The sequence below is a fragment of the Elgaria multicarinata genome, chromosome 3, assembly GCF_023053635.1.
Source record: "Elgaria multicarinata webbii isolate HBS135686 ecotype San Diego chromosome 3, rElgMul1.1.pri, whole genome shotgun sequence".
Lineage (NCBI taxonomy): Eukaryota > Metazoa > Chordata > Lepidosauria > Squamata > Anguidae > Elgaria > Elgaria multicarinata.
The window spans coordinates 36871529-36943617 of NC_086173.1; the positions used below are offsets into that span (position 1 = coordinate 36871529).

Sequence of the window (72089 nt, forward strand, 5' to 3'; positions counted from 1 at the left end):
ATTCTCTCTTCCTCACAACCGTTAAACCTGCAGGAGCCCTGCCCTTGACGAGATACAAAGGAGACCTGCATACAAATGACACCTGCTGAAATTCCCTTTTCAATGCAACTGTTCAAGATACAGGAGCCCTGTCCTCCTTTTCCTGTGTTCAGCCTAAGCAATGCACAATAGATTCAGGTCACTCTATTATAGCTAAGGCAGGGCTCCTGCAGCTTTAATGGTTGTGACGAAGGGTGAATTTCACCAGGTTCTCCATATATACAAATGACACCTGCTGAAATTCCCTTTTCTATTCAACTGTTAAAGATACAGGAGCCCTGTCCTCCTTTCCATATGGTCACTCTAGATGCCCCCTTTCTCTAGTTCAGCTCACAAGATAAGCATTACATAATTCTATGGTCCAGTTAAGATGGGCACTCTTCCTATGTGTAACTACTTGGTATCTTATGTTCTCCCAGCAGCAAGCTGTGTTTAAGTTAAGCACTCTAGAGAGACAGAAATGTAGGCTCTATCAGGGAAAACTTACCTTTTAGCAACAGTAATTTTAGATGGAAAAGGAGGAGGCAGCAGGAATAGAATCCACACCTCCCACTCTACCAAGCAACGTGCAAGCCACAGAGGGAGAAAGAAGAGAAACCCACAAAGGGCATTTGTGGTCTACCAGGAGCCTCTCCCAAAACAGCCCTGGCCCCACCCCCTGCAATCCTTGTCATATAGCTGGTACAAAAGGGAATTTATGGGAAAATGTAGTTCAGAGGAACAGCACAAGTACAGCAGAGAAGCGGTCCTACGTTCAGTCCCTGACTGTGGACTCCCATACAAAATGGCTCTCAAAAGAAACGGGCAGCTTTCCCTCCCAGCACATAAGGCTTTGTCCTATATATATTGGACACTGCCCATGGCTTCACTCAAAACAGTTATCAGCCTCAATGGGCCCTCACGTTATTAATTTTGCCCAGTCCTCCTCATTCTATCCTGCCATACAGTAGTGCTGGCTCCAAGTTTTTAAGTGCGCCTGCTTGTTCTCTGTGCAAAGCGCCCTTTCACCAAAGTCCCCATTTATGTGTCCATAGTACTACAGACATGGTGAAAGAGTAATGGAACACTAGGGCACATATCTCAATACAGGACAGATACTCTGGTTAGGACTCGTAGCCTCCTAGTGCTGTGCAAAATTAGTCATGTGCTCCACTGTGGAATAGAAAGGGAGCGAGTGAGAGGCAGTTATCTTGATTACTAGTATAAATCCTATGTCGCCGTGGGTTCTAGTGGTATGAGAACGATTGGATGGAAATATGTTCGGTCATTTCCCTTGTGACCATTTCTTCCCCCTGTACACTATCCTAATTATGCTGGTGTAGCAGCTACACTGACATAAGGCTACAGTAGAATAACAATATCACAACATTATTTTAAACTATTATGCCAGCATAGGGGATTAAGCTCCAATTCTATCTGCATCCAGAAGACAGCACTATAGGATACAATTACACTGTCAGGGATCATTATTTAAATAATACATTCCCACTGTTCAAAGCACTTTGCTTACATTAGTTCAACAATCCTTACAACACATCTGTAATGCAGGCTAGTTATTACCTCCATATTTGAGCTGTGTAGGAGGGTCAAAGCTAAGAGAATAGTAGTTAGGGCCTTAGGCTACTTAACAAGAACACTGCTTAGGTGAGCATAGAAACTAGGACTGCCTGGCTTATACCCTTAACCACTATCCTGCACCATGGTGAATTCATACTATCTATCCCGCCCTGTCATAGCCACGTGATAGCTTTTTCCACCTGAACTTTAAATAGGGAGGCCTCTAACACTTGATGAATAGGGAGGCCTCTAACACTTGATGAGAGGGTGAAGTGGTTAACATTTTTAAAGTTCTCCTATTGTGTGTTGTGTGTCTCAATTGATCTATTCAGGGTTAGGCAGGGGAATGTAGGTTTAGAGGTACTTGGTATATATTATTTAAGGAAAATTCTACCTACCTAATCTAAATTTACACGCTAAATGCTGCAATCGTTCTAAAACTTTGTTGTGCTGGGCTACGTCTCCTTTTCAAACCACGTTTCATCATTTTATGGCTGACCATTTTAAGGGAGGGTGCTTGAAAAACTTCCAAATTAAATTTCAGCTGCTGAATTTGGAGGGGGTACAGGTTTCCTTCCCCAGTTCTGTTGACACAATTCAATAAAACCGTGTGTGCACATGGGAAGGATACACACGTGGCACATACCATTTTAAAAATACTAGTTTTCCACTGCAGCTATTTGCACTGATAAGAGACAAGTTGCTTCTATGTTTTAAACTGGGGGGAGGGGGGTAGCATGTGGTGCTAACTTCAAAGGAAGCTCTGGTTGCTTGGTATTTTCTTCATGGTTTTAGGAATCACTTGGATCACAATTTACAAAGCACTTCGTTAATGGTATCATTTCTTGCTCCGGATTTTCAGGATCCTGAACTAAAAATGTAACTTTGAATGAAGTTGGAATGATACCAATCAGACACACATAGACACTTCCTGCTCACTTTGCAGCTGTTATTGCAATACCATCCCAAGAATAATGGCTGCAAGGGGAACATATTTGGTTGCTTATCAACATACTACTGCCACAGGCCATTCACTCACCCCTACTGTTTATTGACCCCTGGCACCTAATCTGGGGTTTCAATCTCTGCACAGCAGCAGGCAAGAAGGACTCCTTTGGCAAAGTGCCTCCTAGATCTTTAACTCATCAGAACACTAGTAAATTTATCAAGGCCTTTGTACGTCAGGATAATCCACATTCACTTCGCAAAACTACAGGCTTTGTTTATAGAGAAGACTTTCCAAATAGCTCATTTTCATTTCAGTTTAAGGGCACAATCCTATGCATGTTTAGAGAGGGAATTGCCATACAACTCAGCATTCCCCAGCCGGTCATGCTCATAAGCTGAGGTATGCTGGGATTTGTAGGACTTTTTCTGTCTAACCATGTATAAGTATGAGCCTTAAATATATTATACCAAGCTAAACTGATTCTGGATTGCTTGCATTGGCTGCCTATATGTTTCCGGGCCCAATTCAAAGTGCTGGTTTAACCTATAAAGCCTTACACGGCTTGGGACCACAATACCTGACGGAACACCTCTCCTGACATCTAAGGTCCTCCTCCGAGTGCCTACTCTGAGGGACACTTGGAGGATGGCAACCAGGGAGAGGGCCTTTTCAGTGGTGCCCCCCCAGTTATGGAATGATCTCCCTGATGAGGCTTGCCTGCCGCCAACATTGTTACTTTTCGGCTCCAGATCAAGACTTTTCTCCTAGGCAGTTAACAACATATGTGGAGTTTTTAACTGACCTCAGAATAGTTGTTTTAAATGGATAATGTTGGTTTTGTGTTTTTGTTGGTTTTTAATTTTTGTATATTTATTTTTAATGCTCAGTTTTTAACCTTGTAAACCGCCCAGAGAGCTTTGGCTATGAGTGGTATATAAATGTAATAAATAAATCAAAAGAAGGTACTCCAGCGGGTTATATTTACCAAAGAAAATACATCTTCTCTCTCAGCACCTTCCTTGTAAAGTAGTCAGTTCATACTTTTCTTCCAATGTGGTGGTTCATGTACCACATTGGGGAACTGACGTTGGTTAGGAAAACTGGTTTGAAGTCACTTGTTTTACTTCAGCACTATAAAACATGAACTCCCACCTGTTGTATTTCATTGATGTTTGCTCTAAGCTTTTTCCCAGCTCCGGAAAAGCCCACCACTGCAAGGACAGGAAGGGCCAAAAGCTAGAAAACGAATGTTGAGATGGCCTGAAGCTGTGGGCAGGATTTGGATCCAGGACTTAAGCTCTTTGACAGCACTGCTTGCTGTTATAGGCATTGGGGAACACTTGTGATAGGAAACTAACACACTCAACAGACAATAACAAACATTCATTTGATTCTTGTTGATTTGATTATCCATTGTTTCAAACATTTCTCTGGGTGACCAGGTAGATGCTATTGCCCTCCACAATCTTATTGGCAGGCTTGAGAAGTTGTAATATTTCATTACACACATCTTTCAAACAGCTGTGATATTTCATAAACTTGTTTGTTTGCTTCTTGCTGATTCTTTTAAATGAATCACTTCACCATTTGTTGCCTAAGTTACATGTAAGGCATCACAATCCTACCTTTTGCTTTGTATGCTGTGATTTTAGCACACACCACTACTAATCATAGGAAAATTAGTATTATTTATTTCTACTCCACTTTTCATTATATGAGTAGTGGCTAAGAAATGAATGCTGAGCATGGTTCAAATTTCTCCGCTGTCATGAACTCACTCAGCCACCCATCTGCAATACAGGGGCTAATACATTACATGATTATATGGATTACTGAGATTGTTAAATATTTAGAACAGTCTGAAGTGCTAATGGTATCTGGGGCCTCTGGCCTTTCTTCCTCACTTACCCTTTGACCTACAAGCAGAAGCCTGAAGCCAAGCTGGAGAGATGCCATCTAATTTTTCTTTATTATTCATTGGGAGTCCCAAATATTATTCTTTTTTGATTTATCACCAAGGTCAAGAACTTTGGATGAGTGAGACAGAATCGTACCAATTCTACTTGCTCAACAATCCAGGAATTTGATTTTTGGTAACTAGAACTGATGTAGATGACATAAACCAACCCTGACCTCATCTAATCAGTCCACATCTTCATGGATCCATTCCCCACAAAACCTCTCTAACGAGAAGGAATAATGGCAATGAGTGGAGGACACAGTCTTTTAAACATGTACGCCGTTTTTATTTATACAAGGATAGAGAAAGACTGTAGCAATTTTTGTTTTTGCTTGCGATCACCTAGGATTAGCACTGCTAATTAAATTGCTAGAAATTTAGTTTAGGATCAGAGGCTGGGATTGTGGCTAGGAGGTGAACAAATGAAACCTTCCAGCCATTACCAAACATTAAAAGTAGGGGGAAATCAGGGAACATCTAAATTTATACATGACGTACAGACAGAATGTTGCTTCTCTCAGGAGGACTGGACTTCTCTCATCCTCTGGTGGAAGAGACATACAAGTCCAGCTTTCCCAATGTAGTATTTAGGTAATATGTAAAAAGAAAATAACCATCCCACCTGTCTCTTATGGCTCCTCCCATATTTGAGTCTCTCATCTTGGTCTCACAATTCACAGCAATTTGTTTCATTGCCAGCATGAATAGTTTTGCTGTTAGAAGTAAGGCCTGGCTAGCAACATTCAGGGAGGGGAAGGAGAAGAGGCTTTAGGGCTGGGGTTCCTGGAAGACATCCCCCCCTCATCTTTTTGTGTGTGTGTGTGTGTGTGTGTGTGTGTTTTTGTTTTGCTTTTTAAGCTGCCTGCCAATGTTTAAGGACGGCACCAGAATAAGAGGAGCCATAGAGTGCAAAGGAGATGGCAGCAGGAGGTGGTTTGCCAAGGCCACACTTGGATAGTGTGTGAGTGCATTTTTCCACTAAAGCCTGACCCAGGTCACATGGCAGGAGGCAAGGGTAGGAGAAGCACTAGGGAGCTGCTTTCCTGGAACAGAATGATTGGGGAAAGAGAAGTGGCACAGGGACAGCAAGTGTAAACTTTCTTTTGTTAATATCTCTAGCTAGGTGTGTCCTACAATCCTGTTATCCAGTTTTGGAAAGTGGCAAGAGTTCATGGTCCTCAGGAACTGGCCGCCTCATGTTGGCTTGATCTAGGTTTCCGCTGTGGAAGAGCCTTGGCTTCTTTGCTGAGTGGGCCCAAATGGGCCTGCGCAGATGGGGCTGGTGGACCCGGCTCAAGAAGAGTTCCAGATTCATTGGGTCCTGAAGAGTAAGTCTGGCTGAGATTGTTTGTGTTTCCAGGAGGTGGCCGGGACCTTGAGTTGGACTGATACCAAGGCCCATTTCTGTACCGGTTTGAATTGGGATGAGAGGGCCCATTTTGCCGGTGTCCTTGGGGCCTGTAACCTTGACCAGGTCTTCTATTACCCTGGAATCCCTGAAATGGAAAGAAGAGGAGAATCACTATGAGCAATATCTTATGTTAGCTAACAAGCTTTGCCACATTCAGCAAAGAGCTAAGACCAACAAGTTCTAAGAATACTCTATTACTAAATCAGTAGGACAAAAATATATTGCCAGACCCCAGGGAAGTCGTGGGCTCTCCCACACTAGAGGCATTCAAGAGACAGCTGTCAGGGATGCTTTAAGGTGGATTCCTGCACTGAGCAGGGGGTTGGACTTGATGGCCTCATAGGCCCCTTCCAACTCTTACTATTTTATGATTCTATGACTCCAGATGCAAGATCCTCAACCAGGTACAAAAACACTTAGCACTGACATACACAAGGTGCAGCTTCTAATCTTATAATTAGTGCTATTTTTAACAAGTAATGCCAGGAACATATTCTAGCCTGGAAAGTATCACTTGAATACTTTCTGTAAAATATAAAAGTTATGGAGAGCCATTTTAAACTGCATGCACCTTCTAGTTAGGATTGGATTTTCATTCTGTTCTCAGGCCTGAGAACAGCAAATATGGATTTAAGCCTTGCTTCAGAAACTGGGCTTAGACCCTGAGATACTGTGGAAACACATGCATTAAAGCCAAGCTTCTTCTGATCAGTCCAATCTATTGGCCAGGGTGGGGAACCTCTGGCCTGCGGGCTGAATTTGGCCAACTGAAGTTCCCCATTTGGCCTATGAGAAACCTCCATGGGGTCCACCTCTTTCCCAGACCCATCCCTTAGTCCAGGGCATGGCTGGCGCTTGGAGGAGCCAACCAAGTCCCTTTCTCTGTGCACAGACAGGCACAGAACTCCCTGGCAGATGGGGGTGGATGAAATCAATGGATTTTATCCACATCATCTGGGCCACTGGATTGGTCCGGAGGGGGAAATCTAGCCCTCAGATCAAAAAAGCTTTCCCGCCCCTGATAAGGGCAAACAGGAGACAACAACAACAACAGCATCATCCTGCTTTTCTCGAAGGTATCAAAAGGGTGAATATAAAATACAACAATTGCATGCATGCAAATGAAAGAATAGCAGGAATGTGGGATATAAAACCATAGCCCTTTTGAGGCCAAGATGAACCCAGACTCTGATGGCCTCACGTTTTGTGATAGCCTATAAGAGGTGGGGGCTGCATGCACTCACACTTGCACTACAAATACCCTTAAACAGAACGCACACATGCTCAATCCCCATGCCACTACCAATGGCAGCAGGCAATATCAAGTCATTACCTCACGGTAGGGCTGGTATGGGCGGCTTGTTTCATTTGCAGGGGTTTCAGCTGGGGTTGATGGTTTCTTATTGGCCGTCATAAGGCTTGGTGAAGAAACAGAGGCACACACTGTGGTGGAGGACTCATCTGGGATGTTTACAGACACAGAGGTGATGGAGCTACACCGTGACCTGGTTGAGTAACTGTTCTTTGGATGTGAAACTGAAATGAGGACACAAGCAAGCGTTTATTAGTAGTTGGGGTAATCCAAGGCTATTTCAGCCAACATCTGTAACTTAATCAAAGGAGAATTTACCTCCCCTTGAAAATAAGGAGTTGCATAATTAAAGATGGGACATTACATTTAAAAATAAAACATGTCTTTTGTCTATTCTTGGAGTGTCCTTGAGGCAGTATTACAATTATTCCTTCCAGTAGCAAATTCTGAGCAGGGCCTTTCTAGATGAGGCCTATAGAGAAAACCTACACATTTTTAGACTACTCTGTCCATGGCAATCACTTACTCCAATCTAGCTTTACAATCCCATAAATGTGGTACATGGTATCTCCTGTGAGGTTTTCCCATGTTACCCAGTGTCTAGCTTGGCTCACCTTGTCCAAAGGAGTCAATGCTCCTCTTTAGTGCATCTAGGTCACAAGTGAAGCGAGCCACCCTTCCGAGATCCTCATCGTATTTGCGCTCACTAACAAAGTGCTGAATAGGAGAAAAACGCTGGGATGTTAAACTTTCATTAGCTGTTTCACACTAAGCAAGTTCAGGCTTGAGAAAAGCTGAAGCATGTATTTCTTGGTATAAGCCGAAGCAAAGTGCACAGTGCTTTTCCTGACTCATACACACAACTGCAGAAAAATAAGCCATTTGATTCCCTTACAAATTAATAAATACATAAACCTGCATAAGTGACTTGAAAGTAGTAATCTAGATGCCACCTGGCAAGTTACAGGAGATGAAAACGAAGTATGGGGATTGCTGGTGGACGGCAGTTACAACAGGTAGTTTCTTAGTCCAGTGGGAAACTTTTATATAACTTTGTTCTGCCCTCTGGTGGTAGAAAGAGGGAGGATTTATCAGAGTTACACTTTCAAATGGTGTAAAATAAGCATGCTTGCCTCTTTATGATCAGGTAATCAGATTGTCCTTAATTTTTTTTAATGGAAGTGAGAATAAATGTGAAGAAAGTTTTCTACCTGGTTGTTTGGAGGTTCCTGTCTACACTGAATTTATGGGTAAAACATTCCCCTCTAAATAAGATGTGAAACACTGAAGTACACGATTTTTCTGTAAAAAAATTAATTTACTAAAGCAATTTTACACTATGCAGAAACTTAATTCACTTTCCCAACTTTTTCTGCTACATACACTCCAGAAATATTTTTTTTAATAATGAAACAAAGACCGACGCTTCTGATTCTCACGATTCTATCAGAAATAACAGGTTATTTACACAAATTTTCACTACCAAGAAGAACATGCAAAGCAGATTTTCTGCAAAGCATATAAAAAGGACACCCTGTGAATCTAGCCCATCACAAGCAACCCTGAGCTGGCAGGTCAACTCCTTTATTTTGGGCTCTGGCAGAGGCTCTTCCTAGATCTGGTACCAAAGAACCATTCTTAAATTTAAAAATTCTTATGGGTTAAGCCTGGAACCTCCCACATACGAAGCATGTAATCTGCTATTCTGCTGTAGATCTCTTCTGTAATGGAACAATACAAGGATATTGAACTAAGCCCATATGGGGCTAAGAGGACTGCATCTTCTGAATACTAGACCTAATTCCACTCTGACCTGACCTTTTCCTCATCTGCATACTTATAAGTTATGTCTAATATAGAATAGCCCACATCAGCCTGAGGTTCACCTTTATGTCAGCTCGAAGCTCTACCAACTGCTCCTCTGACATTCGGACTGCCACATCGGTCAGCTTCTTCAGTGCCTCGGCCTTCTTTTGTCGGCTGCTTAGGATTTCCACTGAAATGTAAAGAAGCCAAGACCAAAAAGGTTATGCCCAGTGTGATTACATTTCTAGCTCACCCATCCTAAAGGCTCACTGCATGAAACAAACTAGTGAACAAAATGAGCCAACTGACGCGAATACAGGTACCATATGTACAGGTATCATGTTAGGACCTAGTGAGGAGGCAGTCTCTTTGGTATATTGTGCCTGCTAGCCATTTAGGACTTTAAAGCTAGTGGCACCACCATTGTGCTAATCTACTATGATAGGAGGGTCTCATCCACCTTGGCAGAAGGCAAGATGCCCCCCATCTTTTACACCATCTGAAGTTTTGTACAGGCCAACTTCAAACAAAGCATATTATATTAGCCTTGCCTGAAGATTCAAATCACAAATCCTGTTTGTCACCAAGTCTGAAACCAACAGAAAGAGTTACACCTTTCTATGTTGATGGAGTTGGTGGGAATTGTTCTTGTAGACTTTTATAGATGAGTCACAGTCAATAAGTTTCATAATAAAGTCTCATACAAAAATGAAACTCCAATGGGTTGTCTTTACCCTAGCCCCACGTTTTCCCTGTTCCTACGGAATCCACCATCTTTCAAAGATAGAGGTTTGTAGAGATGCAAGTGCTTCATGGTTTCCAGCAGTGACAATCATGCTAGGAACACAAGAGACAATCTGGGTGGGTTCACGCAACATGCTAACTCATAGAATCATAATATAGTAGAGTTGGAAGGGGCATACAAGGCCATCAAGTCCAACCCCACGCTCAATGCAGGAATCCACCTTAAAGCATACCTGACAGTTGGTTGTCCAACTCACCATGTTGTCTGAACGCAGTGCATTTTCTGTAAGGTGACTTGTAAGCCATGCAGTGTGGTTATTTTTCCTCAAAAAACCCACCTTGAGAACCCATGGCTTGTTGTTGGGTTATTCAAGGTGGTTAACAAACAACCCTGAGGAAAACGTGCTACGTTTAGACAACATGATAAGCTACCCTACAGAAAAAGTGCTGCGTTCAGGCAACACGATAACTGATGGTTCAACAACAAATCATACTGGGTGGGTTAGTGTGTTGTGTGAACCAGTCTACCTTCAGGAACATCTTATAATGTTCAGATAAATTTTAGCTCTCATGTAGAAGATTTCATACCTGTATCCACAGAACTAGTTGGAATGGTGTTGCCCTACTGGTCCAGGCAATGAGAAGACAAGAGCACCCTTTTACTGAAGATGAGTGAATGCATATTCATATTCACACACACACACACAGAGTACTCATTCCTTACTCTCACATACAAGAGCATTGCTTTTGTTCCTCCCCATACAGTGTTGCTGAAATGGGTGCTCAGATTAGTTATAGGAATACACCTGGAAACTGGGATGAAGGAGCAAAACCACATTTTATCTATGTAAATTTTGTTGCAAGATTTTCTGCTTATAATTTTCACATAATTCAGAACTGCATGCTAAAATAGCATCATACAAATGAAAAAGGACATGGCTTTTCTGCCTATATAGTGTGGTATTTATATATCTGGAAGTGACACAAGATGGGAAAGTAGAAGGGTTGGCTTCGATTTCCACTTGCACTGCTCATTTTAAAAAGTTGATTGTCTTATGCAGTTTCAGTACAAAAATGTATTGATCATCATCATCATCATCATCATTATTATTATTTTGTAAAAGTCTTACTCGCTTCTGCTTTCACTTTGTCCATTTCACCTAGAAGGGCAACTTCTCGGTCCATGAGGCTAAGGAAGAGAGAGAGAAAAGATGGTCATGAGATCAAACCCTTTACATTCATAGCTTGTACACTGTTTAGGAAGTGAACAGGGAAAAGAGATACTCTTCCAGATGGGAACAGTTCTTTCCTGTTCAGTGAGCTTTCAGACTTTGAACAGAAGAGTAGCAGTAGACATAATGAACCAACAGGTGGCAGCAGAAAGTTGCAAACTTTCCAGCGTTTATGGTACAGTGTCTCTCTGAAGCGAATGAACATAAACCCGAGATAAGCCCTTCAGTTCACTGCCTGTTTGATTTCAAAAAACCACAAGTAATTGCACATTGTATGTTTTAAGCTCTGAATCTTCAAAACTGTCTATAGCTCTCATTATCTATAGGTCTCAAAGGGCACAATCCTATGCATGTTTAAACAGAAAAAAAAATCCTACAACTCCAAGGATTAACCAGCTAGCAATGTGGCTGGGGAATCCTACAAGTTGTTGAACTTTTTGTTCCGCCTAGACATGGATAGGGTTGTGCGCTAAGTTACTTTTAATTCCTATGCAGCAAACTTTGTTGCCCAAATAATCTAAGATGGCACCTCAAAGAGACCACACACATCCAAGCACCTAAGGCAGCTATTGCTGGCTGAGATAGCTAGTTCCCCAAGGGGAAGGCCCCTGGAGGATTTGTAAAGGTTGTCTTGATTACCCCACCTCTTCCCACTGCTTGGCTTGGGATGCCCTACAGAAGGGACAGTACAAGAACAGAGGCGATTCCCATGGCATTAAGGATGTGCAACATCTTGTCAGGTACTTTCACCTACCTTAAAAAACAAAACCGTAGGCAGTCTCCTTATCAACTCTGGAATACTTCACAGTCCCATAATAACCAGTCAACAACCTCCCAAAGTCAGGAAAGGTCTGGAGTGTCTGCTGGTTTTCTCAGTTATCCACATTTCAAAATTGTGGCTTTTGGCGGTATGGAATAGTTCAAAATCAGGAGAACAATCTAACTGAAAACACTTTGGGCAAGAGGTGCTGAATATTTAGGGGGTGGGAGTGCTGATCTCCAGAAAAGCTGCAAATACTTCCATCTATTACACAAAATTAGCCCCATAAAATCTGCCTTATGAGGTTGCAGATTTTGTTGAAGGTGTAGATTTGTTTTATGAGTAGTACTTATTTATAAACATATTTTTATTTAAAAATATATATGCTGTATAAGAAACATAGATCCTGCTTTTCTGCCTTGAAGCATTCAAAGTATTTTATAGCCAATAATTAAGCCATCGGAATAATAAAGCATCACAAAGGCTTATTTTTAATATGTCTGATTTTAGTTTGTAAAGTTGGGAAGAGAATGTAACCCCTTTGGGGCTAACAAAGGTCAGATTTCTAAACCCTTTCAATAGGTGACTGAGACCAGCTTGCTCATTTAAAGGCCACAACATCTGTAACTATAACACCTGCAAGATCAGCTGTTTCTTTAACACCATTCGCGAGGCAAAGAGATGATTTTGTATTCACATACTGGTATGAATTGGTTTTCCCAGAAGTAAACGGAAAAGAATTTGATTTGCATGCACCATCTTGAACATAGATATTACCAGCAGACTGGTGCCAGCCCACTTTCAGGAGAGGGCAAATAATCTTGGCTATAATTTAGAGCCAGGTTCAGAGCTTTATCAGTGCCGTGTACAAAGCCTCACTCCAGGAACCTTCTTCCTTGGCATTTATTGAAGGAGGTTCCACTGGCTTAGTTCCAAACAGGCACTGCATATCCCTGTGTCACGGAACTGCACTTCCTGGTTTCTGCCCTCACCCTTTCCCACAGCAACGGGGACACAAGTAGACTTATCTGAGCAAAGCTGTTGAACCACGCTTAGGTCTTTAACCTTTTTGAATGTGACGCAAGTGTGAGTCAAAGAATTAATTGATACAGGAGGAGACGCTTTTAAGCTAGCAAATCTAGAGTTTTCATTTAGCAGAGATTATAACCGCAGGGAGACAGAGATGGAAAGAGTCTGTATGAATAATACTGATTGATTATGCCATGGGCAAAACCCAACAACCAAAGTTAGCACTAAATACTAAGTCACAGAGAGAATGTTCGTATCACTTTGAAAATGCTTCTTTCAAAATTCTGTTATGCTTCCCTACACCACAATATACCATTCCGGCAAGCTGATATTAAGAAACATATCCCTGTGTGTATCCCGAGAATATATATGAGATGCAAGTAGCCCTAAATCAGAAACTTGCTTCTATCACCTAACTTACAGCTAAGTTTACAGATGTGATCCAAGGTCATACTGAGGATTAGAATGAAGGATTTAAATATGGTGAATACAAGTTTTAGCTGTACTGCCTTTCAGCAGCAGCACACCAACAGCCAGCTGTTTAATAAGCAATATTAAAACCTCTTTTCTAGAGGCTGCATCAAAAACATGCTCTAGTTGCCCCAGCAAGTTCAAGTTGCTGAGCTTTGAAAATGAAAATTGTTGTTTGACTTATGCAAAAGAAGTTTCTATGCATGTTCTTTTTCTTACTTAGTCAGATTTCAAAGTAATTATGAAATCCAAGACTTTGTACCAAGGAACAAGCTGTTTTGCACACATGTCTTTTGTTCAACTTCTGTCTTTGTGAACATCAAGGTGGATTTATTCATTTGCACAGTTAAAATATGCACACATACACGGTAAGCTTCTCTGCCATGAGGATCTGCTATAACCAAAGGGTGCAGTTCATTGAGACTACGTACACAGAGGCCTTCTCTCTCTCTCTCTCTCCCAGCTTCAGTTGAATCACAAGCTGGTTTCTTAACTCAGGAGAACTGAAAACACAACTTACAAATGCGGCGATACTCTTCAAGAGAAACAAAACATTGCTATCCCCTCACACTTCTGTCTTACTATTCCAGAATCCCGAAGATTCCATGACTTTCTCCCTTTTGTCCTGGTAAGCGACAGGCCGGGCCACCAGATCCATGGGTCAGGCCTTCCTGACCTGTTCTACCTCATGGAATGCGGTGTATTGTTCATTCCAGGAACTTGTCCCTCAGCTGTGGAATTCACTCCCCCTGCCACTGTGGTTAACTGAGAGTTTGGAGGTGTTCAAGAAAGGTTTGAAAACCTTTCTTCTTGAATAGAGGGGGATGGCTGGCTGTTCCGAAGACAGAGCATGCTTATGGTTTTTGTGGTGGCCACGACACAATTTATATGGGTTTTTAAGGTTTTATTATTTTCTTTTAAATCCAGCTAAGGTCTTTTATTAGAATTATTGTATTTATTCCATTTTTGGTAAACTCCTGATCTATTTTATCTTATGTACTTCGCTTTGTTAGAAAGCACTCTATAAATTATTTTATTTATTTATTTATTTCCCCACACAGGGTTGCCTGAATGCAGTATTGCTACAATACTATGCAGTTACGTGGGATTAAGATCAAGCTGTATGAAACAGTTCAGGTGAGCTCCTTTAGTCAGTCCTACATCATTGAACTAGATTGTGTTTGTATTTTATGCTTTTTATGGTTTTAAATTTTGTATATTTCTTTTTAATGTTCACTGTTTTTAACTTTTGTAAATTGTCCAGAGAGCTTTGGCTATGGGGCGGTATCTAAATGTAATAAACAACAACAACAGCAACACATAGCCACTGGATCCTCACACTTAGAATCATTGTCAGGAAATTTCCCTCCCACTTTTAAAGATGGACAGCCGTGTGGTGTTGGTATGTGGCAGTTCAGATGTCAAGTGAGGGAGGAAGCAGCAGCCGGGCACCTCTCCACCGTGCCTGGGCCCAGCTCCAGCTCAGAGCCCCCTCCCTCCTGCTACCAACTGTCTCTGCAGAGGCCACCAGTGAGGGAGGAAGCAGCAGCCAGGCACCTCTCCATCGTGCCTGGGTCCAGCTCCAGCTGAGAGCCCCCCCCTTCCTGCTGTCACCTGTAACTGCTGAACTTTGCAACTAAGATTGTAGTGCTTGAATTTGCTTTCCTTTTCCCCCTTCCCCTCCTCCTCCCTCCCAATCCCCTTTCCTTTTGTGTCATGTCTTTTTGATTTTAAGCCTGTGGGCAGGGACTGTCAAGAAATACTTTTGTAAGCCGCCGTGAGAGCCTTTTTTGGCTGAATGGCAGCATAAAAATCCTTAATAAATAAATAAAAAAGTGCCAAATATAAAAACTGAGACAACACTTTACGTAGGAAGTTGCCTTATACTGAGTCAGACTGTTGGTCTATCTAGCTCAGTATTGTCTATCTACACTAATTGGCACCACCTCTCCAGGGTTTCAGACAAGAGACTTCTCCAGCGCTAGCTGGAAATACCAGGGACAGAACCTGAGACTTTTTGCATGCAAAGCCTGTGCTCAGCCACTGCGCTACAACTCTTACCCAAAGACTTTCCTTGCAGTGTGGCCATTCCAAGGCACACATAGTTCAGTGGCTCTAAGGGATGTATAGAGAGCACTAGGACTACTTTATGGCAGAACGATTCATATAAGGGTTGCAGAATCAAATAGCTAGAATTTGGATTCCTGCAGCCTTGAGGGTCACTGTTGCTATGCGATAGGCTGGTCATCCGAAGCCTCCATTCCTTTAGCTAATGCTGATAAGACTCTTTCCAGTATTTCTAAGCCACATTCTTCAATGAGAAGATATACTGGACCATGGGAACTACTTAAATGATGTCATCTTATGTAGGGCAGGCCCTGAGGTATTTTCCGAGATGTGTGGAAAAATTAAAAAAGGAATAGTAAGTCGGGATGCTTTTCTTTTACTAAAGGGCTTAAACTTATTCATATTTCAGTACTTCAGCCTCTTCAGGTGCTAACGTACCAACTCTGGAGCTCTGCAAAGGCCTGTTTCATTTTCTTAATGGAAGCATCCATTTCTTCTTTAACTACAACACGATACCGAGCCAGCGAAACAGTGCATCGTTGAAGGTCTTTCACGGATTTTTCAATATTGGAACCTATCCAAAGAGAAACACACACAAAAGCCAAGTAGTATTACTCTATGCAACTTTCTGAATAAATAATCGAAACTACAGACTGTTTGTTGCGAATTATCTGTTTGTCATTCCCCCCCCCCCCCCGCCCCCCAAAAAATGGATTCTGAAAGTCTTGGCTATTTCTAATACTTTTTCTTTCCAGAGAGAGATCAAATATTCACCAGAAGAAAATACCTTCTCCAAGATATAAAGCAGAAGCACTGAATTACATACAGGGGAAGCGTCCAATTGTGCATTAAATTCCAAAGTTAAGTTTGAGAGGGTCTCTCTCCAGTAACTCAATTCTGTACAAGAACCATTTCCTCTAAAAGAAAAGATGTAAAGCTTAGCTGCTAGTTATAAAGGTTAGACTCTCTGCCTTATGTCTCCAACAGAGCATGTCTCCATGCTTATTTCTGTCACCAAGGCTGGCTGGAGTGCTCACCCCCTGCTAAGATAAACTGCCAGCTGCTTGTTATGGCCCTTGTTACAGCAAGAAGGTGAACCACGGCCGCCAGGAGCCGGATGTTCACGTCTCCTTGAAGCTATGGATAATGACCATGTTTAGAAACAAGGTCTTGGAGGTCCTTCATGCTGACAGGTGGAGATGGGAATAGAGGAGACTAAAGGAAGAATCTGCAAAGGGACGTCGTTTCTCATTAGCCACTGGGTCTCTCTGAAATTCTGGCTCAGAAACAAACTCACATCAAGCGGAAAAGAGTACAAAAACTTAAAGACTTTGTGATAAGAAATATAATGAATTTTAGAGCAGGGGAGATATACATTTTAAATCCATACAGCAAGTTACATATGAACAGGGAACAACTATTGAGTAGGAATGCCACCTAAAGGAGTTTAGTCAGTCAACCAACTTTTGTTTTAATTTTTTATCAGCAGGACGAAAGACAGTTACAAGTCAACTACTCCCTGCCCAACATTCTTACTAAAGTGCTCATAATCTTCCCACCACTAGGCAATCTAATTGAATTTCATTTCAGCTGACTCTGCCTGCCTAATGTGCTCTGCAAATTAATCCCCAGCTTACCCAATACATTCTGTGCCTTACAAGAGTCCTCTGCAGCCCAAATGGAAACAGAGTTGGAATTCAAATGGAGCTGGAAAGAGACATCCCGCCCAGCAACTTGATTTAGTCTTGGAGCAGCCAGGTGATAAGCCTCGAGGCCTGGGTGGCTGCCCAGCAGTTTTGCATGCAATTTCTCCCCCAGATTCAAGCCTTGCTGGCCAGCATAGAGCAATAGTGGCGGCAGCAGCTTGACATTAAAGTAGGCATGGGAGTTTACCAGCATCAGGGAGGGAAGGAAGAGGTGGTCAGCCTCCATCTCCCTAAGGTGCCAGCCCTTAGTACAGGAACTAGTATACTATTCACGTTAAAGAACTGTAAAAGACAATGATGACAAAATCATTTATTGTTTGGGAAATGTTCTTAATGCATTTTCTTAAATTAAGAAATAAATCATTAACAAAAGCAGAGGATAGGATTTTCAATGACTACTAGTCAAGGAGGACCAAGGATCATTATGTTGTGATGTCCCTGAAATATTAGGTTGCTGGATATGAAGAAAAATAAAATACATCTCTAATGCCTTTGAGCACCTGGTTTAAACGTCACGATAAGTCAGGGTCCCAGAGAAGCCTGCCTAAATTGTACGGAGCAAGCGTGCTAGTGCATACTGCCCAATCGTTCCCGCTTAAAAACTCCTACTGGCAGGAGGAGACAATAAACCATGGAGTCTCCAATTATGGTTTGTTTACATTCAACCCGGGGATAAGTCATAAGCCATAGTTTGTTGTAGAGTCATGATTACGGCTTGTTTGGGGAATCCCCAGATGTATTCTTAAGTCACAATAAACAAACCACAATCAGTTTTTGTCACTCCTGCTGGCAGGAGGAGCCAAGTGGGAATGATCGCTGCTAAATCCCAATAAGCCAATATTTTCTGGAACCCTAGCTTATTGTGATGTTCAAATCACCCCCCTCTCTAAACATCTGGAACTAAACCGTAACAACTTCAGATTTTAGGTCTTGATTTATTTTTCACATTTTTATCCTGCCTTCCTCAAGAAGTACAGAGCAGGAAACATGAGATGTTAAGTTCTTCTTGTTCTATCTTCAAAAAAAACTGTGTAGAAGGTTGGGCTGATAAGAGTGCCTTGGCACAAGATTACCCAGCAAGCTTTATGATTGAGTGGATCCAAGTCCAATACTATCCACTGTACCACAGATACTCAAAAAGAAATGCATAGTAAAAATCAAGAGCTTGATAATTAGAGCCAATTACATCTGGCATCATAGTCATTTTGCAGCCATTCAATATGTAGAAACTGGCTGAAAGTATCATGAAGCAGCCATAGATCCCACCACACCTACCTAGCTTTTTGTTTCCAGAGGTCACAGGGACCTCATCTAGCATTGCTAGAGATGAAGGAGCAGGTGACTGGTTGCTTGAGACAGGTCTGGAGAGTGGTTTGCCGGGGCTCCTCAGTTCAGCCTGTGCTCTGAGAGGCTGGTTATTCTGGGAAGATCGCATGGTGGCAGCCTTTGGACTGAGGTCTGTTATTCCATTTTCTAACTCAAATGTTGCTGAGGAGAAAAAGTCCCTACTCTGAATATCATAAGACAACATAGCAGAGCACAACACAGTAAGAGAAATCACATAGACTGGTGTTTCCAAACTACTTTTCCTTGCTAATCTTGGGTACAGCTCTCTACCTATGGCTCAGCATCTAATAATACAGTGTGCTGTGAGATGTATCTAGCCAGAAGCCACTTGGTGCCCTAACATTTATCTCCATATAGTCAAGGCCCACTGAACCCATATGCTTTCAATGGAGGCATAAGACTGTAGTACAAAAGCTAGACATCTTTGGTATCTTTCCATTTGCTCCCATTCTTATCCCCATCCCCTCTCTCCAGGGACCTTGAATACTTTCAAAGCTAATTTCAAAACGATTAGTAGACCTCCTTTCTGTAAAAACTGTTGGATCAGAACAAAACAAAACAAAATATTAACTGTTTTGCTATTAAATTTTTAGTTGTGACAGAAGACACAAAAGCACTAGAAGGGAGTGAACAAGGCCCTCCTACTTTCTCTACCCACTTACGCAGCAGGCCTGCTTTTGAGGAATAATCTGAGAGAGAACTAACCTGCTCCATCAGGCACCTCAGGCATAGCAGGTTCAGTCTCCTCCAACTCTCTGGCATCTATGGAAAGTGTATCCAAGCCTTCACTGAGTGAGTCTACAGATTCTGTGTCATTGGCCGAACCATTGACATGGTAACCATTGATCCCGCCCTTCTCTGATGAAGCTGCAGACCGTTCCTCTTCAGTGGATGCTGGCTTGTTGGGATCAGGAAAGCTGGCACTTGATTCTGCAGGAGGCTTTGGTTTGGTTTTCTTCTTTTTGTTCTACGGATTAATATACCCACCCCACCAAGGAAAAAGAAAAACACAAGGGAAAAAAATCTAAGCTTCATTCGTGAAGTGAACCTAAGATCATTCTTACTGCTTGAACATCAGAGAACGAAATACTTCAACAGTCAAGTCCAAGCCATTGATCCTTTAAAAATAGGATGGATTTATTTAACAATTAGTACTGACGGACTGAGATTAATGAGACTCAAGTGTGTTATGCTTGGCAACTGTGCAGAGAAAGGCTTTGGTGCACAGGAGCATTAAAAATACTGCTCTCAACCATCAATTAGTCGGAAGGATTGGCTATACACAGATGTGTACATTCCATGATTCTGTGCATCACTGGATGTGGAATCAAGCTCTCAGAAAATCAGAGTTTTCAGTTTCTAGTCCTTACAGGTGCAAAGATATGCTAGACTGTGAGGGAAATGCCTTGTGAATTTTTTAGAAGCCAGAGACATGGCTGATTAAGACTTCTAGTAGTCAATCGGTGAAGGCTATACTACTTCATATCTTCTTAATCCTTACACATGACTAGGAGAAACAGAATGAATTATGCCTTATTTTTGCCATTTATGAAGGTCACAAATGCCAACTTTTTGTGTGCAAAAATTAAGTTACACTAGCTGGGGGGGTTTTGGTGTGTGTTTTAAGAATACAGTACTCATAGCCCTGGTTTGACTCACATTCTAGTTTATCTATAGGTTTCTTCTTGCACAATTATAGGCGGTATGGAAGGTATTACCGACTTCCTGCCTTTTCCGAATCTAGTCTCTATAGGATAGTTACCTTTCTTCCTACTAATTATCAGAAATTTTCTATTAATTTAAAATAATGGTTTCCAACTGTGTTACCTTAGTCACAATGCTTCTGAGCTTATGTGAGCTGTTGTAGAGTCAAGATTGTCTATGTAATAATACACTAACAGCCCAATTCTATTTATGTTTTTTCAGAAGTAAGTGCAACTGTGTACAGTACGGCTCACTCCCAAGTAAATGGGCATACAATTTGAACCTAAGCGATTTTGTAGTAGCAGTGGTGATGAAGCCTCTGGCAATGATTGGCTAAACTGCCCTAATGTCATAGATGGACCAAGACAGGTAGAGTGTTTCTGACCGCCATTAGCAGAGTCCCTCAGATTGTAGAGAACAAGGAAAGGCACAAAAGACTGTTAGATTTGAGGAGAAAAAATGACTCCCACAGATGTAATAGAACATGGTTTATCTCCAGGCCACTGACAATGTCTTCCAAGATAAGCTGTGAACCTTCCCTAAACTCTGGCTTCCAGCAGTCGCAAAAAACTACAGCCAAAGGTACAGGGTGCTGGGGTGGGTGGGTGAATTTGCTCCTAAGACAGGGACCAACAACTGCTCGGGAGGGAAAGAAAGAGTCCCTGGAACAGAGACTGGGCACTCCAGAAACAAAGCCATGGCAAGGGAAAGAGCAGAGGTGAGGAAACAGAGGAAGCCAATGTCAGCCTGCAGGGAACACAAAGGCTCTGGATCAATGAAGCAGATGGGGTTGCGTATGGTCCATGCATATCTCAAGAAACCAGATAACTACTTCTGAACGTGGAAGAAAGCACATTAAAAGTGACATACATGCCAAGAAACAGTTTCCCAGGACTGGAGGTAAGGGGTGGGGGAGAGAAGAACAACCGTACTATGGAGAGGAAGAGATGCAAGCATATTGGATCTATGTGTAGCTTCCCTTGCACAGCAGCGGAAAAAGTCTCCAGATGAAACTGTCGCGTATAATCAATATTGCTTAGCAAGCAGGATTTTGCTTATTTCAAAAGCTACCAGGTATATGAGATCAATGTAAGCAGCATCCCAGATCCATGTCTTCTAGGTCATAAGTATACAAATTCATCCCAGCAAAGAGTCTTTCACTGGCTCTTTAGTAGTATCATTGTAGTTTAGTGAGGACATAAGTAGCTGGGCTTAGCAAGCTCTTTATAGAATGATTCCAACCAAAAGCAATATATACCCTCCCAAAGTGAGTTCAAGACCCAACCAAGGCTTACCCTTTTCTTGCCAGTTACCGTCCATTCTTTTAACACTGCACTGGCACTGCCTGTAAAAAAAAAAAAAACATAAGCAGAAATAGATCATGTTTCATGCCCTCCTCATGTATCTGAAACAGAAAATGAGAGATGTTAAAAGGAGGAACAGAAGCTAGGGAACTAGAATTTCATGAATAACTATTAGGGGGGAAATGGCATATGACAGAAGGAGGAATATGGATTTCCTTTCTGCCCAGGAACCAGAAAGCAGAGTGTCATCCTACTCCAGAATCTGAATTAGTAGGAGAGAGAGTTTCCAGGAGAATAACAGCAGGAATAAGAAGGACTGGCATTAACAAGGGAATTTCACAGCATCGGAAATGTGGCCTAGATTTTAAGTAGTTAAATAAGTATTTCTAGGTCCTTGGATAGCAAGTGGATAAAACAACGATTTAAAAAAAATTACTAAAATTTAAATCAGATTTTAACTGGTTTTAAAATAAGTAGAATACTAAATTTCTCTTTCAATAAAAAAACATAGTTACAATTAAGTCTCATCATAAACATGCTACACCTATACTCATAGTCTCATAAACTTAAATTAATGGTTCAATCACATTAGTAAGAAAAACCAATCGAGCATGGGCATGCATTTCAGGTTTTTATTTCATGACATTGGCTTTGCCCAGCCTAACTACCAACTCTTGTTTCTTAAATGTTCTGGTCCTCAGTATGCAGCCCGACTGGATCTCTGGGTGCATTTGTCCTGTTTTCTAGGCCCGTGCGCCCACTTCTAAATTATGTCATGGGATTTCCTCTTCTTTCTCACCCTGTTCAGAATTTCCTTCTCCTCCTCCCTACCACCCACTCTTCTACCACTGCATGCTGCTTCTTTAACCACCAGCTCGTCCCTTCTGCTTCTGCCTGCCACGGCCATTGTTTCTCCTGCATTGTTTCAGCCACATGCCACTTCCGTCCCGCCTGCTGCCCACCACTTCTTCTCCTTCCCACCTGTGCACCCATCCTGCCACCGCTGCCCCTTCTGCTGCACCCATGTTGCCACTTCTGCTTACCTCAGAGCAAGAAAGCCAGAAGTTGGCAGGCTGGGAAATAGGTCTGCTGACTTCTGGCTTCCAGGCTGCAGAAGTGAGAGAGCTGTGGAGGGAGGGAGGGGTCTGGCAGGGCAAGGCAGTGAGTTCCTAGCTGGGGCACTCTGGGGTCCTCGTGGGCCCTGTTCTGGGCTTTTGGTTTCTGTTTCTCTGACTAAAGTCACATGTGCAAAAGTACAAGATAGACAGGACTGCTGATGTTCCATGGTTATGTGGTGGAGGAGGAGGTAGGTCAAGCAAGGCAGAGGATTTTGTTAAGACAGAAAGACAATATACCACAGTGGATAGAAATTGATTTAAAATATTTTAATCAGTTTTTTAATTTATGTAAATATTACATTTTTCTTAAATAATAACTACATTAACATTAAATAATCTGGATGTAAGCATATTAGCCATACCTTTCATCTTTAAACTGAATCGACGCCTTTACTAGATATATTGAGGAGGCTTTTCTATCCACATGAAGAACCAATGGATCATTTCTCAAATATGAATATTTGCACTTTATGCAAACATAGGTGTTTCATTTTTACTTGATAAAAATAAACTGTTCTAGTCTGCCTAAGAACTATCAAACTTTGTTTCGACCTATCCATCATAGGTATTTCATTTTTGCTTCCTACTCCGTTTCTGTGAGGGCAAGGCTGAGCCAAGACAGAGCGAAGCCGAAATGAGCAACACTGCAAAGAAAAAGACCAAGTTGTCCAGTGTTGCACCTACCTATTTCTCTATACTTAGGATTCCAGTCTATAACCACTTGCCTGGGAGAAAGCTCCATTGAACGCAACGGAACTGATTTCTGAGTAGACCTGTATAGCAGCGGTTCAGAGCCTCAGACCTGTAGGCCAAATCCAGCCCACTAGGGGTCCCAATCAGCCCCCCTCCTTGGAGTTCTGCAGATGGCCCCGCCCCCTTCCCAGGGCCCCACCTCCTTCCCCAATCACCAACCATTTGGTGCTTTCCTGACTTTTGTGCAGTTTTTCTCCCATTTTTAAAGGTTGGTATGCCTTTCCTAAGATTTAGTTACTGGCACTAAGAACTTTTAAGCTGCAATATGTTGGTATTTTGTACTCACCCATTTTGCCTTCAGCCCTGCCCACCATTGGAATGCCCCCAAGCGGAATTTGGCCCTCTAACTGAAAGAAGGTCAACACCCTTGCTACATGGGAATATTTTAAAGACATTCCCTCTCTCTATATAAAAAAGCATGCAAAAAATATACATCAAGACAAAGAGATGCAAAGGCTGCTTATAAGAATGAAACAGTGTAACTAGTACTCCATTTAGTAAATGAACATGGCTTAGTGGTCAGATGTGCACTATTGAAAAGCAAACATATGAAAAGGTTTCAATGGGAAACTTGATTTAACTAACTTCTTTTCTTGCTGATTTAAATCTTAATTTAAATCAATCCACCCTGTGGAATGCATAAACCATCCAATTTTGATTAATGGTAGTGCACTGACAAGATTTTAGGATCTCTATGCCTACAGTTCTAGTCTCAGTCATATAAAGAAAGGTTGCCTTTTCCCCCCATAACTCATAGAGTCTGAAAGAGACAATGTGAAGAAAACTATATTTAGGTAGAGGAATGATACTAGTGTACTGTTTTGTTTTTCATAAAAACAACAACAACCATGAAAAAGGCCTCCCTATGCAGTCTAAGTACAATCAATACCACTTAGTATCAGGTGTGCACCTGGGCTTGCCACCGAAACCAGCTCATGCCCAGCCTCAAGTTAAGCAAGGAATTTTTTTTATGAATCCACATAAACATGTACCAGTCAAGCAGAAAACTTCAGAATTCGCATTACTATGATCACTCTACACAGTGCAGAATATAAAATGCAATAGCTAAAGCAAAATTTTAATAAACTGAGTGCACTCTCTCTCATCCAAACAAAACAAATTTCTAGTCCTCATGGTTGAATGTAAAACTTAGTATTGGCAGTTTCTGCATTAAAAATATGAGAGAAAAGAGCATTTGGGGCCATTTTACATGTTTTTTTCATAATCTTTGTAGAAACATAAAACACATTTAATGCACTGACAACATTTGTGAAAATGTCACGAATATTGCCAAATTATGCATGCATGGATGCCATGAAATACTTTTCTGAAAGGTGCTTCCTGATAGGATCATGGTAAATAGATGGCTGTGACATTTTCACACAATAGCTCACACAGTGCACATATTTTCTTTTCGACATGGAGATTATCTCTACGTATACAACACGTCACATATTAAATAAGCATAAAAAAGAAATCAAATAGTCACGGGGTGGAAATCCTCACTCATCACAGCTGTGCTCCCAACCCTTGCTTCTTTTTCAGCCTTTACTGCTCACTAGGTTTCTCACCCCAAATGCCTTTTCCCAGTCCCTGTCAAAGTCAAAGTCGAAGTAAACCCCCACTTCAAATAAGGAAAATATAGAACTGAATCGTTCCCAAAGGTATGCATTATGTTGAGATTACAAATTTAAAAAGTGCCAGAAATTCTGCCTCCTTCACGCTACTGGATTTTTAAGCCTGCCAACCAGCAACTCAGCCAGAATTTAGCTACTGAAGAACTCACCTTCCATGAAAGCCTGCACTGTTCGGTCTACACAGTTATCAAAGTGCTGCAACACCAGGATAATTTCATTGTTGCTTCGGTTGGGGACTATTGCCCTTACAGCACTGATCTAGAAAAATGGGAGACACGGATCACACGTTCACCACTTGCTTCTAAGTCAAATATTTCCTTACTTCTAACATAGAAGACAAATTAAGTTTCTATTCTCCTAGTTGCTGTCAGTTTCGTTTTTGCTCTGGGAACGGCCTATTCATGTTGTTTTCTTTGGCAATGTATTTTTTTAAGCCCATCCCAAGGCAGCAAGTCTGTTACTGATGCTATAGCTAGAAGCGACATGAGCCCACAGAGGCAATCAAGCCACCTGGGTTCCTCTTCCTTAAGTTGTCACTGTAAAGCTTATATTATGAATCCATATCCTGTCAAATGGATAGATTTTTATCCTCAAACCCTGCCCCCAAATCACTGATAGCTAAAAAAAGCTTGTGTTGCCACCTGAAAGGAAAAAAAGAGGTGGTGTATGTGGGTGGGTGTAAAAGAGACAAATAGAATGTTGCTAAGTTCCAGCCTTCCACCACCTCCACCCTCAATGTCAGGGGCAAAGCGGCATGCCTATGCCAAGCACAGAGTCTCCACAGACCTGAAATCCCTTTGTGTAAAGGGCTCATAAGTGTGTTATAACTTTCAAGCAGCAATACGCCATTTTAAATCCTTAGCTAAATAACTGCTCAGGAATTATTTACCTTCTCCTTCATATTTTCAAATGTACCTCCTTGAGCCATCACAGTATTGGACTGTACATCAAAAATAAATCCTGATGAATCTGGAGAAACAGAGAAAGAGAGAGAGATTAATGTTCAGAATGAGAGGCACCAGCAAGCTAGAAATTAAGGTCACAGACTGAATTCTAGATATGCACTGGGCTGTTCTGAAACATCATAAAAAGTAGCCTGAAGATTATGCTAGAAGAGCTCACCCAATCCCTGAAGACAACATCACACAGGCACACCCCATGAGGGAGGCAGAGAGCACAATAGTTTCACCTGTTGAACACCGCAGCATTTATACACCCTTCAAGGAGAACTCTGAACTGCCTTCAAGCAGAACTCTGAAAACAAACAGCCATGGCAATATTGCAAGACCAGCCCCAAATTGAAGCCTACCGGGGAAGCATTTCAAACTGAACCATTTTGGTCAGAATCCCAGACTGGTTTATCCTCTGACGTAGTGAAACTTATTTTTCAACATTTGCCATTGGTGTGGCTATGGCAGTCCTTAGCTCTGTTTTCATAGCAAACATTACAGGGCTAAGACAGAATTGTTAGCAGCAAAAGTAGTATCACATTAAGAACTCAGGGCCTGTTCATAAAACTCTCTCCGCTTGTTGCAGCTCGTGTTTTCAGTCAGCCCATGCCGACTTCCAGCTGCAATATATGCCATCAACATCTGCTGAACTCAGCCCAGATCAGCACACAGCACACTATCAATCTTGCCTGAGTAGGGTCATGCACACCAACACTTGGCCAGAGGCTGATAAAGCTGGAAGTCACCACAGCCGACTGAAAAGCACAGTAGGAGGCCCAGGCTGAGAGGATCAAAAGGGTATAACTGTTCTATGTTAGATTTGTTTCTATTTTGAGACCCCTAACAATTTGCTGAAATTCTGCTTTCTTAGCCAACTTGGTCAAAGGGGAACAGCAAACAACATAAAACAAAGACAGAACACTGAAGGATCATCACACCAATGAAGGAAATGTAACCTCGAACAGAACTAGCCTGATACCAATTAAGATAACCGGAGCAGTCCCAATGCTGCCTTTGTTGTTCTTTGCTAATCTGAGGATAATGTCAGCTACCAAATCTACGCAGTACAACCCATCTCAGCACCAAGCCCGTTCTCAATATTTAATGTTGCCTTATCCTTCTGGATATGCAACTTGCTTTGCAATTCATTTATCAAGTGTTGCCAGCTGCTAATTCTGTTTAATGCGCTATAACTTCCAACAAAACATTTAATTGTTCTGCCTTTAGGACTTGTATGCCACAAAAGGGGGGCTCCGGGATCTTCCATTAGATTACAATTTCCTGAGCTAAAGGAGTGAAGCAGCAAGTATGGAGAACTTGATGACTTAAGGGTCTGTTTGGAGGCTCAAAAATCCCTTGAAAAACATACGTAGTGGGGAGAATGGACATATTCCTCTAACCTAGAAGGTTGTTTTGGATATGGTTTCACGTTCCCTAAAGCAGGGGTAAGCAATGTGGGTCTATGGGCACCAATGTGCCCCTAGACGTTTTTTGGTGATCAACAAGATGCCTTACCGCTGCCACTTTTTAAAACAAACAAACAAAACAAAACACATTTTCTTAACGGCAGCTGGGATGTCTGTGAAATAGATTTCTGTTGATGCTGAAAGCTGTAGGTTCAAAGGAATTGTTTAATGTGTTGGGGTTCAGACCCCACCTCCACCTTGTACTCAGTCTTTTGGGCAGGTTATTTGTGTTTTACCATGCCTCCCAGGTCAGCCATTGTATGGTGATGGCCAGGACAATTTCTCAAATTGCCAAACGTGCCAATGGCCCAAAAAAGGTTGCCTACCCCTGTTGTAAAAGATCAGGTATCGGGTTTGGGGATGCTTTCTGGCCTTACAATTGGAAGCTCAAGCAGCAGCTGGGGCGCAAAACATCTGTCACCAGATGCAGCCACTCCTGGACAGAGGCAGACTGGATTCAGATGACACAGGCCTAATCTACACCAAGCAGGATACTGCACTATGAAAGCGGTATATGGTATGTGTCAATGGGCCCCAACAGTTGCCAGTGCACTTCAATACTGCTATAAAGCAGTAGTGTGGCTCCTGCCTTTTATATACCGCTTTCATAGTGTAATATCCTGCTTGGTGTAGGTTAGGCCACAATAACCCATTATGGGTAAATAAAGCCATGATGGCTTAAATAATCCATCATGCGGTATTATGTCATCTGGTGGGAGTTGTTTTTTTTTTAACCCGCGATGGCTTATTTGGCCAAAATAACCACTCTGATAACCCACAGTCTGCAGATTGGGTTATTTAATCCATTATGGGTTACTGTGTCATGTAGTGGTCACAGTGGGTTATTTTGGCTACCTACAGAGCTGTGCAGCAAGATCATTCCAACTAGATTAGGAACACATTAAAAGGACACAGCCAGAAGTGCAGAGGAGGCAGAGAATGAGGTTTGGTCCCAATCCTGCAACACACCCCCAGGTATAATAAGCATCTCCCTCTTTTTGGTGAATTTGGGATTTTCTCTGCTTTCAGAGTTATGGTGCTGGATTCCCATAGAGCATCGAGTGCTTCCTTAGTAGAGGAGGCTGGCTATGAGGTTTGGCCTTGATGCTGCAACCCCCCAAGGTAACCACTTCCCCTTTTGGGGGGCATTTGGGATTTTCACTCTTCTGGAGTAGATGTGCAGGGGTTGTTGATGGATCAGGTGCCTCCCGACTAGGAGAGGCTGTGTGTGGTCCTGATCCTGCAACACACACCCCACAAGGTTTTCTAGCTATTCCCCCTTTTTAGGTCACTTGGGATTTTCCCTCCTTGATGAGTTATTGTGCAGGGGTCTGATTGGCCCAGGCCTAGCAACAGCCCTGATACCAGTTGAATATCTTTTTATTTGTCCAGGTCTTTTAGAGCAGCCTTCCTCAATCTGGTGCCAGATGTTTTGGACTTCAACTTCCAGCAGCTCCAGCCAGCATGGCCAATGGTCAGGAATGTTGCAATTTGTAAGCCAAAATTTCTGGAGGGCACCACGTTGGAGAATGGTGTTTTAAAGTCATGTTTGGTTTTAGAGCATTTAGTTTTTATCACCAATACATTTTAGCTTCCCTTCAATTTCATACTTTATATCATATTGCTTGTTGTGCTGTAGTGTTCTACAAAATTTTCTAAAAGTCACTCCAAGAGCTTTGAAATGAAAAGCTACATATTGGTATTCTAAATGAAATAAAAATCTTTTAATAAGAAATTCCTTGTCTTCTTTCTGCCACCCACCAGAAGTAATATGGCAAAACATGCCATTAATCATGGCTCTCCGTTTTTTTCCTATTTGGGTGTAAGAGGCCCTCTTTTCAATTGAGGGTCTATTGCTGCTGTCACTTCAAGTTGACAAACAATTGCTCATGTATGACTTTCAATACATTCTATGGAAGGTTTTGTACAGCTCAAAGATTGAATAGTGGCTCAGACAGTGAAGGCCACAGACAGAACCATGTTTGTGAGCTGACAAGGGCTAGAAAAATATTCACTGTCTGCATCATGTTTGTAATTGAACTGATGTGCATTCCATGAAAAATTCAGCACCTAGCACCTTTCAAGAGCAGCCCTAGAATTCCATATTGGCTATTATTACATATTTCCTTTAGTACAAAGTCTGCAGATTAGCAGCTCAGCACATAGACACAGTGGAGTTCTTGTCTCTCTGGGAGTCAGGTTATGGTTTTGCAAAGTATCAAAATTTGCCCTCCCTTCCTTACCAGGGAGCTTTGACTATTGGGCGGTATAAAAATGCAATAAATCATCATCATCATCATCTGGATCTTGTCGCCATGCTGGAAACGAAAAACCCATTCAGGAAGTAAAAATGCAACATCCATCTATCTCAAAATCCAATGATAACCGGATCAATATGCTAAAGTCTTCTTTGGTTGCAATAGACATTGTACTGATCCTCCAATTTATATGGTTTAAACAGTGCAGGATCCACTATTATTGGTAAATGTTTGCATGAAGCATTTGTGTTCCCCAAGAATAATCTGAGTTCTCTTTCCCTTTGTCAAGAAATGGTTGGAAACAAGGAATCAGTTAACTGCTCCTCTTTAGGTGCTTAAAAATCTCAGCTTGCCTGTTAACAATGACACAGCACTCTTTTTTTTCCACAAGAGGAAGCATGCTTTTCCAGAGCTTGAGTATCAAGTATGCATTCACAATATGATCAGTGCAGTTGAGAGCAGAAGTGGTTAAGAAAGCCCTTTGTGGCTTAAAAAAAGAAGCACAGTACGCAGCAGCTCTTGCTTTGATTAGACGTGACCAATTCCAAAGACAGTATTAACAATCTTATTTACTTCACTTTTCACAACTTTCTCTCTTTTACAGAGAGGCTAAAGCGTGTGCAAGCGACTGACAAGGCATGCTGTTCTAGAATACTATTCCAACCACAGGATTTTATTTATTTATTATTTATTTATTGCATTTATATCCCACCTTTTTTCCTCCAAGGAACCCAAGGTGGCATACATAATCATCATCCTCCACTCCATTTTATCCTAACAACCTGTGAGGTAGGTTGGGCTGTGATTGGCTCAAAGTCACCCAGTAAGCTTCCATGGCCGAGTGGAGACTAGAACCTGGATCTCCCAACTCCCAGTCCAACACTTTAGCCACTATACCACACTGGCTCTCCAGTGTGAATTCCAACCACAAGATTTGTGTAGTTCCACAAGCAGGAAGGAACCACTGGTGGAAAGAATTTCCCCGTCCTCCCTGCAGCCCTGGCTACACCCCAATCATCTCCAGAATTCTAGATTCTAAAATTCAAAACATAGCTCCTTGAAAGGGAGCATATATGATTTACAATATAGTAGTAGTAGTACAGCAAATTCTATTCCATTAATAGGCTTTTGATTGTAATTACCACAACGAGAGCATTTAATTATAAATTTCTCATGAGTGGATAACCTTTAAAGGTCTACAGTTTCTGACTTTCCACTGACATGTTCAGAGATGTAAAGAAAGCTCTTGGGGACTACGGCTATGTTCTAAGTGCTGCTTAGCTTCACGTTTCTCCTCAGCTTCTTTTCATTCCTCACTGTAGCAATGCTTAGACTGAAAGCTTATTGCTAAGATACAGCAGTCTTGACCTTCCTGGAGTTGCTACCCCTAGAACTGATGAGGTGGCTGTTATCACTGATCTCCACTGCTGCTCTAAGAGGCTGGAGGGATTTATCCCTCATTCAGCAACTGCTTATTCACACTCTGTCCATACTGCCTGCCTGTACTTGAAGTGGTACAGCCCAAGAAAAGCTTTGGAACAGCTTTCCCCAATCTGGGTAACCTCCAGATGTTTTGGATTACAACTCCTATAATCCTTGACCATTGGACATGCTGGGTGTTCTAGTTCAAAACACCTGGGCATCAGGGTTGGGACTGGCTGTTGTAGAGGCTCTCATATTGCCCTGGCTGGAGGAGCTGACGTGTGGAATAATTTGTATCTTCATGTTCCTTTTTACTCAGGAATCACAGACTTAACACTCTTCTAATGAGGCCAGCTTCCTACCTGAAGAACCACAATGTTAGAGGGGGGGGGGAACATGACAGCTGTCAGGATAAGTTAAGCACAGTACAGGAGGTTCAGTCATTTCTAACCTCACTATAATTTATTTATTTATTATTACATTTATATACCACCCCACAGCCGAAGCTCTCTGGGCGGTTTACAATAAGAGCCACTTGGCATGTTGCAATGGTCAATGTGTTGTGCTAGAAAACATTTGCCATGCAGATTGTTTCTAGGACTACAGAGCAACCACTGTATCATATAAGGTGGGGACTCACATCTTCACACATGCCAGAAGGTCATAACCAATCAGAGCTTCAAGTCCTATGTCTGCTGTGCACTCCTGGGTGTTTACAGAGTTCTCCCCTTCAAACATGATGATGTGCATAGCACACACAAAGGGTGCACATCTGTCATGTCAAGTATGAAGTGACCCTTAGCCTCCAAGATAACATTTCCATAAAATGCAGAGCAAGCTGACTGAGTAAATAACACACACTTTGTTTTCCAGGCGATATCAGGAAATACTTTTATGGCACTTCTAATTACTCATCCTATTTATCTTCCAATTCACAGAAAATGTCATTTCATAGTTAGCAATTTTAATCTAATAAGAGAGCAAGATTAGAAAATAATAAACCCTTAGAGTAATTTTAAGTTGCAGAAACGAAACTGTTCTCTCAGGTGGTTCCTAGCAACTCCTGAAAAGCAAAGAATTCAAACATCGCCTTAACGTCAGCTTCTCAGTGCTCTGTTCAGTCCTATCTGAAAATGCTTTTCTCTCTTCTCCAGAGAAAACATACTGAAACTGCTGATAAACAAACACCTATGGGTTTGAACCCAAATATAGAGAAAATGGCAAATAGAGATCTGTTCAGGAGCAACAGAATTAGAGCTAGTAATCTGGTACTGCAGTGACAACATACACTGCCAAGTTTCAGATCTGTCTATTCAGCCCTTTTCTCAGTATCAGCCATGGAAACTACTCCCCCTGTACCCCCAAATTTCTGATTATAATGGCAGAACGTGATTTACTTCACAAACCCTTAACATAGGGCCACTACAGTGAGCCTATAAATCCTCCCATATTGATCCAGTGCACTGTATTTAAGATATTTTGTTCAAAATTAAAGCAGTCAAAATATTCTTATAAAGAGTTCCAGGCAGGCTTGAACAGTCTACAGCTTTGGCCAAAGCAGACAGACACAAGCACTTCTACAGCCCCTGTACTGGCCATGTGTGTATATTTTGACAGCAAACATCTAGTGAGAGCTGTGGTCTACTGCACGTGCATATGCCTAAAGTTTCATTCAGGACCTAGTAGTTGATCCAGTGCCTAGATTTTTAGAATGTTCACTTGAAAGCCGAATCATGTATATATTCACTTATGAAGTCCGTCTTACCAAATTCAGTGGAACAATGTTTATTCTACAATATGCACAGGTCCGCAAACTTCATGTTGTAAGTATTTTCTGGCCTGCATCATTGTGCAGATTGACTTGAAGATATACTGTACACTATGCTTCAGCATTTAGTGACAAAGCTGCAGACTTCTGCAGGAGTACCTATGTCTCCCTCATGTTCTCATTATTTCTTCTTCATTACATCTCTTATTATTCTTCCTGCCATCCTGACCCCTGCTGAAACACCCCACAGTCTGTAAAATCTCAAATTGGCAGTTTTAGAATTTAAACCTAAAAATTGTACAAATCTGCATCCCTTATATTGATTTGTACTACTAATACAAGATTTATATTTCTTTGACTATTAAATAAGGATTTTTAATATTATCTGCTAAGCTTAAAGGTGCACACTAAAAGGAGACCAGAAGTTTAATGCCTCTCAGCATTTTCCTAACTCACATTACACTATGTTCAGCCTTCCTTTTGGTTTTTTTGGAGCATTTACCTTTGATGTTTTGCTCATATGCAAAAGTACCATTTCTGATCAGGCTTGACTTTGTGGAGGGAATAGGATCATTTGTTTGCAGGAAATCAAGTAACAGAAATCTCCAACTGGAAAACTTATAATCAGGAAGAAAGCTAAATTATAAACAGGCTTGTTGATAAGTTTTCCATTTGAGACTGATGTGTAGCACAAATGATTCTCCAGGTGCATTCTACTATAGTACAACCCCAGAGATGAGGAAGTTCTCTTGCCTTGAAGGGCACAATGACCTGTTTCAAATGACACAGCAGGACTCCTTGTGAGTTATTTAATCCATAATGAGCTGTGGCGACCATGGAGGCAACTTTTCATATCCAACCCCCACACAGGGATTGCCATGTTGTGTGAATCCGGCAAGCATGGTTATGTGAGGATTAAACAGCCCTCACATAACACAGTCAATTCTAAGGTTATGCAAGGATTAACTCTTGCAGAACCCATGCTCACCAGGTTCACATGATACAACCCCTGAGCAGGGGCTGGTATGCAAAATGGCAGTTGCATGCGCTGCTGCCTCACTGTGAGCTAAGTAACCCACAATGGGCTGACATATCATGCGAAGCAGCCCACTGTCTCATTATAAACCTTCCAGGGGCCATATGCTAAGAGTGTGCAAGGCAAAAGCCACATACACACCATTCATACACTCCCCTCCGCCATTCATGAACACCCATTCCCATCTCTCTCTCACACACACACATTAAGCAGGAAGCATTTTTCAAACCTAACTGTTGCTGGGGCAACAAGGATGGGGGGCATGGTCCAGTGGGAGGGGTCCCACAGACTGAATCCAGCACTACAGGCCACTAGTTCCTCAACCCAGTATAAACCCATTAAGAGGTCTATATGAAGAAGTATACAAAATTCTGATTGCTTGCGCAGTTAGCCATCGTTTTTGGACTATGCCCCTGTCTGGCAAGGAAGATTCAGGCAACAGATGGGGTCTCATTTCAAATATCATGTTCAGCTTTAGAAGCATTCTGAACCAGCAAGACTGCTTCCAGAAAAGGTATCGCTGACAACTGCATTTGTGGGCTTGTCTATACCATATGAGAAACAGCTGAATAAACAGTTTCTGAATAAACTCTTAGTCTCAAAAGTCACTTCAAGTGCTAGGAAATTAGTGGGACCACTATGTGCACCCATTATGAACCCCATAATTCATAGTGAAGGTGTTCACTATGTGCTATAGGGAGCCAAGACCAACTGCTTTCCCCTACATTGTGTGAATATGGTTTTAAAGGGGCATCACTCCAATTGTAATATGTAGCTATGGAACACTTTTTCACTTTGTAATGTGCGAAGCAGCTAACACATTCACTTTGAGCTGTCAAAGGTTATGGCATCACAAACATCCCTACCATCAGGTCAAAAGGAACAGTTGATCATGCACGTTTGCATTTCAGTTTATGTGAAATTTAAAGCGTCTTTTTTGCTATTACTTCAGACAATAGTGAATTAGCAGAACTAATCTTTAAAATGTTTACTTGTACATTTGCCACCAAGGAGCATTACTCAGATGGTTACCAGTGCTTTTCCATGGAATTTCTAACTAGTTAAATTTATGACTAATATCTTCTCTCTACTTCGAATCATTCTGTAATGAGAATGGCTCACATCTGGACTAATGGAGTCATAATTCAAATGCACATCATCTAGTGGAAGGTATAATACAGAGTAATATTAAGGCAAGGCATACGAATCCTAGAGACAAAATGTTCCTTGGCTACTTTCAGACATTTTCACAATTATTTTTCTTAACATTTCATCAATAGTGAATAAAGTTGGACTAATATGGGAAAGGTCTGCATGCAGCAAAGCCATCCTAGCTACAGTGTCATGAGGTGGATGATCCATCAGGTGAATTGGCTGGGGTGGCTTTAGCTACCTTATACTTTCTCCCACTGGGTGAGGCAAAGCCTACTTCATGCACTGCAATGCCATCCTAATCAGAGATTCCTCTCCCTGCCTCCTTCCCAGTTCTCCAATACCCTCCCATGCCAGGGAGTGGGGCCCTCCGAGGGTAATGGAGCAGGGCCCTTAGAGAGAGCCCAAGCATCCATGAGCAAGATGGGGAACTTCCATGGGCTGGAAGTACCCCACCCCTGCTCTATGGTGTCTCTCCTTTTCACATAAGAAGACCCTTCAGCTGCAATCATAAACATATGGAAATCATTTCCAATATCAATAGGGCTTACTTTGAGGTAAACATGGTTTTTGCCGCAGTATCCTCTTACACCAGTAATTTACAAATAATAAAAGCAGGAAACATCAGGCAGTTGCAAGTGTATCATTGCTAGCTCAAAAGGTAAATATTGCAGGGAGCAAAACAACTACTTCATAAGCCTGCTTCTATCAGGCAGACAAAGCAACCACAGCTAGATGACAACGTTCAATATGAACACTTTTACTGCCCACCTCCTACATTATACAAAGTCTCTCAGGCGTTCAATATAAGTGGTGTGTGTTGAATATGCATGATGGAAACACAGCCACCCAGTTGTCTGTCAGTTTCATATAACCACCTCTCATAAAGCTACTTTGCAGATTAGGCTCTTAAACGGGATAAGATACTTGCCCGTTCAGTCCCCACAGAGATTATCTGTACTCTCCTGAAGATAATCTGCACAGACGGTGTCTAAGTTAATTCTTTTAAAAATCTGAGCTCCAGATGCTTTTTTATCCACACCTGTTGCTTTTAACCAGATGTCTACAATTTCATCAGCTAGAACTGCAATTAACCACCATCTACAAATGTGAAAATATAATTCATAAATTGTTTTAAATATTGTATTAAAAACCTATTGTTCCAGGTACAAGCAACATTAGTTAGGATGATAAAATGTTCCCTCTTTTGCTATCAGTTGCCCCCAACCTGATGCTCAACAGATGTTTTGGAATACAGCCCCTAGGATTCCTGATCATTGGCCATTCTGGCTGGGGGGGGGGGTGATAGTAGTTGAAGCCAAAACATCTGGAGGGCACCAGGTTGGGAAAAGCTGCTATAGCCAATCAGGAGAGGCCACCAGTGAGGGAGGAAGCAGCAGCCAGGCACCTCTCCACCGTGCCTGGGTCCAGCTCCAGCTGAGAGCCCCCTCCCTCCTGCTACCAACTGTCTCTGCAGAGGCCACCAGTGAGGGAGGAAGCAACAGCCGGGCACCTCTCCATCGTGCCTGGGTCCAGCTCCAGCTGAGAGCCCCCTCCCTCCTGCTACCAACTGTCTCTGGAGAGGCCACCAGAGAGGGAGGAAGCAGCAGCCAGGCACCTCTCCATCGTGCCTGGGTCCAGCTCCAGCTGAGAGCCCCCTCCCTCCTGCTGTCAACTGTCTCTGCAGAGGCCACCAGTGAGGGAGGAAGCAGCAGCCAGGCACCTCTCCACCATGCCTGGGTCCAGCTCCAGCTGAGAGCCCCCTCGCTCTTGCTACCAACTGTCTCTGCAGAGGCCACCAGTGAGGGAGGAGGCAGCAGCCAGGCACCTCTCCACCGTGCCTGGGTCCAGCTCCAGCTGAGAGCCCCCTCCCTCCTGCTACCAACTGTCTCTGGAGAGGCCACCAGAGAGGGAGGAAGCAGCAGCCAGGCACCTCTCCACCGTGCCTGGGTCCAGCTCCAGCTGAGAGCCCCCTCCCTCTTGCTACCAACTGTCTCTGCAGAGGCCACCAGTGAGGGAGGAAGCAGCAGCCAGGCACCTCTCCACCATGCCTGGGTCCAGCTCCAGCTGAGAGCCCCCTCCCTCCTGCTACCAACTGTCTCTGGAGAGGCCACCAGAGAGGGAGGAAGCAGCAGCCAGGCACCTCTCCACCGTGCCTGGGTCCAGCTCCAGCTGAGAGCCCCCTCCCTCCTGCTGTCAACTGTAACTGCTGAACTTTGCAACTAAGATTGTAGTGCCTGAATTTGTTTTCCTTTTCCCCCTCCTCCTCCTCCCCAATCCCCTTTCCTTTTGTGTCATGTCTTTTAGATTGTAAGCCTGTGGGCAGGGACTGTCAAGAAATACTTTTGTAAGCCGCCGTGAGAGCCTTTTTTGGCTGAATGGCGGCATAAAAATCCTTAAATAAAATAAATAAATAAATAAATAAACCATAGGCTTCAAAAAGGTCTGTGAATCCCTGAACAAGTCAATCAAAGGAGATAATTTGGACGGAGGACATTATTAGTTTTTTGCACAGCTGCCAGGCCCTCTACTGGTTGAAGATCCCTACAGCTTTTATTACATTTACTTCTTGTTCTTTCTCTGATGAATTTAGGATACCTTACGTATTTGGTTTTGTTTTTTTATCCTTACAACCTCTGAGACAGAGTTGGCTAAGAGACAGTGACACGTTGACTTGTCCAATGCCATCAAGCAAACTTTAGGACTGAGCTCGGATTTGATTCAAGATCTCGCCAATCCAACTTTCCATTACACTGGGGCTGTTCACATGACACAACAGCCCACTGTGGGTTATTAATCATTACCATTCTACATAATGTTCACTAGCCCGTAAAGAGCTGTGATGAAAGGTAATTCCTTCAACATCTGTTTGAGGGCCACAGAAAGGCTCAATAAAGAATTGTTCTGGTAGCGTAAGGGAATAAATTTTTATTGAGTGACTGACTATCACCAAGTTCAATGAGGCTTACTCCCTGATTAGTTGTGTAGCCTCCTTTAAAAGTAATTTACAATTTTGAACGTTGCCCTGAAAAATCAAAATACACAAGCAGAATCTCACAAGCTTCAGTTTGTGGGATAAAGCCTTGAGCCACGAAGCCAGCCTATTCTCACATCTTCCTCGATTTAACATTCTGGGATAAACAAAGCAGCAACATGATGCATCAGAAAGATCCCAAATTATGCTTACAGTGCTTCCCAGGCATCCAAGTCACTAAATGCAATGCTTATTGAAGTCGACAGTTACATGTTGTCATACGGGACACAAGGATGTCAAAGATGAAAAAGTACATGGAAAATCCAGATGTGTATGCAATTCAATAGCATAACAGAATGGCTCACTGCTCTTCATGTTTTTTAACTAGGCAGAACCTTTGCAGCACACACTGCAAGCTCTATTATATGCAAATAAAAATCAGAGCCAAGGCTGCTATTGATTCTATTTGAAAAGTTGGTTGCTAGCTACAAATGTGAAGTCTGTAAACACCACACAAGTCAGCCCCACTCACAATAAATCATAATCAGAAGGTAGTGTGGTAGAAGAACATCCCACAAATAGCCAATTTTGGGATAGAACAGCAAAGTAACTTGAAGACTATTTATTGGAGCTTGAAAAGCTTGCAAGATAGTTATTTTAACTGAATTTGTACCAAGCTCCTCTAAAACAACACCATTTTACACTTTATTACAAACATTGCAGTGACTCATTTGTTTTATGAAAATATGTATATCTTTAGACATCAAGAGCATAATGAGAAAGGCTGTCCTGATAAATTCTGCCCCCACAATACTGACAGCTTGTCTATCAAGACAAAGTTGATATGGCAATATCTTATCAGACTACATTCTGCTGTTAAGTGTGAAAGAGTTAAACTACAAGCTGTGACCTGAGAGGAGTTCAGCAATGTTGACTTACCTACTGGTTTAGGAAATGATACAATTTGACTTCATTTGTCTCTTTTCAGTAAGATACAATATTATTTGGAGCAAGACTAAATTAAGCACCTTTTCCGTTGCATCGGTGGTCACCTAAAAATATTTAGGCTCAGTTTTTTTTAAAATGAGAAAGCCAAATGAAACCAGATGTTTGAACTTCTATAAGCTACATACAGCAACTGTTATATGCTGGTGCAAATAGTATGCCATGCTTACCACTACATGTAAATTTCACTAGGAAGGCTCGCTTTCTGAGAGCTTCCCATCAAAGATACACATAGAGAACTAAAAGCATGCAAGATCACAACAGTAATCTAAATGCTGGTTGAATGTTATTTTCTACTTGAAACTGATTGCTATATATAAAATGTGTAATGTTTGAAGCAAGTCTGCATCTTTGCTAGTACGTACAAACTAAGCCAGAATGGTTTCTGCACCATAACCCTATGTACAGTATAACGCTTCAGATTGCACTGTTTTTACCTTCACTAGAAGAAAACGCGTAAGCAGGATGAAACATACCTTTCATTTCAGAACATGGAAGTGGCAAGAAGTGGGGTGGGTAGGAGAAAGAAAAAGAGAATGAATCCAGTTTCTCCTACATGTGTCAGTACTTATTATTCAGAGATCTCAAGTAGGTTCAGTCTTCATAGTGCAACTACAGAGGCCTGGAAGAAGTCCAAGGCACTTGATTGCCCAGCCTTCTAAACAACTATTTAGTAGCTTGGTAACTATTTAGTAACTATCTAGTAACTTGGTAAGTTGGGTAAGCCTTGAAGCGGGCTGCTACCTAAAAAACTGAATTATTTTTCCCACCCTTCTGCCAGAAAGTGTGTGTCACCTGGAGAATTTCCATTTTTGCCTTAATAGAGACTTCCACAACCTTCTAGCTGAAAGCTACAAGATTAAAAAAAATACATGGAGCAGTCTCAGTGTGCTAGTAACCAAGAATATGCTCCACTAAAGCATAAACCTTTCACTTATACCTCCTATTTTCAGACATAACAGCACAGCCCACTAATGCAACTACAATAAAGCATTTAAGTACACTGGAAAAAGAGTAGTCTGGAACCAAGTGCCTGGTCTAGGATGGTGGGCCACAAGTTTTTTCATGGTATGAATAGTACATATAACAATTTAGCAGCTGGAAATAAGGAGTGCCCAGCCAATTTTGTTAAGCTATATTCTAGCAGTTTGCAAAATGGAGGCCAAATTAAGGCTGGCAACAAAATTGGTCATGGTAGGTAGTAGGTATATTGAAGATTATGGCACAAGAGTAGTTAGATCATATTGCACTACACAATAGACTCGTTGCAAATGCAGGAGAATTCTTTCACCAGCAACTTGTTTTCAATAATCCAAACAATCTTAAAAAGAGGTCAGATAGCCATCAAAGATCAGGAATGCAAACAAAGCTTGTACATCTGAAGTTACCATGGTGTCAAATAGGAGCCCTCACCCCAGCACTGCCTCCTAAAATCATCCTGCCAGGAAGGACCAGAGCCACCATAGAACAGTGCCTCCAACTTCCATCCCAGCTAGTTGATTGTGACCAATGGTACTAAAAAGCTGCTGAGAGGTCTAGAACCAACAGGGACACATTTCCCCATCTAGTTCCTGGTGTAGATTGTCCAGCAAGGTATACACTATCTGAAACAAAAGTGAAACGTTCATGCAGGTAAACAAATCTTTAGTACAATCCTTATTGGGCTTAAGCTGCCAAATAGACACACCTCATTTTAAAAAGGCCAATGCTACTTAAAGCAGTGCCAGAGTGACACAGGCCTCCCTAGGGAGGTAGAGAGTTTCCAGCACAGACACCAGCTTTTCTGTGACCAACCCAGAGGTATGTACATTTCTCAAATGGGCCGAGGGAAAGAATGTCAACTGTTAATAATGAGGGTCATGAAGCAACCATCAATTTTCACATGTTGTCTGTTTGCTTAAATTCCTAACACTCGGAAACGTCCTGAGATCCCCAAGGCATTCTTCTTTTGGGTTGAAAAGGAAATAAGGAGCACACTGTTAGAACTGGATATATATTTGAGAAAACTTGAATAGAGTTTTAGTTTTTCTTTTTTATATATGTACTTAAGGAGACAGTTTCAGAATCCCCAACTCAGAGGACTTAACTCTTTTATCACTGACTACCCCCCCCCCAACAAAACACCTTAATTGGCATCTATCTATAACACAACATTCCTTACTAATTATGTTAAATCTTACTAAATACGTTGTACGTTAAATCTTACCTTTTTGGTTTTGCTTTTTAGACATTATAGCTTGTCTGCATTTAATGTTTGATTACACAACAAAGAATCCTTTTCCTCAAATGCCAGAGCACCAGGTCGAATTCAAGCGCTGCTTTGCATCAAGACAAGAAATGGAAAAAATCTGCTTGAAGACCGCAATCCTGTGTGCTCCAAAGTCAATAGTTGTTAAAATTCCTGCTAGCCAGACTACAGATCACTGCAGATCCTTCTTCTTAGCACCAATCTTCTGTCATGGAGCACAAACACAGCAGTTCATGTTACCGTGTTCAGATTCTGAAAAAACAAATGTACAAGAGGAGTTTAATTTACTAGTATGGCAGCATATTGCAGTTTCTGTGCAAGAACATTCCTCAAAGTTTGCATTTGAAGCCAATTGATGTTTCTTAAGGAGAAGTGTAGAGGTAGGAGTCAAGAAAAGGCCATCTAAATACTCAGCAAGATCTCAGGCAAGCTTTGTCCTGAATTTTAAACAGCTTGCAGTTCCAGAATTGGAACTAGTGCATTGTTAAAATACCTTTTGAAAGTATTAAGGTGTTAGGATTACACATTAGCAGAAGCAGCAATAAAACATCTTAGTACAATAAATACATTATTTTCTAAGGGTAGGACTTATTAACAATAATTAGAATTTGAGAGAAGCTTGGAAAATTTGTGCTTCCTTAGGCATGGCAACACTACTTAACAGAATATGCAGTACTGAAATTATGGCACGCTCATTTTTGGAAGGAACTTTATCCTAATTGTAAACAGCTCGCTTTTAAAAAAGAAAAGAAAAGAAACTTTTTTATATATATAAAAAGTGGCTGCTTTGTTGCCTTTTGCAGTTGTAAGCTGTAACATTGCCATGCAAGACAACAGGTGAAATAGAAAACAGTAGGGTACTACATTTATAAAGAATCATTTTCTCTTTGGCTGAAAACTCGTATCATTCCACTAGGAAAAACTTCAGACCTAAAATAAAATTTAAAAAAGGAACTTCAGGTCATATTTAAGGCTAATCAAAACCAAAACACAGAAGTGTTCACAATGCGCTCTTGATGATACGGCCCAACGCAGGATTTTATTGAACAGGTTCAGGTATTAACTTCCACCTTAACTAGTTTACTTCTGTGCTTTTGACACACTATGGGCCAGAGGTGGGGAACTCCTATCTGTGCTAGTCGGCATAGCCAATAGTGGTGATGGGAACTGTACTCTAGCAATATCTGGAGGGCCATATGTCCCCCACCCCTGGTATAGATATTTCAGATTTCCTTGACCCTGGTTCCACCCACCACCTGTTTCTCAGCATTTATAAACCAGATGAAGCCTTTATAGAAGTGAGCAGAGTAAGCACACAAAGGGGAGTGCACTAGCCCTAGTCCATCTCAGTTTTCTGTTGCCTTCTACTCCTGGAGGGCAATATTTTGAAGAGAGCCACCTGAATCCATGAACAATTCAGAATGTTGAAAAATCAGCATTCAAAAGCGCATGGAGCCTCCACAGATACTTAAGGCTCTCCTCTTCAGAATGTCACCCTCCACAAATAGAGAGCAACAGAAATGTGAGAACAAGGTTAACATGCGCCCTCTCCCTGCGTTTACTCTGCTCAGTTTAATAATGCCTGAATAGGGCTATGCTCACTGGGTGTGTTTAGATGACACAATAACCAACCATTTGTTAATAGTCAATTCCATGGTTGATTATTTAGGGGGTTCTCCCCACATGACATAATAATAGACTGTGAGTGGACTATTAACACATGGTTTACTGTAGCTGATCACCACCCTCCCACCAATAGGCAGTGGTGGTTCCCATTAGAATCCCCCTTTGTGCCAGGCCATTGGGCAGCCATGCATGTCCCATCCCTGGGTGGAGCACTGCGATCGGTGGTTCCCCACATGCTTCCCAGGACATGCACGCACTATTCCTGGGAGGGATGGGGTGAAGCACTGCAAGCTGCTATCCTCCCTGAGCCATCCTCCCATTCCTGTGCAAAGGATTTCTCCCCTAAAGCTACAGGAGAGAGAAACTTGCAAAGCAGGGCAGCTACAAGCATCTCTCATGTAGCTTTCACCCTCAAGGATTTCAGGAGTGGGCAGTGGAAGGATCTGTCCTGTAACCTGATGTAGTAACCAACTGTAGCATGGAAAAGGCTTGGGAGATGACATAATAGTCAACAGTTGACTATCTAAGCAACCGTTGACTATCATGTCATCTGAACCCAGTCACTGTGTTTGTGGGATGGGGGTGGATGGGAGGAAAGCAAGGGGCAGTCCAGACAAAAGAGTTCTCTAACCATCCACTACTCTCTTGATAGTCTTCCTCGCCCCTGGTTCCTAAAGGAGGGGGCGCTATTATTATTGCCTTCCTATCATGGAAGACTCTAGAGAAAATAACCTATGGGTCTTCCATCCCCTAGTTTAGAATACATAGAAGCCTGCTAACTGTGGGCAGTATCCAATGGGGCTGCTGCACCTATGCAATTGATGTAGCACTAGCATTAAGTGATCTCTAGCCTGCCACTAATAGCATAAGCGGGCACAACAAGTTGTCAGGGAAATTTGTCATGCCCACTTACACTATTGCTGTTGCACTAGAGGTCAATTGCATACGTGCAGCAGTCCTATTGGATATTGCCCTCTGCCTGAATAAAAGTCATTCCAGTAAAAGATACTAAAGAAAATGATGTGTAAATATACAAATAAATTGGGTTTTATTCTTTATTAAATAACATATTTATGACAGTTTATCTGAAAGGTCTTTGAATTTATAACTTCATTCCTACTTGAATGAAGTGCCTGTCATTTTAACACAAAGGTTATGTTCAACTTACTTGTTAAGTGTCAAGAATAAATATACACCTGCCAAATGTATATAAATTATTCCCCATTGTAGCAGACACTACAATGCTTAGTGGCTGGTAATAAGACCGAAATTAATAAATTCACCACCCAAAGGGTTTGACTCAGAGTACCTATTCTAATAAAAATTTCAATTTTTTTAACTATACTAGAACCCAATACACAGGCTAACCAGCTGCAAATATTATTTTAGCACTGTAAAGGCTCAATGTGCTTTCAAAGAAGTATAGTCCAGTTCGTAACTTGTTCATTCCTAGAGGGCAAATTTGCTGCCTTCAGTGGTGCTTTAAAACCAAATGGTAAAAAAGTAGGTCCAAAGAATCTTCAGGGGACATTTCCATTGTCAGTACAACAGATATTTTACTTAACAGTTGTGTGCAAGTAGCTGTGTCTACATGGGTTTTGTTTCCATATCTTTCTTTTTCTCTGCTCCACACAGGCAGGAATGCATCCATGAAATAGAATCTTAGTTGGGAGAAATGCTCAGGCCCAAAACTTTGAGAATACTAGTTCAAGATAGGGTATGTTTGCCCACCATAGAGCATGTCAGGAATATATAACTTTGCCTTTTAAAAAAACAGTTGCTCCCAATTAAGGCATTAAATAAGCTTCCCTGCACTGGTAATTCTTCAGCTTGTGATACACTTCCCCACTAACCAAGAATGGAAATCATAAGTACTACATTAACATAGTAGGGCTGCAATACAAAGAAGCCAGTGGCAAAGACATAAGGGAACCATGTATGCAAGCTATTTTTGAAACAAAATGGTGGCTTGCTTCACACATCAGAGTGACCTCTATCTCCAGTTGCTACTGGATTTCCTTGCCCACACGTAACTGGCACCTTTGGATTGTTGCCCAAGATAATTCATTCATTCTTAATTACCGAAATCCCCAACAACACCATTTACATTTCTTCCCTCACCTCTCCCACATGCATATATAATTCTACAGATTTGAAGTTAGCATTTCATGCATTCGATGAAAAGGACAATGTCCACAAAAACTTATAACAGAACAGATTTGCTAGTTTTAAAGGTGCCACAAGATTCTTTGACCCTGTTCAGATGACACGTTAAGCCATGGTTAGGCCGCTAACCCTTTTGCAGCAAATGGTTAATGAGCATGTTTAATTGTGGTTATGTAGCCACCATGGTTAAGAATAGTTCACAAGACATGTTAAGTCATGGTTCACACAACATGTTGAGCCATAAAGTTTAGTTCAAAATGCTTAACCACCGTGGCTTAGCATGTCATTGAACAGGGTCTTTGTTAATTTTGCTGCTAGCACGGTTTTTACTGATTAGCATGACCTATAATTTAAAGAGAACACTTATTGGATCAATTCTTCCAGCCCTTTTTAAAACAATAATCTTAAGAGTCCAGGGGATTCATAACAAGAGAGCTGATCACTGCCCATGAATAACTGCCCTGGGACCAACACTTTTAGAGTTTAACTCTAAAAGTGTTAAGTAGAACCCAGGACTGCTTCACACAGCCAGCCACCTCACATGGAGGCACTGCTTTATCCAGCCAAAAGACAACCATGCACATGAGGGACTTGAGAAATAATAATGGCTTGATATGATCAAAACCTGCAAGTTATCAAGACATGGACTGACTGTATCATCTGTTCAGAGTGAACAATTCTAAAAACCATAAGCAAAGTTATAAGCACTAAGAAGCAGCCAGCTATAATGAAGTGAGCAGCCTTCAATTAATAGTTTTATACAAGTATTCCCCAACCTTTTCACCTCCAGATATTTTGGACCAACTTCCATCAACCAAAGAAAGCATGTCGGAATTGTTAGGAGTTATAGTCCAAAACAACTGGAGAACACCAGGTTGGGGAAATCTCGTTTATACACTGCTATCAAAATTCTTAAGACTGTACTAAGTTTCATAAGCAAAAAAGAAGAGAAAAAAAGGCAGATCTCTGTCCCAAAAGAGATTATAATCAAGGATCGTCAGTGGGGAAGATGGAAAGAAAGGAGGGGGTAAAGGGTTGAATGTGAGCAAATAAGGATTATAGTGCATATCCTTCAATAGTAGTGGTAAGGGGGTTAAATAAGGTAATAACCCCAAATATTTTATTTATTTTATTTATTTATTTAATATAAATATCACAAACCAGGGGCGGGGGGATATAATTGAGCTTGTATACTGACTATTTGGCAATCAATCTGGCCAAGGGCTGCTTCGCATAATTTTAGCATGCAACTGTTATGTACATTTTTAAATAAGTACACAGTTCAGGTAGCTCCTGTTTCAATACTCACAACACAAAATCATAGTGGAATCTTTGAATAGTCTCATGTGAAGCAGCCCTAAACACACTTGGTTTTACACCCTTGGTTTGTTTTTTTCAAATTCTTAGACTATAACTAGATTGCTATTTCTTTCAAATAGGAAGAACGCATATAGCTCAAACTATGCAGAACGTAACATGCAAAACACTTTACTATGGTTGGAGTGGGCCCAAAAGTTATACAGGATTTTGACATCCCACTGATCTCATAAAGAGAGGTGCAAGCATGTGCTTGACTATCCTATAGAAGCCAATGGGATTTTTGCTGCATCACCCTGTATCTTTTTAATCCTCATATCACTGTTGGCCCTCATAGCAACTTGCACTTTACAGCTCCATCTGCTACCATGTCTATGGGTGAGCAGAGTTTCAAGCTTCTTGAATATATATGGAGTTGTACTATCTTCTAGTATACTTCCATGAAAATTTCCAAATATTTCCAGATCTTGATATCTTTCAGGAGAAGCTTTATAATGATTTTGCAAAGCAAAGGTACTCATGGGAAGCAAGGGAGCAGGGTAGTGTCTAAAAATTCATCCACCATATGACTGAAAACAGCAGCCAGAAATTTAGCTAATGTGTGGTCTTGTGGTAGAGAACAGGAGATAATATAAATGACTTAAAGTATTTTTATTCCACCTTTCCTTGAAAAAAGACTTGAAGGTGATTGCATTTAGAGCCATCAACTTGAAGAATGGAAATTAACCAATTGATTCCAAAGGTAAATAAAAAACACGTGATTATTTGAATGTTGCACTCTGTTTCAGAGCCATTCAGAAAGCACTGGTGGTCTCCCTGCTTTCAGAGTGCCTCTGAAGTTCAGGGCAACTATAGAGATCAGCTCCCACTCTTGGCCCATATTGTACTGACATGAGGAGTGGGGGAATCACCACTGACACACAATATTTCCCCTGATATACTAACAGCACAATCTTATGCAAGCTTATCCTGTGGGAAGAATCCTGATGATTTATTTTTATATTTAAATTTGTCAATATTGTTGATTGTTATTGTATTATTTTTATGTTACTTGCAAGCCACCTTGGTAGGATTACATAATAATATGTAAACCCCACTGAATTCAATGGGACTTACTCTCAGGATTATTAGGTTGTATAGGACTGCAATCTAATAAGGCAAACATCAAGGAGAGGCAAGAATACATTTAGACTAAGTTTCAGACTGACCATATGAATTACTACAAAATACAAAAATAATGCTGGGTACATATGATGTACATATATTTATGCAGCAAAATCTCAAAATTTTCTTTCTCAAAATTTAAGGAAACAAAACATGAAAAAGAACAAGCGAAGAAATTTAATTCTACAACTAACTAAGCAGAGCAGCAGAGATGAAGGTAAAGAAAGAAGAACAGCTCAGGAACATTTTAGCTTTGTAAGCCAAAAGAAGCAAAAATGGCATATACCTACATATACCACGTAGGCCCCAACAACATTCCACTTCAGTCAGAAATACTGTACAAAGACCTGGGTGGAAAAAAATTCAGAAGAACCACAGAGAATATCTAAGAGCACTTTTGGATGTAGTCAAATCACCAAAGATTGATAACAGCACAGAATGTTGATAAGTACAAAAGAATACCCTAAGCATATAAGCACTTTTGTAAAATAAAATAGTACTACTTTACTGATATACCTGGTTACATGAGCTACAAACCCAAACAATGTTTTAGTCCATCTTGACATACACATCTTTTTAAATCATAAGAACATAAGAGCCATACTAAATCAGACCAAAAGTCTGATTTTGGTGTTTCAAGTTTTTGGTGCACCACAGATTTATTTAAGGGGAGTATGATGTTGGCAGTTCACATTGGGTCAACATTTTCAGTAGATGTCTATGTCAAGCCCAATATCTCTTTCTTGGTAAGTCACAGCTAGCTCAATGTTTGTTTGTTTTGCCCCAATCTGCATTACTTTACACTTGCTTACATCGAAGTAACCTTAAAGAAGAAAATAACTGATGGATGATTGCATGGAAGCAAATTTCTTGCCACAGGCAACTGGCTAAGAGGCTATTTACAAATCTGGTCTGCTATTAATGAATGCAGAAATGCCACTTAATATCAGGTGAATAGTTTGGTTGAAGTGTGGCTTATAGAGCTAGAACCAAAATTGAGTTTTGTTAGAGTTCTTTTAATTAAAATACAAAATATCTCTTTGGGATAGACTAAAAGGGCAGATTTTGTGCTGAGAATATTCACTGATATCCATAGTCTGAAGACACATGACAGATTATTTCCAAGCGTGGATCATTTCTTCATATGCCTGAAAAGTAAAGCCCGCCCATCTGTCAGTCTATTCCTAGTTAGGAAAGAAATGCTGTTTTAAAGTGTTGCTTTTTCCCTTCCCACCCTAAAAAAATCTGAGCAGCAATAAGAATTGAATCGTGTGCATATTTAACTTATAATGTATCTGAAAAGCTTGATATTCTATGAACTATGCTAGTTCTATAGAAGGTATATGAAGCATTAGATGGCCTGTCTTTCTCTTAAACAAAGGCAGGAAGCACTTTCATTATGAATAAGGAGGCAAGTGAATGTTTGCAAAAGGAAGTAAGACTCATAGGACAATGTTTTCAAGTTCTTAATGAGGAAGAATTATTTTACTAATGGATCCGAAGTCATTCTAAAGAACCCTGTGGCAAATTAACATGCTTCCACTACAGCTAAAAGACACAGAGTTTTGCTTACATATCCATCTACAAATAGTATTCCTGCCATCACCATATTATCTGTTAAAAAAAACAAAAGAACTTTTTTTCCATTCTGGAATTTTGTACAAAGAAAGATTTTTTCCCCTTCCAAGCTTGAACAACATCTATATTATGCAGCAGCATCTGGCTAATTGGCTTTTGAGTACAGTAGTCTCTTACCAAGCTATTTTAGTCTTGTTGATCACATACATGAAGTTCTCAGCAAGGTGCACAACTTACAATTATTCTCACACAGTTCACAAGGTACTAGGTTTACTACAAATGACAAATACCCGAGAGAACAAAGATGTTTACCTCAAGTCGTACACCATGTCTTGTAGTCAAAGCACAGAAATATAATCATTTGTATTAAAACTATACTGAATTAATCTAAAAACCCACAAGTTTCTATTATTTTTAAGTATAATTTCAGATCTACCATTTACACAGCACAATTTTTCAGCATACTTAAGGCTGCAGGTCTAAGCACTCTAACTTCTGAAGCCTCTCAGATAATTTCTTAGGTTTGAAATAGCTTTTCTATAAAAATAAATAAATAAAAAGGTATTGTACGACTAAATTTGAAGTGCTGACACAAACCAATTGTTGGCAGCATAACCTGTTATGAATTATATGCATGGCAGAGCAAAGGATTACTGACTGGATATTCAATCAAGAAAGCTCTCGCTTGACCAGAGCATCCATCATTAGGATCGCCTCCTCCCACTCACGTTCTGCCTGTTGCCCTTTCCACCTCTATTTCATTCAGCCTAAATTCCCTGCACCCCATATTTCCCCCCACCTTCACCTTTCAAATACTTCTATTACACTTAAACGTACATTCCTACCTAGAGAACAGCAGTAATTCACTCCAGCAATGAAGCACTTCAGTTCTGCACAGTCTAAACTGCCATTTCCGTTGGAGAAGACATTTTTTCAAACACCCAATCGCCGCTGGTCAGATTTAAACCCTACAGTACAGCAACGGAGAGTAAAACTAGCAACAAGCCGACAGTATGCTGCTAGTGCAAAACACCCACACCCTTTCTGAGCCACCTCCACCTCTTCCCCTGCGCTTTCATAGCCCCTATTGTCACAATGCACCGCCTTCACCCTCCATCATTCCCATCCGCCAGTGCTTCGTTTCGGGATGGAAGGAAGAAGGGCTGAGGCCCAAGTCCGTCTGGGAACACGCCCCTCTGGGCTGGAAACCCAATCCCCGATACTGGGGGCTCCCTCCTGCTTAGTCAATGGCATGGGGGGAATGCACTCTGGACATGTTCAGGGATACCTTTGTGTCTAGACAGACATCCTTGCTGTACACAGGTTAAAAGATGCCAGGGCTGAGCCACAGCGAGCCCTGCCGCCGCCAACGAAACCCTCCTCCCACCGCCACATAGGCTCTTCGCTCCCACGCCTCAATGGCCTGCCTCTAAACCCACCCCACCTCACCGCCCGCTTTCCTAAGACGGGCCCATTCGCTCACTTCAGAAGCCCGGCTTCCCTTTCCCTTCCTCCCTCCTCGTCCACCACATCACTCCTTCCACCGCCGAAGCGCTTTCCTCCGTTGCCCCCCCTTTATGCCCTCATTAACAACGCCCCACCCCCGGTTCCCAGGCGCACCCCTTTCCTACCCCTCGACGGAGACGGCTGTCGCCACAACCGCTATCCTCCCGCCCCCTTTACCTCAGGCCGCAGCCGCCGCAAAGCACCGGGGAAGCGAGCCCCGCCCACCAGCAGGAGAGAGACCGAGAGCTGCGAAGAGTGCACGAGTCCCGCAGCCAATCGGCCAGGGGGAGCCTCTCCTCTTCAGCCAATGGAAAAGGCCTCTGGCTTAGGAAGAGCGTCGGCCAATAGCAGCAATGGAAGAGCGAGTTCTCTCCCGCCCATTCCCTCCCACGAGATAGAGGGCTGAGTTCGGCTCGAGAACAACGGAACCGCTCTAGCCACAGAAGCCTTTCGCCCGCTACCCAATCGCCCTCGCTGTTAGGAAGGACCAATCAGATAAAACGAAAGAGGTTGCTTTCGGGCGAATCGTGACGGCCTAAGCCAATCGCCAAAGCCATGGAACCTGAACCAATCCGGGTGCGTAGAGCGTGGAGAGAAGCTGCGTATGTCCAATAATCAAGGGCCAGGGAACAATAGCTGTCTCCAATCCCCTCCCTAATCCCCACCGCTTGGGCCAATGTAGACGGAAATGCCCTGAAGCAAGGCGAAAATGCTCGAATTTCCCCCGGAAAGAGCCGAGGAGGGAGTGGTTCAGATTACCGGAGGATTGATGTTCAACCCCCGCTCCCGTTTGGGGGCGGGATCTCAATTGCCAGCTTTTTTTTCTGGCCTTAAATATCTTGTCCCTTAATACACGTAACAATTCAATAGGTGAAACTACGTTTTCCATACAAATGCATTTTTATGAAAGGAAGACTTAGCTTTCTGCCTGTTGTGTATTTGTAAAGGCTCAAGATCCCTGCCAGAGGGGAAGAATTGCAACTCTGTTCAGTAACCAAAATTCCTAGAGTCGTTAGGGCAACGATGGGCAATTTGTGATCTTCCAGATGTTTTGGCCTACAACTCCCTATCATTCATCACTGGCTAGAGCTGTTGGGAGTTGTAGGCTAAAACATCTGGAGAGCCACAAGTTGCCCACCCCCACATTAGTGTCTTCTCCATCTTTATTTTATTTTTAAGTCCCCACCTCCACCCCCATGTTCCATCTCTACTCAGAAATTCAAAGCAGCTGCAACTTTGGGGTCCCGTAGTCACCCTCTAATCAATCAAAGAAGCATAAAAGCAGACTGATTATTCAGTGCTTAGGTGAAGGTATACTCAGAGCTTATCTGCCTGAACATATCTCTTCATATTTCCAAGCCTTATCTGTGACACTGCAGGTTCTTTAAGTGAGATGTAGTGAACCCTGGTTCAAGTTCAGAATCTGAACATGCATGATTGAAATCTCCAAATCTTCAAGCTTTGGGGCAACCCACCTTCTTCAAGTCTGCGCAGCTGTTGCTTTTCTGAAACATGTATACCTAGCCCCATACATATTTTCTGTGTTCAAATTTCTGCTTAGGAACAAAAAAGAAAAAAGGAGTTCCATTCATTTCTTTCAACACCTCTATGGTGACACCTGCTGGGTACAGCTGGGTTTACAGGTATTTCAAAACAACAAATCACCAATCTGCCTTCTGTAAAATGCAGCTGTGTGGATCTCAAGAAAAACTAGTAAAATAGATGGGCATGTAGAGAAGGGAAATGTCAATGTTTAGTATGTAAACAAAGGCTTGGAGGGTCTGGTCCGCCAAGATTTTTCCAGACTTGGCACCCTCCTGATGTTTTGGACTACAATTCCCATCATCCCCAGGCAGCATGGCCAATGACAGGGGTGATGAGAGTTGAATTCAAAACATCTGGAAGGCATCCGGATGGGGAAGGCTGTGCTCTGCTATAAAACAAAATATGACATGATTACAAGATTATGGTTTCTCTGTGTTGAGGAAAATGAAACACTATTCTTGAGGGCAAAAGAAATCTACCAATAATTATACTGATTACAGAGACATTTTCCAGTTAATTTTTATTCCAAAGGCTTTAAAAAACACACAGGGAAAGACTACTTATGGAGAAGTGGCTTAGAAAGAATATAATAAGCATAAGGAAACTCAAGTTGTAATCCTACATACATTTAATTCAAAGTTAGCCGCATTGGATTCAGTGGAATGTAATTCTGAGTAAGCATGTACAGAACATAATAAACCACAACCCAGGGATGCTTGTGTTTTTTTTTATGAAATGGGTATCTGGCTGTTTCAATATAAAAGCTCTCAAGATAGCTTACAATACAGGTAAAAGTATTTCAAAACCAATTAATAGATATAAACTAAAACAAAGTTAATCAAAATTATAAAACACAGCAATAAAATACAAATAAAAGCAGCCAAAGCTGATAGATCCTAATTGCATATTCAATAGTAATTCCATTCCACATCAAATGATACATTGTGGAATCAATTTACTGGGATAATTGGCACTTTGTTGGTACTTGCACACTTTCTGTTTCCAAAGCTTCCCAAAGTCAAGAATAAATACGCTGAAATCTCTCCAGAGTTAACTGACAGTTCTTTAATTTATTTAGAGTGCAATGCTATATCTACTTACCTGGGAGTAAGCCCCATTGAACTCAGTGGGACTTACTTCTGAGTAGACCTGTATAGGATTGCACTGTTAATAATTGTATCCCCTGCCCTTCAATACAAATATATCAGAAAAGCAAAGCTTAATGGCTCTCACGTCAAGAGATAGGCCACCTAAAAATAGAAGATGAAGAGAAGGATGGGGCCACTCCACAAAGAACTATAGAATCAGAAGGCCAGGAAAAGGGCAGGCAGTCCTACAAGCCCTGGTACTAATATTCAAAATAATAACAAGTGGAGGGCATGTTATAGTACATGTGCCCTCCACCTTCTGGGCCAAATTGACACAGAAAATATCTCCCTAAGCAAATACCTGAGCCTCCAAAGAGGCCCCACCTTCAACTTTGAGAACCATGCCTTCAAAAGTTATGCTTTGATCCCCACCAACAAAGCAGCAATAAGAGTTTTGGGGGTTATCCGGAGTCCAATCATGCACGTTTTGTTTTTCTCATCTGCATCAGGAGCTCATAGGCAGCCTGCACTTCAAGAAAACGTGTCTCTGCTTCTTCTGCCCGGTGCCGATTGTGATCTGGATGCCAAAGCTTCACCAACTCCCTGTAGCTTTTGTTGATTTCTTCTGGTGTGGCATCATCTTGAATGCCCAAGGCCTAAAATGAAGTGGAGTGGGGGTGGGGAGAGAGAAACACCCTATCAGAGCTGTGAGGTGGAGGAGATATCTGGTGAAGCTGGCAAGCACTGACATGTGATATTGGGGCAGTGGTGAAGGGTGGGATAATTGTCTAGTATTGCTTGCTGTTACGACTTGCTGCAAGATCTATATAATCCAAGGGTAATATCCAATGATAGATAGTCCTACGTAAATTAGGCCAAATCACTTCAATGGGTCTACTCCCTGTGTAGGAGTACTATTGAATACTGTCCCCAAGAGCCTTATGTAGAATAACCTATGCTGAATCTGGCCCTCCCAGGGTCCCCAGTTTCCCTCCCACCACCCTGGGGATTCCCTGCATGGACATGCCCCTTTCACATCACCAGGTTTCCCCCTTCCCCAATCATTTAGTGCTCTCTCTCTCTGCTAAAATTTCTCTCCTAGGGCTTACTTGCTGGCAGTAAGAGCATTAAGATAAAATATGCTGGTAACTTTGATCTTTTTCATCACCATCCCTTTTGTCTTTGGCTTTGCCTACCACTGGAACGCCCCCCCCCCCAAATAGAATTCAGCCCCCAGGCTGAAAGAGATTCTACTCTCATCATAGACTGTGTGCTAATGACACCACACATCGTCTATAATGGGCACATGCAATTCCACATAACTCAGGGGAAACAAGCATTTGTGAACTCTTTTCCCTTTCCCTTCTCTTGCAATTTTCCTTTCGTTCCCTCCTCCCTGTTCCTGTGCTGTTAAGATCCTGGAGGGGAGGTAGGGGAGCGTTGGCTTAGGTATGTATGACTGACAATTTAGCACATTGTTTACTTTCTTGCCCTTTGTACTCTCTAAATCTAAATAGTTAACTCCAGTTTTTTAAAATGACCTCATTCTTAACGTCTATTGCATTTAAAATTACTTACTATGTGATTCCAAGACTGCAAAATCACCAGGCTAGTCATGTCTTATTTTATTTTTTTAGATGCTGCTAAAGATAGACTTTTTAAAACAAGAGATTAATGACTTTTTCACACATTCCATTTTCTTTCCCCCTTTTTATAATTAGATTTAAATTTTACAGTTGTGTTACTTTTTAATCTTTCATTTTGTATTATGCTGTAATTTTCCTGTTTTTCTGTTGTATTGTTTCTGTTGGCTTGTACAATTAATATAATCTGCAAATTTGGATTTATCTATACTACAATGTTAAACTGATTTAATAGTCATTTCCTCTCCACAGGGAATCCTGGAAACTGTAGTTCTGAGAGCGAGGGTGTGAAGGATCTCCAGCAGAGAATTCTCATCACCTTCAAACTACAATTACCAAGATTCCTTGTGGAGAAATTCTTTCAGTTAAACTGGTAGGAAACTGACATAAAGGAAGATGTACACAAAACTGTAGTTATTCATACCAAATTTAGTAAGGCAGATGTAAAAGGTTGCATCAGAGAAACCTGATGGTTAATTTTAAAAAATATTTTAGTCACATATGTTTAATTCTTGGTTTGGTTAACAGACACTTTTATAATATAGTAGGAGATTAGTCTTATGGAATTTCATCATTAACTTAAGTCTGTTAGCTCTGAATTATTAGTTATTTCCTTTGATCTATGTTTAATTTGTCTATTTTTTACTTTAGTAATTCATTGGATATTTTCTCTCTGTTAGATTGTGGTGACCTAGAGTTATACACAATAAAATTGAACAGATAGAACGTTACTTTAGCAGGGGTGGGTTCCTAAGCCTGCATTTGCTGAGATAAGATGAAGGGGGTTGGGTATTTGTAGCAGACAATCAGTTGGGGGAGGAAGAGGTACTTAACCCTTTCCATACCCACCAATTCTGTCCTATAAATTACCTCCAACCTAGTTTCCCCTCAACTAAATTTACTTCCTGTTTTGTTGCCAGCCAGGCTGAGGGGAAATGATTTAAAATGGCGAGGGGGGGGATTTGTGGGGGGGAATTGGTGGGCAGGAAAGGGTTAAGCATTTTCCAGTTAGCTGCCAGTTATCTCTTACAAATGCCCCCACACTTGCTTTACGAGGAAAATACAAGCTTGGGAACCCCATGTTTTCTTCATGATTTCTAGCCCTGCCCTAAAGTTATACCCTTTATCTCTCTCGTTTTCTCAATTGCCTTGGCCTGCTGGTACCATACAAACATGTTCTTTACCAGTGACTGAGAACTGCAGGCAAAGCAAATCTTGACTATCCAGTTAGCTTAACCCATGTTCCTTTGTTGCCCTTTATGCCTAGTACTGCCTCCCAGGACACGTCCATGCAACCAACCCCATTATTTCCATTAAGTCAAAACTCACTTATTTCAGAAAGCCTTTAGTTCATCCCCCTAGACCTTACACTTTCTTGAAACTAAACCACAAGTACATGTTAATGAAATAAGCATATATTCTCCCCTGCTGGCTTACCCATGCTTCCATTGCTCTCTTCCTCTGTTGTTTCCCTGTATCTGTTTTAGATTCGGGTAAGGCCATTAGGGTAGAGAACTGCCATACCTGTTCTTTGTAAAGCACCATGCACATTTATAGTGTAATATAACTTACAAGTAACAAATCTTCTCCCCTCCCAAGACACCTACCCACAATCTTTTCATATATCCTACCCCTTTCCTGTTTAGTCATCCATAAAGTAGACCTTCACTCAAAGAATAGTGACCGGAGTCGTAGGGAAGTGCCCTGTACCTTGTACGCCATCTGTTGCCTTTCACTCTGGAAAGACTGTACGAATGCAAACACTTTCTCCCACTCCTGGAAGTAGCCCCCGCCAAAACCCAGCATCTTCCAGGCATGGTAGGGCAGAAGAAGCACTGATTCCATTATGCCGCTCAGTGATGGAAACATGCTGAGACAGTCCACTGTGGCTCCGATCGTGCTGCCTATGTAGCTGGCGGTGGCTGCCGTGTTGTAGAAGATGCAGTAGGCCAAGGGCGTAGTGAAAGCCAGGTAGGCCAGGCTCAATCGGTACACTCGAGCACTAAGCTTCTCTCTCGTGCGCCTGCTGGCTTTATGACGCCGGTAACACTGGGCCGTCACACTGGTTGTGAGACTGATGGGCAGGATAGCCAGAGAGCGGCCGTAGAAGATTGGTGAGGTTACAAAGGCAGCCATCAAGGTAGCCTGAAGATCAGAGGCTTGGTTGCCTACTCCAGACACCAAGTGAACTCCAAGGCCCACAGCCAAGGGGAGAGCCAGGAAGTAAAAACCAGGCAGTGTTGAGAGGCCAATGAGGGCCACCAACCCAAAGTAGATACCTACAACGGCTTGGCCAAGGAAGCGCACAGGGTTCAAAGGTGGGTGATCATCCTTGTGCAGTTCCAGGGTGCTGTTGGCCTCAGCCACCCAACCAGGCAGCAGCCACAGCTCCCAGAGCCACCCTACTCCAAAGCCCCCCAAAGTCAACATCCACAATAGGGCATGGTTATCCCGGCCCAGGTAAAGATGGTGGAGCCCAACAAGTCCACCCAGAGCCCAGAGGGCAACAGCCACCAGAAGCCGCTTGGCCATCATTCACCATACACAGCGTCTCCTGCTGCAACACATCTCACTGGCTGCCAGTAGTCCTAAGGAGGGACAGAGCAAAACAAAGCAGTACATGAAGAACACAAACCAGCCCATGCACATTTCAGGGCAATAGGTCAGATTAGGCTGTAGTGCTGCTCCCTCCTACCAATACTACAGCAATCACCTACCATATCCTTCCTGGCTCCTCGATGTCTGCAATACAGTAACTAGTCGGAGCTCCCAATCAGGGCCAGCATAAAGGGTAGGCATGATTGGGCATCTGCCCAGGGCCCACACCCCAGCAGAAGCCCACTGACAAAGAGGCCTCCCCTGGATGTGTTTCTCCCATTCACCATTGCAACTTGCTAGTTCCTGTGCCTCTCACTCTGACCCAGACAATGGAAGTGGTGAGCAGGAGGAGCAGTAGATGCCCCTGCCTCATTGACTCTCTGCCTGTCAAGCAAGCAAGTGGTGGCACTGATAAGAAAGAGGACGAGGAGCAATATCAGCTGATGACAATGGTGGTGAGAAGTTAGATTCATTGGAAGAGGGGGCCCATTGAGGGTGTCTTGTCCAAGGCCCCTCAAAAACCTGGAGCCAGTGCTGCTCGCAATGCCAGTTTGATTTTCCTGGCAACTAACAGGAAATTTCCCCAATTTTCCTGAGGATGCTTGTGTGCCTCCTTCGGGCCCACCATCCCCAAGATAAGGGATTTCTTAGCCACAATGTTGTCCATTCTCAGAGCTTCCCAAACTTCCCATCTACAGAATCCAGCCAGACTGCGCTCACCAACTCTTATACCGATAGGAGAAATCTTGAGTAGTGCCAAGCAGTCACTGTAGCTCAGTGGCACAGCTCAACACTGTGCATGCAAAGGGCCATAGGTTCAATCCCTGACATCTCCAGGTAGGGCTGGCAAAGAGTCCTGTCTGAGAGCCGCTGACAGTGTAGCTGTAAGCAACACTGAGCTAGATGGACCGGTGGTCTAACTTTGCATAAGGGCAGCTTCCTATGGTCCTGTGAACAGCCTTTCCGAGAACCATAATCACATACCTTTCCACTCACTCCGAGCGAGGGAACATCAGCAATCTCATCAAGGCTGTAACGTTGACTCAGAAAGCCCTCTGATCTCATGGCGCCTGGCTAGGTTGGACTTTGCCTTCCTCCTGGGGGCAACATGATGGGATTGGGCACAGGGCATCAGCCAGGAAGGGAAGAGGAGTGGCCACCGTGGCACACCCCGTGTTACTGACAGCACAGGAGAGGCAGGGGCTGTGTAGGGAGCCTTTGTCAGAGTATAGAGAATCAAACAGTGGAACCAAACTTCTCACTATCTGTCTGTGCTTACCAGAGTACATTTGCACCAGTTACACTGATATGGTGGATACTGCTATATAGTTGGCACTCAGACAGTGCTAACTTGATATCAAACTACAGCTATTTCCCCTGAGATGTATGTGTGTGGAGTGGAAGTATTTTGGTCCCTCTGAGTAGAAATAATTGGGCAGAGCGCCCTTTTCAAAGCCTTCTCTAAGACAGCCCTTATGAGATGCAGGGGGAAAATGGAAATCCAATACTTCGCTTTTGAACCTGGTGGTAAAGCTTTCAGAACGTAAGAATTGCCGTTTTGGGTCAAGCCAAGATCCATCTGCTCCAGCATGCTGCTACCAAAAACCACCCGCCAGGGGCCTTCGAAAATTCACAAGCTGGCCATGAGGGTGATAATAGTCTTCGCCTTGATAAATCCTGTCTGCGTCCAGCACTCCCAACTCATGTTTACGCAGAAGTAAAAACGCACCAAGCTCACTGGAACCTACTCTCACGCAAGCATACACAGGACTGCAGCCTCAAAGGTTCTCAGCCTTCTCCAACCTGATGCCAGATGTTTTGGACTGCAACTCCCAGCATTCCTGACAACCAAGAATGAGCCCCAGCTAACCCCCGGCATTGCTAAGCTGCCTTGTGTAACCACAGTGCCTGAGACCGGGGTGGGTGGGGGAAAATGATAGTTCTTTGCGCTGGCATCCTCACGCCCTAAAACAATTTGCTATCAGGGCTAGTCATTGATGATAGATCAACAAATGGGTATAATGGGGTTTGCAGGCCAATGCATCTGGAAGTCACCAATTCGGAATGCCACATACATGAGCACTTTGGCATGGTAAGTTCCAGGTGAGCCAGTGCTTAATTTCTAAAACGAGATGTACCAGAGGTTCAAGCCTGCCAGGAGATGGTATGATCTGAATCCTTGCCTCTTAGCCCCACATGTATGGGGGCTAATTGGGGTTACCCGCTACAGAAAAAACACTCTACACAAGCGCAGAGGTATTTTCTTGTATATAATTAGCTGAGATGGCTTTAAAGGGGGATTAGATAAAGCAATGGAAGGTGTCTGTCAATGCTGGTGGTCATGATGGCTATATGGAACTTCCAGCCTTAGAGGCTAGTAGTAGGTTGCTGAATACCAGTTGCCGAAGGAGCATACAGCGGGAGGAACCTGCTGCTTTTATGTCCTGTTTGTGGGCTTCCCAGATGCATCTGGATTGCTATCGTGTGAAACATGATACTGGATTAGATGAACCTCTGGTCTGCTCCAGCAAGACTCTTATGTTCTTATTGGGCTTCTTCACATGAGCGAAATAAGGCATGCTCGTGACTGGCCACTCATGAAAATTCGTGGGTCCTTTTGATGATGTCGGCAACCTCCTGTACGTCTTCCACACCTTTCCCCAGTAATTCTGTTTCAAACACCTTCCCCCAAGATATCCCGATTCTGCTGAAATATCTTGGTATCTCCTACCGTGTACAAGGGAAGTTGTGCTACAAATAACCCATTAGAGGGCGCTGTCCCATTCAGGTCTATGAGCAGAAAGGGGGTAGTTTTCCATTATAGACTACATGGTCACCCCTCTCTGCCCATGTAATGCAGCACCATTACAATTGTGCAAGAGAAGCAGGAAGCATAGCCCCAGTAAGGAAACATAATTTCACCTTAATCTAAAGAAACCCATTAATACTCCACATATTTCAGTGCTGAGTTGCTGGTTCTAGGGCAAAGCCCTGGCAAGCCTAAACTCCGTTTAAGCCCTCATTCAATTCATTTGAAGTCATGGTTTATCACACCAGGGATCAGCAATGGCCTGCTAAGCTGCAATCCCACTCTAACACAGGGGAAAGAGCAACACAGTCCACAGAGCTTTTTCCAAATTAAAGCAAATGGAAGCTTCATGTCCTCGAAAATGCTTTAAGACACCAGGTGGCAGCATTTACATCATAATGAAATCCGACTGGGGTGCTGAACTCGCTGTACAAGATTTCCACCATCAACGCATCCACAAATGCAACACGGAAAGGAGGGATGCAAAGGGAGTCAGACGCACTCTGAACTCTTTGGAGACATTATGAAATGCCTATATGAAAGTCACTTACCTGAAGGAATTGGCGTGATGCCCCTGTGCAGATCCAGCCATACAGGGTTTTCACTGTGTTGGACCACTTCTGGAAAGCTGCAAGTGACTGATTTTGCAAAGCATGTCCATGCACTGAAAAGCTTGTGTCAGCTGCTACATGTGGATTTTATGTCAGTTTCTACACAAAAGTGTTTTCCATCTAGTACAGGGGTGGCAAACATGTGCCGCCAGATGTTGGACTACAACACCCATAATCCTTATTGTTTACTACAACTTTATTAGATTGTAAGCCTATGCGGCAGGGTCTTGCTATTTACTGTGTAATCTGTACAGCACCATGTACATTGATGGTGCTATATAAATAAATAAATAAATAATAATAATAATAATCCTTGACTATAGGCCATGCAGATGATGGGAGTAGGCGTCTATCAACTTCTGGAATGAATTTTGATCTAGGAGCTTTGTAATAAGTGAAGTGGCTCTGAACTACCCAGATCTGGGGCTTTTATAATAACGAATTTGGGGCTTGAGTTCTGTGCATTGATGGTCAGATTCAGTGACATAAACTGAGTCATGCAGTATGCATAACAAACTTGAGTGGATCCTTCTTGCCTTTACATTCAAGGATTTCTCTCTAAAATGAACTTTATATTCGTGGTTACTTTGACTCTGCTCATGCGTTTTTGGGATGGATTGATGACGACTGTAAAGCCATATGGACATGGTTGTGTAACTGTGGGAGCTCACCTGTATTAAAATATTTAACAGCTACAGTATATCCAGCATTTTCATCATTAATTGCATTTTGGAGAATGTCTATATGCGAGGAAAGGATCTCTGCTGCATCAGTTACATGACACAGACGCAGCTTTGCAATCACTGCAGGGCTTTTCTGCAAAGCTGCACATTGAAAAAGTCAGGGAGTTATCCCAACTTTTTCAATGGGAGTGACATCAGTACAGTTCTTCTGCCATCTGATGTCACCCTGGAGCCAATCCAGGGACAGTCCCTAGTGGAAGGTGATTGGTGATTGGTCGCCTTCTGCCAGGAAGAGAGTGGGAGGGTGGCTCCGGTACCTGGATAGCCAATGGAAACCCCACGCTCCCTCGTCAGTGTTTGGATTAACCAACACCACCCCAGGAGAAGAAAACCACAGGGTTTTGGAGGGAGGCGGCACCAACCTGGTGCTGTGAAAACTGCCCCTTGGTTATTTCTTCTCCTCTACTTTTGTGAGTTAGATGGGGGAGAAATACTTGTTCCCCTATTGTGTGTCGCTTTTCTAAATGAAGTAATTGTGCAGGTCCTGTTCAGTAGCTACACCTGTTTCATAGAGCAGCCTTCCCCCAAGATGGCACCTTCCACATATGTTCGACTACAACCCCCATCATTCCCATCTAGAACAGCCATTGGGCATGTTGGTTGGGGATAATGGGAGTTGTAGTCACACCTCTGGAGGGCACTAAGTTGAAGAAGGCTGCTGTAAAGGAATGCAACACCTAACTTGGCATACACAGTACTAGTATTACAGGGGTTAGGTGTATGGTGTTTACCTTTTATTGCAGCCCCTTTTAAAGAAAACTATAGGGAGACACGATATGGTTTAAAATGGATAATATTTTTGGATTAAATTAAGGCGCCCCCCTTTTTGCTCCAGAATTTGAGCACTGAGTACATACAAAAAGAGAGATGAATCCTGGAATGCTAGGTGTGTGCATTAATAATGAAATACCATCTTTGTTGATCATACATTCTGAGATAGCTACACAGAAGACAAGTAGGCAGGAGGGGCACTCTTCCTGTTATTCTGATAAACTGATAGTCACTTCCCTCTGCCCTCTCCGGTGCACCCCCCATCTTTTTGTTGTTGTCAGTTGACCAACGGATGCATCTAGCATCAGTTTTAACACAGCAGACCCTGAGAGAGGTATCTCATTGCCCATGTAAATTTCATGCAGACACCCCATAAAAATTAATAGCACCGCAAAGTCTCCCCTGACCCACCACTGCAGGGAGCTGCCCTGCCTGTCTCTCCTTGCAAGCTCCTGTTTGCACAGGCACTCACGGCATTATCGTCCTTATTTACATAGATTAGTGAGTAGCAGGCCGCCAATTTGTCCTAATTCATAATTAATCAGCCCAATCTCCTTGCGCGCTGTTGACTCAACTGCCTACCTCCCAACCCCATGCAAATCGGGATAATTTTGCATCAACCTGGAGGTGGATTGGGAGACTTTAATATTTCATTCTTTTTTTAAAATAACAACAGCAGCAACCCACACTGATACCCTTAGGCTGATTTTTTGTTTTGTTTTCACTTCTCCCCACCCCCAAAGGATGGGAATTACTGGTGTGCTTTGAAGCATCAGACTGTAACCTGCCTTTTAGTTTGTCAAAGATTAGCAGATGTGAACAGAGATGGGTCTTCCGCCCTCTCCAAAGTGGAGGCTCTGATTTGGCACTTGCTGCTATTGCTGCTACTATTTCATATATTGGCACTGGCTGTGTTTCCATGGATATCCACCGCCCCCAACCCCACCAATAAATAAATAAATTGAGAATACCTGGTCCAGTTCTCATCTTATCTTGGGTATCTTGAGAATACGTTCCTGCTTTTGTAGTGGGAAAGTCAAGAATTTACGGCAATACCTTTATTAAGCTGACCCATAGGTCACAAAAGATTGTGGAAGCTTTCAAGTTCTCCAGAACTCTGTTTTGTAAACTTTGGGTTCGCCTAATAAAGATATTTCTCCTTCTCTGTTGTCCTTCCACCAGCAGGCAGGGCCGTTTTTTTATTCAGGCAGGCCCGTGGCATGTAAGCTGATCTGCTGTTGAAAGGGGTTTCACTGATTGGGAGCTGGCTATGTCTTTCATTATTATTGTGCTTTTAACTGATTTGCTTTTATGTTATGTTTTAACTAAGGTTTTGTTTTAATCTGTATTTTATTACAGTTAGCTGCCTTTTGCACCATTTTTGGTGGAAAGACAGCATATAAATGCCATAAATAAATACACTAAATTAAATATGGCTTTTTTCTTATAGCCAACACAGCTTTTCAAGAATTTAGCATTTTTGAAGCAAACTGTAGACTCTCTGTGTGTGTGTGTGTGTGTAGTGTGCATATCTCCAATCTTAACCTAGGACCCCTACCCTGTTGCATCACTCAACACACACCCCGCAAAAATAATCCACCTATTGCCAGCCTTGAAGAAGACATGGGGAAGGCTGAAAGTGCTACCTCCCCGCCACTCCAGCAGATCTGGGCCTGTTGCAGCTTTTGTGTATTCCTTCCCCTGGTAAAACAATGGTGCTCAATGGACCAACATCGATATTGACAGGTGAGAAAAACACTTCCTTTGGAAGCCCTCCTGCCTACGCATTCTGCCTTGAGCAGCAGAGCTGTGGACCAAAACAAAACCTTACTTGTGGCAGCCATCAGTCTAGAAGTCCCGACCCTGCTTAGCTGGCAGGACTCATCAGCATCACAGCTCCATTAGGGAAGGGATGGGAAATGCAGACAGACAATGAGGTCACAAAGAAAGAGAAAGGTGGTTAAAGCAGGCCAGCCACGAGCCAGGACTTCTGGGTTTTATCCTTTCTTCTTGGAAAGGAACAGGGTTTAAGTGACGGGAATTGGGGTGGGGTGGGGGAATAGGCTTCTGTTCCCAGATGTGGAATGTAAGTGGAGCCTGGCAGGTGAAAGAAGGTGGAGAAAGATGGAAGGCAGGCCTCCTTCATGGGAATGGAGCTAGGATGGACGAGGGGGGGGTTAGTGTTAAATATTTAACAGGCTGATGAATTTTAATGAAAAAGTGCTGCCTCTTGCTGCCATCGTATCCCCCTAAGAGCTGGCGATGCAGCATGGCCCTGAATCACCATCACTGATTAGCAGGTACTTTTCCTGTGATTGACGCAGATGTCAGTCAGTTGCTCTGTAAACTGAACACCTGGCTTGGAGCCTTCCATCAGGCATAACTAGGCTGGCCCCACCCAACATGGCTTTTCATGAATCGGAGGACAATGAGTCCGGTCATTTCAGTTCTATTCTTGGCTCTGGAAATGGGAAGAGAGAATCAAAGTAGAAAATTGGGGGGGGGGGAGAGACGATAGGTAGCTCAAATAGCAATAAAACCACCACTATCTTTGGAATGTTGGGCAATCTTTATATTGAAAATGATAATTTCTTCCAATCGAGGTGCAATGCACTTCACTTTCCAGAGCAGGGTCAGGAACTACAAGTCTCTGGGCCTTTATCGCATTCCTGTCCGGCTTGTGGCCACTCTTTGCCTACGGAGTCTAGAAGACCAAGGGATGGCAGGAAACCTCCCCAGATTTCAACAGCAACAAGAGAGAAGCATGTATAGAGCTGCTTCTGACCTTGCATAGTACTTATGCAATGCAAAACGCAACGTGAATTGGTTTTAAAGGTTTGCACTGGTCACAGCAGAATGTGCAAGGATGTAGGCGGAGGCCAACAGGCAGGGCCAGTGACAAGGATAGGCATGGTCAGGGATCTGCTGAAGACCCCCACTACAGCAGGAGCACACTGACAAGAGTCCTCTGGACCGGGTCCTCTTTACCATGGCAACATGCTTATTCCTCTGCCTCTGGCCCAGGCAATGGTGATGGTGAGTAGGAGGAGCGGCAGAAGCCACTGCCTGCTTGCTCACTGATTCTCTGCCTGTCAGTCAAGCAAGTGGTAGCAATGAGGATAAAGAGGAGGAGGAGGAGGAACTGGTGACAATGGAGGAGAGAAGGTAGGCTCACTGTAGGAGGGAGTCTATGGAGGATTTTGCCCAAGGGGCCTCAAAAACCTGGAGCTGGCACTGCCAGCAGGAAGAGACCAAGGGGCCATCAACTTTGGTATCAGGTTCCCAACAGTAGCTGGCCAGTTGCTTCCAGGAAGCCCACAAGCTGAACATGAAGGCAAGAGGTTTCGTCCATTGTTTATCCGCCAGTAAGCAACAGGTATTCAGAGACACAGTGCCTCTGAACGTCATGGCTCCGTTTTGATATCATGGTTAATAGCCTTCACTAGACCTGTCCTCCACAAATTTTTCTAATCCCCTTTTAAAGCCATTTTGGATGACAATGCGGATTTATTTATTTATTTATTTATTTATTTATTGCATTTCTCTACCGCCAATAGCCGAAGCTCTCTGGGCGGTTTACAAAATTAAGACAATTCAAGTATAAAACGACAGTGTAAAACCATAATATAAAATACAATGTAAAAGCTCAACCATATAAAAACAGCAGCAATGCAAAACTACAAATTTAAAATACAAATTTAAAACACCAAGTTAAAATTAATTTATAGACTGTTAAAATACTGAGAAAATAAAAAGGTCTTCTTCACCTGGCGTCTAAAAGCATATAATGTAGGTGCCAAGCAAACCTCCTTAGGGAGCTCATTCCACAGCCGGGGTGCCACAGCAGAGAAGGCCCTCCTTCTGGTAGCCACCTGCCTCACTTTCCTTTGATTTTGTCTTTTTATAAAAAAATATGTGTGCAGGGCAACCCCCCCCCCCAGGCTAATACATGTAATTTGCATATAATACATATAATTTGAATGTAACACAATTGCATGCTATACATGTAAATTGCATGCAATACATGTAATTTGCAGTCCATGTATTAAGGACAGTATACATGTAATCATGCATGTTATGTTTGTTCAGGTGTTGATGTCTGATATGTATTACACCAGCCACCCCCAGCGTGGTGCTGTTCTGATGTGCTACACTGCAACTCTCATCAGCTGGCTAGGAATGATGGGAGTTGCAGTCTAGTATTTTCCCAGTATTTTAGCACTTTACCATCCTAGTCTTTTCACTCTGCTTTTTTAAAACTGCATTTTAAATCTGTCTTTTAAATCTCTGCATTGCCGTTCAGTTTTATTCTGGTTGTACTTTTATTTTTGGTTTTATATTGTGATTTAAGTTTCCATATTTTATACTTTAAGCTGTACTTTATGGCTTTAATTTTTGTGAACCTCCCAGAGAGCTTCGTCTATTAAATGGTATAGAAATTAAATAATAAATAAATAAATAAATCTGGAGGGCACTAAGTTGAGAAAGGCTGTACCAAATCATAGAAGATCTCAAACTTATCCACCGTCACTTTTGGTTGGTAGCTATCTGATCACATCATTCCAGGATTGTTTGTCATATTGCAGAACTTCCTCAACCCTGTTTTGTTTTTGCTTGTGCAAAGAATCAAGGACCAAATTTGAATGTGATCTGAAAGCTGAAAGAAGCAGGGTGGAGGTGGATAGGGAGCTTGAATAGCAACACTGAGATGCCTAGGAAGCATGCCCAGGATTCCACTTCACAACACTAATACTGGAACATTTTTGGAATACTGGAAATTGCCACCTCTGGCAATTTATCTGCTCTTAAGCAGTTCATATTAATTCAATAACAAAAGAAGTATTAAGCATTCACACATTTGCCTTGTGATATTTTAGAATGCCTAGGAACTAGTACTCCTACCCACAAAAACCAGCTATCACTAACCAGAATCAGGTTGGGTGGCAGGGCGGGTGGGCAACCTTGCTAATGGTTGTTAAAGAGGCATATGGTAGTAGCTACTGGTGAGTCAGCCCAATTGCCCTACAGAGCACATTGACTTGTACTTCTGAAGTTGATTAGTTTATGTGTGGAGCTGCTGTTACAGGCCACATTGGGAGCCCCTAAAGGATTTGTAGTGTCCCAGGTCTTTTCTCTGCCTTAGAATGAAACAGAAATGGAGACACACACAGCTTCTTTAAACATTGCACTACCTTCCCATTACCTAGTCATACAGAGCATCACTTCCTGCAACTGACAAAATGGAGTCTGGCCTTCAAAAGCACATGGTACAAAGTGCTGTCCTTCAAGGCAGGTGTGTCGAGCTTCTTTCAGTCCGAGGGCCAAGTTCAATTTCAGATAAGTTTTTGGGGGCAGGGCCAAAGACAAAGGAGGTGGGGCCTAAAATACCAGCATAATTTAGCTTAATACTCTTAATGCCGATACCTAAGCCTTAGGAGATGCATTTCAACTGTTTAGAATAGGGGGTGGGGACTGAACAAAAGCTGGGAACACCAAATAATAAATGGTTGTGGGAAAGGGACATGGCCAACTGGGCAACCCTGGGCAGATTTGGCCAACAGGCCTAAGGTTCAACAGTCCTTCTTTAAGGTGACATAAAACTCTTGGTTATTTTGCTGCAACGGAAACTTCCCTTCTGGGACTAAGCTTCAGGGAGGTGATTTTCATCAGGGCCAAACTGGGCAGGGGAGGGGGGATTGTGGGGAGAAAAACACCCTCCCTGTGGTCCTGTTTCCCACCTGCTCCCCCCTCCAACTGCAGCTGTATTTAGAAAAAGAAGAAATGAGACACATTAAAAAAAAAGAAAAACAAACTAGACACACATTTAACATCATCTCTAGTTTAGCCCTTTAACGTGGCTCCTACCCCTCTGGAATTTATCTCCCCATGGTGAAGAATAGAACATTTGAACAAGATTGCTTCAGAAATTTTCACAGCATGGAGACCAAAGAAGGAAGTGGATTCTCCCTGCTTGCACAGGTCCCAATTCCTGGTGGACAATTCTTCCTTTTAGGGGAGAACCTGATGTTTCTAGGCTAGTGCAGAGGGATCAAACAGGTGTGGAACAATGATTGGCCAGAACCTCACCTGAGGTGTACAGTGGCCACGTTCATACCACCAAAAAATAAGACAAAGATCTGCATATAATTTGGATATACTAATTTATATGCCTAGATGGAAATTTAGAAGTAATGGCTATAATCCAAATAGAAATACAACCCATCTCACCCTAGTGGGGAAGACTGGGATCAGGTGACCTGATCACCTTGCTCAGTCTGCTGTCCGTGTGCTCAGTGTCGGGGGGCAATTTCAAGCCCCCTTCTGCTGTCCCTTCTGATGGTTCTTAAGCTTTAACCCAGACTTAGACTGGGCAGCTCGTGAGGACTGGCCTTTCACTGTCCTTCAAATGGAGGAATGACCACTGTAAAAGAGGACACCTGGCCACCTTCTATGCCAAGGGATGAGAGAAACATTTGAAGGAGATCCCTCAGGAAGGACTCCCTGCCTGAGCTGAGCAGCAGGTAGGCTGAGAGAAACCCTGAGAAAAGTATGAACAGCTCCAACACTTTATTCCTCAGGAGTAGTCAACCTGAAGCAGGACTTCGAAAGAAGAAGAAGAAGAAGAGGAGGAGGAGGAGGAGGAGGGGTGCAAGCTCTGGAAGCCCATTCTCCTTAGTAATCACTGTTCCCCCTAACCTTTGAAGCAATCTCTTCCTTCCTCTTTTCTCCCAGGTGCCTCCTGAGGCACACATATAGGGGGGTTGGGAGAGAGTTAACACTGTCCACTAAAGAATTTGAGAGCAAGACCATTTTTCCAACTGCAATAACAAACCGGAATCTCACATTTGCTCAGAGAATAAGGGAATAAGCCCTTTACAACCTGGTGCCCTTCAAATGTGTGGGACTACAACTCCCATAATTCCCAAATAGCATGGCCAGTGGCTGATGTAAAATGTCTTCCCCCCCAGACAAGTCCCCTCAGTGAGATCAACAGATAATAATAATGAGGAGGAGAATAGAATAGGTAACAATAAAATAACATTTTTCTTATGTCAATGTGGTGTTTCCCTCTTGTTCTGCTTCCATCCATCCATTGAGATACTGCCCGGTAGCTGTGGATTGAGGCATGGCCCTTCCTGTTTCAATTTCATCCTGCCTGTTCCAAGACAATAGGTCCCACTGGGACGACAAGAAAGAATCTTCCAGCACCAAAGCACAAATGCTTGGTTGGCTTCAAGCTGAGCTGTCCCAAAGGGGATCCTGGAGAAGCAGCCAAGGATGGAGCCCAGCCAAGCGCAGACAGTCTAGGAGAGCCTTCTCAACCCAGACTGTGGCTCACAGAGAGGAGGGGTATAGGGCAGGGGAGGGGGGGGGCTAAGGCTGCAGGCTCCAGTTCTTGGCCTGCAATTCACCACCTATACCTTTCCTAACATGTCCAAATGCTAACCTTAGGCACTCCTAACTCTATTTCCTCCCTCTCGCAACCAAGGACAACATTTCACAAGGCATTTCTGGGCCTATTTCTGCCCCATCCCAATAGGACATTTTGAAAAACATGCACACAGGGATGTACACACACACACACACACACACACACACACACACACACAGCACCCCATAGACCGTGTTTCTTACATCCATTAAAGATTTCCTGCCCTATTCTTTTGAGAAGATCGATCGCTGTGGGGGAAGGAGGGGGATTTGTCTTGTGACTCTGATCGATTCAGTAAAAGATCTGGCTTTAAACTGTCAAATTTGCCTTTGCGGTGGGGGGATGATGGTACCAACCTTCACGACAGGCATGCTGCACCACATTGGAGGGGCCCTGCCTTGCTTAGAACGAACCCCCAAACCCCTGCGAATCCAGTCCCAGACTCCATCCTTGCCCACCCCTTACCCGTCCACCTGTCATCTGAGCTCAGGACAGCGAATGGAAACCCCCTCCCGGTGCCCCCAGAAAGCAATTAGCTCAGGATGCTTCGCTTCCCCTCCTTCCACGCTCAACTTCTCATTTCAATATTGGCACGATGCTGGAGCAGGCCAAGCCCTTCATCCCAGCTCCCTGTTTGTGCGTTGTCATAGAAATACAGTGCTGGCATTTCCCCACTGCCACGAGACAAATACCTGACAGGTAACCAGGCAGGTGACAAGGCTGTCAGGCTGGCTTTGGGGTGGGAAGAAGCCTGGAGATTTGGGAGGAGAGGAAGCGGGGGGGGGGGGGAGAACAGCTTGACTGAAGTCTTGCCATTTTCCAAGCAGAGGGTTCTTTGATAGGCCTGTTACTGAAAGAAGCATTCCTTGTTGCACAGTGCAAGCCTGTACAGGTTTACTCAGAAGTAAATCCCACTGTGTTCAATGGAATTTACTCTCTAGTAAAGTGTGTCTAGGATTACACATGCAACTTTAGACATGAAAACACACATATAAAAATAGCATAGTATGTTTCTATACCTACCCCACTTATTAATTTCCATTTTGATTGAACAACCCTAACATGGTGCTGACATGCACACTAAACATACATGAAAGTCAATGTACAAAAACATGAATATAAAAACAAAACAGGTATGTCTGCACATGTGCAAACACACGTGTACACATCTAGGAGCACATACACCTGCCATTCCCTCACAAATCTCTACCGCTTAGAGATATTTTTTATATATGATCAGTGGTATATAAATCTATTAAATAAACAAACAAACATGCACAAACTTATGCACAGATGGACGTGGCCAAACATTCATGAATATACCAAAAAAGTATGTAAATAATGGATTGCTATAATAACCTACATATATGTATAAACAATGCCATGTGTACATAAATATACATGTACATAACATAAACACAGAGATACCCTTATATACACAGTCAGAAATATGCACACAGAAATTTATTCTGAGAAAATCACAACAATACATGCGCAAACTTTTTTCTCAGAAAGATACATGATGTCAGTTCTGCTCCTTCTTTAATATCGCCAATGCCACATGCAAAATGGACGCATAAAAGGAGTTTCTCTGAAAGGTTCCCAACTCCCAGGTACACTTTTGATACTTTTGTGGCTCTGTTTCTGTTACATAAAGGCTTCTGAAGGCCAGCCTAAGTGGGGTCAAAACCCCTTCCAATTGCTCCTCCCTTTCTGGTGGGGTAGAATGAGCCCTTCATCCCATTGCCTTGTGTGCACGCTGTCACGGAAACAAAGACGCTGTCATTGATGTGCTGCTCAGAGACAGGTACCTGACAGCCAAGCAGGCAAGTGATGGTGACTATCAGGCCAGCAGCTCTCGGGATGGCAGGGAGGTCAGGATGGACCCATCCAAGGCAGCGCACACATATACATAAACCCAACTCAAAAAGATGCTCTGTTGCTGACAGAGTGAGTGAGTCCATTATGGGCAAAGCAGAAGAACAAACACAAACCAACAAACCAGTAGCTCTTCTGAGGCCCACCCAAGAGGTGGTTCATGTTTCACATATGCCCTAGTGGCAGAAGGCTCCACAGTGTGACATACTCATCATTGCATTTCTCAGGTTCCATCTTAGCTTCCATAGCAGCCAGATTAAAAAACAAGAAAACAACAACAACAACACATTGTATAGCCTCTGCTGATCATTTGAGGAAGGATTGCTTTCCCCCCCCCATATTTGATTTGTTGGAGAAAAACAGTGCAGTTATTTTTCACTCTCCTTGGTCTCTAGGCTTGGCTGGGCATCGCCCTCCTGATTTCCAGCT

General features: G+C 42.6%; 2 protein-coding genes across 3 annotated transcripts; both read right to left on the reverse strand.

The window, feature by feature from the left end:
- Positions 1-4769: 4769 nt before the first annotated feature.
- Positions 4770-50720, reverse strand: SPATS2 (spermatogenesis associated serine rich 2). Of its 2 annotated transcripts, none has more exons than XM_063119954.1 (13): positions 50668-50720; positions 41144-41437; positions 25796-25875; positions 25056-25164; positions 21390-21439; positions 19096-19357; positions 18319-18531; positions 15776-15911; positions 10909-10967; positions 9115-9224; positions 7843-7945; positions 7250-7452; positions 4770-6001 (listed from the first exon to the last, which is right to left on the reverse strand). In XM_063119954.1, the coding sequence occupies exons 2-13, from the start codon at positions 41166-41168 to the stop codon at positions 5684-5686; spliced, it is 1668 nt and encodes a 555-aa protein (XP_062976024.1). In that variant the 5' UTR covers positions 41169-41437; positions 50668-50720; the 3' UTR covers positions 4770-5683. The 2 variants fall into 2 exon arrangements, with proteins under 2 accessions (XP_062976024.1, XP_062976023.1); XM_063119953.1 differs by lacking the exon at positions 50668-50720 and adding an exon at positions 49882-49943.
- A 1870-nt stretch (positions 50721-52590) lies between these two features.
- On the reverse strand, positions 52591-58490 carry DNAJC22 (DnaJ heat shock protein family (Hsp40) member C22). Its single transcript, XM_063123171.1, has 3 exons — positions 58401-58490; positions 56529-57406; positions 52591-53831 (listed from the first exon to the last, which is right to left on the reverse strand). Exons 2-3 carry the CDS (start codon positions 57351-57353, stop codon positions 53652-53654), a joined length of 1005 nt encoding a protein of 334 aa, XP_062979241.1. The 5' UTR covers positions 57354-57406; positions 58401-58490; the 3' UTR covers positions 52591-53651.
- Positions 58491-72089: the final 13599 nt, after the last annotated feature.

Coding starts and splice junctions, on each gene's coding strand:
- SPATS2 (XM_063119954.1), bottom strand. CDS start 41,168: ATGTCTAAAAAGCAAAACCAAAAAG. Junction 25,165..25,795: donor TTGAAAATATGAAGGAGAAG/GTAAATAATTCC, acceptor CCATTTTTCTAG/ATCAGTGCTGTAAGGGCAAT. Junction 9,225..10,908: donor CAAAGTGAAAGCAGAAGCGA/GTAAGACTTTTA, acceptor TTTACATTTCAG/TGGAAATCCTAAGCAGCCGA.
- DNAJC22 (XM_063123171.1), bottom strand. CDS start 57,353: ATGATGGCCAAGCGGCTTCTGGTGGCTGTTGCCCTCTGGGCTCTGGGT. Junction 53,832..56,528: donor GGCAACAGATGGCGTACAAG/GTACAGGGCACT, acceptor ACTTCATTTTAG/GCCTTGGGCATTCAAGATGA.